This window comes from Zootoca vivipara, chromosome 13 (genome assembly GCF_965207765.1).
Source record: "Zootoca vivipara chromosome 13, rZooViv2.hap1.1, whole genome shotgun sequence".
NCBI lineage: Eukaryota > Metazoa > Chordata > Lepidosauria > Squamata > Lacertidae > Zootoca > Zootoca vivipara.
Window position 1 is genome coordinate 41996889 of NC_142596.1, and position 72089 is coordinate 42068977.

General features: G+C 46.2%; 1 long non-coding RNA gene across 1 annotated transcript; it reads right to left on the reverse strand.

The window, feature by feature from the left end:
- Positions 1–5658: 5658 nt before the first annotated feature.
- Positions 5659–35738, reverse strand: LOC148683706 (uncharacterized). The gene is made up of 3 exons (XR_015946763.1): positions 35685–35738; positions 13155–13313; positions 5659–5804 (listed from the first exon to the last, which is right to left on the reverse strand). It is a non-coding gene; the product is annotated as an uncharacterized LOC148683706 (long non-coding RNA).
- Between the last annotated feature and the right edge of the window lie 36351 nt (positions 35739–72089).

The window sequence follows — 72089 nt, forward strand, 5'->3', positions numbered from 1 at the left end:
ACAGTCACCCATCTTGACCCCACATACAGTCATTGTTTTTGTTTAGTCGTGTCTGACTCTTCGTGACCCCATGGATCAGAGCATGCCAGGCACTCCTCTCTTCCACTGCCTCCCGCAGTTTGGTCAGACTCATGTTCCTAGCTTCAAGAACACTGTCCAACCATCTCATCCTCTGCCGTCCCCTTCTCCTTCTGCCCTCCATCTTTCTCAACATCAGGGTCTTTTCCAGGGAGTCTTCTCTTCTCATGAGGTGGCCTCAGCTTCAGGATCTGTCCTTCCAGTGAGCACTCAGGGCTGATTTCCTTCAGAATGGATAGGTTTGATCTTCTTGCAGTCCATGGGACTCTCAAGAGTCTCCTCCAGCACCATAATTCAAAAGCATCAATTCTTTGGCGATCAGCCTTCTTTATGGTCCAGCTCTCACTTCCATACATCACTACTGGGAAAACCATAGCTTTAACTATAAGGACCTTTGTCGGCAAGGTGATGTCTCTGCTTTTTAAGATGCTGTCTAGGCTTCTTACAGTCACTTTACCCCGATGAAATTCTGTGGATAACTAGTATCGGACAACTTGCCACACAGTGCTCCTTTGGGAGGGAGGAAGGGACCTAAATTTAATAATTAACTATAATAAATTCCAGCTGCTGTCCAACTCCAGAGACTCACCTTTCTCCACCCATGAGGTCTCTGGACACACCAGAGGACTTAAGGAAGGGCTTGGGAGTTGGATAATGGTCACAATGCCTGCCAAAGTTTCCAGGTGCCTTCCCACAGAGTTTATATACCAAAAGTTCTTTTTTAAAGCTTCAAACCTATGCTTCCTGTGCCCCCTTCCATCGGTCAACTCTTGGTTGATCTAGTAAGGGTTACCATGGAAATTCTGACACAGAAGGAGATAGTGGTGGATTTTGTGCTTTGTTCTGGCTTCTTGGAGTGTACCGTAAGCTGCTCTGTCAACAGAGCTGTTCAGTGACCTTTGTTTTGTGTTAATTTTTGGTTTGGTTTCCCTCCACTCCTACCCTCCTCGGCAAAAAAACCAACAAAACACATCTTGACTGAAGCAGTGATTCACTGGTTGGAAGCCAGGCCTCCTGAGTCACGAGCTCAAGACAGGAAGGAAGGCACAAATCGGGAGCGTGGTGAGGTGAAGAAACTCTAGACCACAGAACTCCTCCTTGCTTCCTTCCACAGCCTCCTTTGTTCATTGTGCTTCTTGGCAACTTGCTGTGGGCGAAGATAAGGACACTGAAGACAGCAGAAGCCACGTGGCCTCCATTTCAGGTGCCGGGACAGTGAAAGCAAGCCCACTGTCTCAAATCCCTTCATTTTAAATCAGTGATGGGCAACCTTTTGAGCTTGGTGTGTCAAAATTCGCCAAAAAACCGAGCATAACTCAGGTGGTGTGTCACTTCGAGAGAAAAACCACAATTTCGCGATATTTATAGTTTAAATAACAAAAATGTATAATTGTAATATATAACTGTATTTAAAAAACCAAAGACTAATTATTTAACCAAACCAAACAAAAAACCCCTTATTTATCACAAAGTGCCCAGAGTTGTTGAGCTTTTGGGGGGAGCTGCTGACCAAAATTTTGGAGGTGTGTGTGTGCAAAAGTTGCTTTGCTTTTTTGGGGGGGGGGTGCCCCAAAGCTGCTGCGCTTTTTTGGGGGGGAGGGAAGAGAACAGAAATAAATGACGAATAATACCCTTGCTGGAACAAACATGCAGCAGCGACATAGTCTGCCAAAGCGCCAAATAAACCAGCACAGAACGAGTTAAAAAACTAACGCTGTTACACCCAATCATAGTCTGCCAAAGCGCCAGAAAAAACAGCACAGAAAGGGTTAAAAAAACCTATATCTGGCTACCAGCAGCAACAACAACAACAAAAAAGATCCGGGTTGTAACAGTGGAGACAAGCTGTAGCAGAGACAAGCTGTAAATGGTTTCCATCTTTTCCTCTCTTCCTTCAATGTTATTCTTTTGATAATTGAAGCTGTGTCTGTGATCCCCCCCTCCCCACAAAATGGGAAAGCATAGGTTGGAGGAGGCAGGTGCCAGATTTGGGGTCCTGTAGAGAATTCAAAATGGTCGCTCATAGTTGTGCTGCCACCACCAGCAGCTATAAGCTATTCAGTCTTTTATGCTTAAGCCAAGAAATAGTCTCTTCAATGATATTTAGCATTAGTAGACGCATCAATGGCTCGAGACTACGGAAGAAGCCCAGAAAACTGTGCTCAGGGAGTGTGCTATCCGCCAACCCCAACAAATCAGCCCCACCGGGGGCGAAACAGCAGCCTCTCAACTGCATGGACTGCTAGGACGAAATGGGGATAGAACGGTGGCACCCTGTCTTCTTTATAACTTCATACACTTGTTCATCAGCACCTCTCAGCTACCGGGAACAACGCTGAACTTACCTTTTTCTTGAATCTCCTTGAACTTAATTAAAAAACGAAAAACTGAGTCAATAATTTGTAAGAACCTAGTCAAATCTGGTATTGCAAGTTCACCTTATTTTAGGTAGTTTGTAAGTTTTCATGGCGCCTTGTAAGTAATTGTCTCTTTCTCAAAAATTTGATAAATGGTGTAAAATTATTTTTGAACAACTGTGTGAATATTTGTCGCCAACGTGCTGTACGAGTGGCACTACCACCACCAGGTAAGCCTGAGGTAGGGATGGGGGAGGGATTCGATTGAGTTCACATTTAAAGGAGAGCGCCCCTAAGTCACACTTTCTGAATAATAATAATAGTAATAATAAAATTATTTTTTTTATTTATTGAATTTATATAACACCCTATACCCAGGGGTCCAGGGCCGGATTTAGGTTTGATGAGGCCCTCAGCTACTGAAGGTAATGGGGCCTTTTATATGCCCAGCTGTCCTTTGTCAACAACAAATTGCCGCTGTGTTTTGTGTTGAATATATGCTATATGGTAATTTAGGGACCTAATAGGTATCCAAAGCCATTTTCACATAACAAAATATGTATTTTATTAAAGTAATTGATATAGAAATGAGCAAACCAGTGATATTTTAGGGAGCAGGGTAGCAGGCGGGGCCCATGACTTACATCATAGGAGCCTACACAACACAAAAAACTGTTGCTGTAGGTAGATTTTATTTTATTTGTTTTTTATCTTATCTTATCTTATCTTATATTTATCTTATATATGTACATCCAATTTTCCCCCCTTTAAATTCTTTGGGGGGCCCAGGAGAATGGGCCCCTAACCCAGTGTTTCTCAACCTTTTTTGGGCCACGGCACACTTGTTCCGTGAAAAAAATCACGAGGCACACCACCATTAAAAAAGTTTTAAAAATTAACTATGTGCCGCCCTATATTATAATTATGACTGTAAGAAACACTTGCCAAATATTGCTTTCCAGCGGGTCAGTGTTGAGTATTGGCGGCCGCCAGGCTCGTTTGCACTGAGCTTTGGGAAAGAGGAGGAGAAATATTGCTTTCCGGCGGGTTAGTGTTGTGTACTGGCGGCCGCCAGGCACGTGACAATGCAAATCGCCCTTCTCGTCGCCGCACGTCGCGGCACACCAGCCAGCGTCTCGCGGCACACTAGTGTGCCGCGGAACAGCGGTTGAGAAACGCTGCCCTAACCTATAGCTTGTTTAGCTTATAAGTAAATCCGGCACTGCATGGGGTCTCAGGGCGGTTGACAGAGTATCATTATTACTATTATTATTTAAATTTAAATTTATATACTTCATCCAAAGATTACAGGGTGGTTTACAGCATAAAAATGTAAATTAACTGAACCGAAACACAGAACAAGCATTTTTCAATGCAATTCTCCTGCCAAGGAATATGTACAAAGATGCCTGCTATACAGTCATACCTCGGTTTAAGTACGCTTCGGTTTGAATACTTTCAGTTTAAGTACTCTGTGGACCCGTCTGGAATGAATTAATCCACTTTCCATTACTTTCAATGGGAAAGTTTGCTTCAGTTTATGAACGCTTCAGTTTAAGTACTCCGCGGACCCGTCTGGAACGGACTAATCCACTTTCTTTCAATGGGAAAGTTCGCTTCAGTTTAAGTACTCCGTGGACCCGCCTGGAACGTATTAATCCACTTTCCATTACTTTCAATGGGAAAGTTCGCTTCAGGTTAAGTACTCCGTGGACCTGTCTGGAACGGATTAATCTACTTTCCATTACTTTCAATGGGAAAGTTCACTTCAGGTTAAGTACGCTTCAGGTTAAGTACAGACATCCGGAACCAATTGTGTACTTAAACCGAGGTACCACTGTACTATTGTAAAGTGTGCATATAAATGCATGGATTAGTGAAAACGACATTGAAAATTGCATCATATATCAGGGGAAAGAGCGTTGCACAAAATGGGACAAAATTGCGTACTGAATTTCCACAAGGACTTTAAAAATTGCAAACCAATGGGGAAATCGGGTCCTCCCTAACAAGAGGGCACGTGTTGTGGTGTGACCTGGCAACCAGACCCTGTGTTGTGAGTGGGAACCTTTGGATAGCCACAACACCCTATTGGAGGTCTCTCGATCCTGGGTGCAATTGGGCCAGAGGGACGCCAGTCAAAGCAATCGAGGGACCTCTATTTAAGCCCATGCATGTGTCCCTGAGCTTCCTCTTTTGGGTTCAGTGCATTGGAACACCCGCCCACCTCTCCCTATATTTAGGGCTTGCGCTTGACCTTGCTATGCCGTTTTGTGTTGCCTGTCATTGGGACAGGGGCATGGCAGGAATTTCACCCACTTGGTTGATTGGCTGGTGCCACGTGGGTTTTGCCTGCCACGTAGCAAATTGACACAACTTGTAAGGTTGCCGATAGGCTCTGGTTCAGGTAGATAGGGGTGGCAGGATGCCTAGCCATCCCTATGCGTTGGGTATTCCTCTAAAGGAATCCACGGACTCATAATAATAATAATAATATAATTTATTATTTATACCCCGCCCATCTGGCTGGGTTTCCCCAGCCACTCTGGGCGGCTTCCAACAGAAATATTAAAATACACTAATTTCTTAAAGATTAAAAGCTTCCCTAAACAGGGCTGCCTTCAGATGTCCTCTAAAAGTCTGGTAGTTGTTTTTCTTTTTGACATCCGGTGGGAGGGCGTTCCACAGGGTGGGTGCCACTACCGAGAAGGCCCTTTGCCTAGTTCCCTGTAACTTGGCTTCTCGCAGCGAGCGAACCGCCTGAAGGCCCTCGGCACTGGACCTCAGTGTCCGGGCCGAGCAATGGAGGTGGAGGCGCTCCTTCAGATATACTGGACCGAGGCCGTTTAGTGCTTGGTCTTCCCTGTGAGGGGTTGTGCCCGGAACCTGAGCTCAGGGGACACCTGAGTGGAGGTCTAGCAGACCCCCCTGCTTGCCACCGTCCCATATATTCACCCAAGGCTGACCTATGGTTGGTGCCCAGGGTCAGCGCTGCCTGCAAGGGTGTAGGGAGCTAGTCGAACCAGAGCCTGTGCAACCACTCACTTGATTGTAATCAATAAAGTTGTGGCCTAAATTCTGCCAAAAACCAAACAAAAAAATTTGAGTCTTGCCTGAATTTATTGCCGGGGGAGGGGTTTAAAAGGTCTCCACACGCAGATGTGGAGACCTGAACATGAGGCTGGAAAAATGAGAGAACAAGAGAAAACAAAATGGACAGAGTTATCTCCATAGAAGAGGCCCCACCAGAGGTCGCTTTGCTGAAGGTCTCCTCAAAGCTGGAGGCAGTCATGGCCCAAACAACCCTGATTTCACACATGGCATTCCACCCTCCACCGGGTTAGAGCTGGGAATGGAAGAATCCGTCCACTTTGGAAAAATGAGAAATGGAGAGAATCAATCTTAAAAAATTTTTCAGCCATTTTTTAAAATTCTCATGAAAATTCATTAGCATTTTAGAGTGATTCCCCCTCCCCCTAATAAACTCTCTTTTTTTGCATGCAGATTGACTAATATGCACATTTCTGTGTGCCAGGTTCCTAATATATGCATTTCTGTAAACATTGCTCAGCTGGAGAACTGCATTGCAAAATGAGTTGAGACCTTTGAAGGATTTGGTTTTTTTAATTTAATATATTTCTCTTCGGCCTTTCTCCCAAGCTGGGATTTCAAGGCACCTTACAACGTTTAAAAGCACCGGTTGCAAAATGCAGAATAACAAAAGCAAACTAGTTAAAAGGCCATGATTAAAATTCATCACAGCACATTTTAAAACTAGCAATTAAAATGCAATTTGTTCTGGTTTGGTAATCAGCATCGCCTGCACCTTAGGACGGCTGTGTTTCAGTTCTCATATTGTTTTAGAAAGATTTGGCTTTAAATGCAAAATCAAATTTCTCCCCTGTCCCTAATTGGAACATTTGTGGACTACCCTTCCTTGTCTGGTGAATGAGCCAGCCCATTTGAGAGTGATTGCAGATTGATATGAGAAGGAGCCTGAATGCTTGTGTCTGATCATCCTCGCATTAAAAAAAAAAGAACACCCCTCTTTGTCTTTCAGCTGATTCTTCATGTGTGGTTTCAAAAAGATGAGAGGGGAATTGGAACAAGAGAAGCAGCCTTCATTGGAGAGCCAATAAGTGAAGAGCAAACATTTGTTCTGGCCCATTTGAACTTATGCAAACGGCACTCAAGAGTGAGCATCCATCACTCTTTATTCCCCTCTTGTCTCATTATTTCATTAGGGGTTTTTGGTTTTTTAAAAAAAATTAAATTCAGATGGTCTTATCAAACTCCTTGTTCTTTCAACTTCATTGTTTTTTTCTCTTTAATTCACTTTGCTTTTGTTCTTTCTTGGATGGTTGTCATTTTCATGCTTCTTTTCCTCCTATCAGCTTTGTTTTCTCTTTTTGTGCACCAGATTTTCAGCAAAACGCTATCCTGCCCTTGAGTTACTGACAATGTTTGGTATTATGAAGATCCACAGATCTATACAAGTGGATGAATCAACAAGGTGTTATTTGAATTTCAAGGTCTCAAATATAGAATCAATATTCATAAATGCACACATATCTAAATATATGAACCATGTGTCTGAAATAGTATGGGAGAGCAATCCTGAAGCCATTTTGACTCTCCCAATGACCTCAAACATTCCTCCGCAGTAAGGGAGGCCACTGGCGGAGCTTAATTCTTCGGCACTGGGGGTGGAGAGCAGGCGGGGGCGGGCTGGCACGCGTTCTGGGGGCATGATGCACCGCCCGAAGGGGCATGGTGCACATTCTGGGGCGGGGCCCCCAGCGCAGGTGGGGGGCAGCCGCCATGGCGCCCTCGGGATCGCGCTGCCTGGGGCAGAGCGCCCCCATCACCCCATCCTTCCTACGCCCCTGCGGGAGGCAAATGGGGAAAGCCTTCCCATTGTCTTTTTGCTTGCCAATCCTGTCTTAAGGGCGTCTTGGTGTATGAATAGGGTGAGCCGATGACCTGGATTCAGGAAGTAAGGTACTAACCATCATAAAATAATGGCTAGGCTGCCCAAGTAATGCAATCAGTGACCTTTATTAGGTATCCTGGCAGACAGGATTTCTGCTGTAGGCCGCCTTCTCTGCTGTAGACTGCCTTCTTCTGTGATGTATGTATGATGTTTTTGGGGGGGTTGGTCTTGGGCCACCCAATCAAGTTGGCCAGTGAGTGGAGGAGAGCCAGGCACTCTGCCTTGAGCTCATTGGAGGCCAGACGGTCTAAGAATGAAATAAATAAAAGAGAGGAGAATCTGCCCGTCTCTAAAAACACACCAAGATAAATTCATATTATTTATTCTGGTTGCGGAATACGGCTTTAGTGCTGCAGAATGTGGCTCATGTCAGCATCAAGTACCCGGAGTTCTGCCAACATGGAACTGGCCTGGTGGGCAACTAACTCTTTCACCACTACTACAACTTTTTAATGTTTACTAAGAAGAAGAAAAAGGGAAGGAAACAAACCCACAACAACAAATTAGAAATCTTTATTGGACATACAGATAGAAAATACAAGTACAATGTATAGTAAAAAAATAAAATAAAAATTAAATAGGCATATATATATTTATATATATACAAAAAGAGGATCAAACAAGAAAATATAAGTACAAAAGAAAGAGGATGAAGGTTTAAAAACGATATGAAGAATGTTGAAAGTAGACTGAAACGATAAGGAATGTTATACCGCGCAACCAAGCACATGAATCTAAAAATATCAGAAGAAAGTAGTGTGGAAGTCGATCATCGGGAATTTTTGTAACTTTAGGTTTGAACTTAAAGAGTTGTTGTTATTATTGCTATACTAAGTTGAATTTTTATTTGAGAATTATAGAGAATTTGTAAAGATAATGAATGTAATGAGCCCAAATGTTTGATAATGGAATATGTGGTATGCGAAAATTAATAAAAATTAATTAAAGAAAGAAAGAAAAAGGGGTGTGTGAGAGAGTTTTCACTTTGAAAAACCAAGGCCTTTTATGTACAAGTTTTTGGTCTGTTCCCTGGGGCGAAACTCCAACTTCCTGTGAGATTTCTGTCAGACAGCAAGGTCTTTTATAAGGCCCCAGACTTCAAATGGATAATCCCAGGTGTTGGTGGGAAGAGCAGTGGTTTTGATACCGCCCGCCAGCGGCAGCAGGTCTGACTCCTCTCCAAAACGTTTCAAGATCACGTTTCTCTGCAGTGACACTTGTGCGTCTCCTGTCAGGCACACCTCCTACCCCCCCCCCCCATTCATAACAGCAAGGGATGCAATTGTGCTTTGCTCGGTACCATGGGGTAGGTGATGCCTGAAGCCATTTGTTCCCTCGCGAATTGCCACCCGCTGAGCTGCAATGCCAAGGAAACAAGGCAAGAAAGCAGAGCATGGGGGACAAAGGAGCCAAGGGGGGGGGACCCACCAAACGGAAGCTGCTTTTTCATAGAAACCATTCCTCCCTCTTTCTTTCTTTCTTTCTTTCTTTCTTTCTTTCTTTCTTTCTTTCTTTCTTTCTTTCTTTCTTTCTTTCTTTCTCTTTCCTTCCTTCCTTCCTTCCTTCCTTCCTTCCTTCCTTCCTTCCTTCCTTCCTTCCTTCCTTCCTTCCTTCCCTTTCCTTTCCTTTCCTTTCCTTCCTTCCTTCCCTTTCCTTCCTTCCTTCCTTCCCTTTCCTTCCTTCCTTCCCTTTCCTTCCTTCCTTCCTTCCCTTCCTTCCTTCCCTTTCCTTCCTTTCCTTCCTTTCCTTCCTTTCCTTTCCTTTCCTTTCCTTTCCTTTCCTTTCCTTTCCTTTCCTTTCCTTTCCTTTCCTTCCTTCCTTCCTTCCTTCCTTCCTTCCTTCCTTCCTTCCTTCCTTCCTTCCTTCCTTCCTTCCTTCCTCCCTTCCTTCCCTTCCTTCCCTTCCTTCCTTCCTTCCTTCCTTCCTTCCTTCCTTCCTTCCTTCCTTCCTTCCTTCCTTCCTTCCTTCCTATAAAATTTATACCCCAGTTTAATGGTGGAGGGAACTCTTAAAGTGCTTTGCAAAAAGAAGAAGAAGAAAAAACAATGAAAATGATCAACGGAAACAATCACCGTATTTTTTTCGTTTATAACACGACCCCTATTTTGGGGGACTCCAATTTAAGAAAATGGGGGGAGATGGCCCAGAGGTTTTTGGGTTTGTTTTTTTAAAATGTATTTTTATTAAAGATTTTCTTGGTTTACAAAAGTATGTGCAATGTCTCTATTTTTTCTTTCAAATAACATTTTTTACAGATCAGTTTCATTTGTTGAAACATCAGTGTTACATTAGGAAGAAAAGGAGGAAAGAGGTGGAGGGGGGAATGGTGCTGGCCCAGAGTTATTGAGCTTTTGGGGGGGAGGATTGCCCAGGGTTTTTCAGCTTCTTCTTTTTTTTGGGGGGGGGGGAATGTCGCCAAAGCCAACAACCACCTGCCCACTCGCCATCAGCCGCCGCCAATTGCACGCCCTGATTTTGAACATTATTTTACAGTAAAAAAACCACAACAACACCTTGTCTTATAGACGGAAAAGTATGGCACCAACAATAATTTAAAATGTTCAAAAAAAAAATCAAAGGTGAACTGAAAGCAGTTTGAAACATGCATCAACATTCTAAATATCTTGGTAGGCTTGTCTAAGCAGAAATATTTTTAGCAGGCACCAGAATGAGGCTCCCGCTGGAGACTTCTGAAGGCAGTCAAGGGCGCTGAACCGAGCTCTGTGAAGACAAATGATTTTTGGATGAGTGAGGAGATGCCTCCGTAGGTCAGTTGATAAAGCATGAGACTCTTATCTCAGGGTCTTGGATTTGAGCCCCATGCTGGGCAGAAGATTCCTGCATTGCAGGGGTTTGGACTAGATGACCCTCGCGGTCCCATCCAACTCTACAATTTGATGATTCTATTTGTGAGAGAATGGGGAGAGGGAGAGGGAGAGGGAGAGAATGGTTGTCAGCGATTTCCAATGGAAATGGGAGTGGAAATAGTGCAGCTGATTTGAGGTGCGGGTAATACGCCTGAAGGCTATTGCCCCTACCATCATTCTTGGCACAGCATTTTTCACAATTAGCAATTTCTGGTGTGTCTTCGAGGGCAGCCCCAAATAGAATACAGTAATCTAGCCTGGACTACTTTTTCTCTCACCCCTAAGCAGTGGCGGAGCTTCGTGCTCTGGCACTGGGGGGGCGGAGAGCTCTGGCACTGGGGGTGTGGCTGGTGCATGTCCCAGGGGCGTGATGTGTTGCCCGTAGGGGCGTGGCGCCCAGCGCACGGGGGGGGGGCAGCCACAATGGCACCCCATCGGGATCGCACTGCCGGGGACTGTGTGCACCCCCCGCACTCCTCTTCCTCTGCCAGTGCCCCTAAGAGCTATCTATTCTGAGCAAGAAACCTTCTTCAAAGAACATCCAACTCAGCTCTAACCTTGGAAACAACTGATCCACAAAGTGGCCTGGTCCACCCTACCATAGCTGCCAAGTCTCCCGTATTCACCGGGAAATCCCCGTTTTTCCAGCTGTTCCTAGCTGAAAAAACGGATTTTTTTTGTTTTTCCCCGGTTTAGTCTGGCGCGGCGGCCATTTTGGAACTGGGCGGAGCATGCTCAGAAGCGACTTTTGATGCTGCTCTGCCCAGTTCCAAAATGGCTGTAGTGCGACTTCTGGCGCAGCGGCCATTTTGGAACTGGGCAACGCAGCATCAAAAGTCATTTCTGAGCATGCTCCGCCCAGTTCCAAAATGGCGGCAGCGCTACTTCCAGTCTGCTACTTCTGGCCCGGTCCCTTATTTCTCCGACAGCAGCTTGGCAGGTATGCACCCTGCCCCACTCTTAGTATTGCAGCTGCCAGTCGTCTCCTGTCCTCCCAGAGTTCATCCAGGTCCTAACGAAGCACATGCAAATGAGTGCTCTGAAAAGAGTCACCACAGCAATATACCATAATTTTGTTTTGTTTCCCCACCCCGCCTTCAGTAGGCTCCTGCGGTTCAAGGGAACATGCATACGCCACAATTTATTTTGTTTTGCTCTGTGAGTAGAAAGTTTAAAAAAACAGGCAGCCTTGGGAAGACAACAGTGGCACAGTGATGGGCCAGGCTGAAAATTTCTGATGTTGCATCTTGTCTAGGGTTGGTGCCAAACCCTTGGTAGATCAAGCCACAGAAAATACACCCTTGTGAGTCACAGAGTGTTTTTATTTTATTTGTTATGCCAAGCTAATCTGAGGCTACAGCAGTCTAAACCATCTTCCCCTGACCTGGTGCTCTCCAGATGTTTAGAAGTGACAGAGCAAGCCTGACTCCCCACTGCTGGGGCTCTGTGGAGTGTGTGTGTGTGGGGGGGGGGTCCACCACTGCACCCCCAACCCAGCTATTCATGGCAGCAGTGGCAGAAGCAGAAGGGGACCCAGGCAGACTGGGTCCGGTCCTGCGCCAGGTCCAGGCTGGTGCAGTGATCAGGCCTGAAGTTGGCCATTTGTGAGACCAGATCAGGATCCAGGGGTTGGCTCAAGCCGGCCCCCTCGCCACCTTTATGATGGCCTCTCTTGGAGCTTTCCACCAGACTCCGCTGGCAGGGATGCCACCAGGCAGCCTTCCAACCACCCACACGTTTGGCAGCTGGCGGAGACCAGCTGAGCTGGAAGAAATAAGCAGATAGACACCTCTGACAAATCCACACACTTCTGGACTGCCTTAAGGGTGGTTAGGATGGCGGCCAGTAACTCCCACCTGACCCAGTTAGGGATGGCAAGGTGCGATTCTGAAGAAGATGCACTTGATCTGATCTGTGGGGTTCTGGGCAGTTGAGCACTCTAGATTCCTACACTGTTATGGATTGGCATCAGAGGTTGCCTTCCTCTTTTCATGGTTTCCTTAAAAAGTAATTTGACTGTTTTGGCCTGGCTAGGATTTATTGCTGAAGTCTGATAATGCTCAGAGGCAGTTCTAAGGTAGCGCATCCTGTTTGGCTGCAGGGGGTGCTGCAACAATGATGTAGAACGGAGTGCGAGGGGCAGGGGAGGGGGGTACTGGATTTTACCATCGCACAAGGCGCCACTGAGATTTGAGAACCCATGGCCTGCCTTTCCAATGCTCCTTGCTTACCTGGGTGGAAAACAGAGTGTGATATAAGAATACCACCAACCTTTGCTTCTGGCCATGCTTATAACTGGCATGTGGCCCTCTGACATTTACCTAGAAGGGAATGTAGCCTGAATACCCCAGGCTGCAAACTGTCTTGGGGCACCCTCTGAACCGAAGGAGTGGAAAGCCTTGGGGAAACTGTGCATATGCAAAAGAAATTTGTAAATTGGAAGGAAAGCAGGTGGGAACAAGAACAGTAAAATTTCTAGTGCATTTGTTGCACGTCAGAAGAAGAAAACCAGGAATTTTGGGATTCCAAAATTCATGGAGAGATTTGAATGAGGAAAATGCCTCAGTGGTAGTACCAGGGGTGGGCTGTGACCATTAGTCCACCTAGCTCAGTATTGCCTACACTGGCTAGCAGCAGCTCTCCAAAGCCTCAGGCAAGGATCTTGTCCCAGTTCTACCTGGAGGTGCTGGGGACTGAACCTGCAGCCTTCTGCATGCAAAGCAGATGTTCCATTCCCCAGTGTGAGGGGAGCCCTGGGCAACTGAGGACCAGAGGACAAGCCAGGAGATGGGGCTGAGGAAGGAAGCCAGGACCAAAGAATCAACAAGGAGACAGGGACACACCTGGACTCAGGATTACCTGGTTGTTCAAGTGAGGCTCAGCTGAAGCAAGAAGAACAGCCCAGGTAGATCCAATGGCCAGCTTAGGTGAGTGGAAGCAGCCCAGGGTCAGAAGGTTCTTCAGGAGGCGAGGAGCCACAGCCTGCAGTGATTCGCCACACAGATTCAGTAGCAGGTGCTGAAAGGCAGGCCAAGAATTAGACTTGCAAGAACGAGACCCCAAGAGCACCTTTGCTTGCATTTTCATGACATCCCACAAGACTTCCCACCAGCTCTATATTGTGTCTATACACACTCTTTGCATTCACATCCTACATTTCCTCCCGGGAGCTCAAGGAGGAGGTCTTCCCCCTCCTCAGTTAATCCCCACAACAACCCTGTAAAGTAGTTTAGGCTGAGCGGCAGTGATTGGCCCCGGAGGTCACCCAGGGAGCTTCATGGCTGAGTGAGGATTTGAGCCCTGGTTTCCCAGGTCCTAGTCCAACATCCTAAACACCATACCACATTGGCCCTACTTTTCCGCTGCCTTTTCCATAGCCATAAGGTATAAAACTGGAGCCCATAAATCTCACAATGTACAATTTCAGAAAGATTTTTCTTTCTTTCTTTCTTTTACAAAGCATGTTATTGACCTCATCTTCCATTAAAACTCTTAAAACTTGTGATTGCAATTTGCAGCAACGAGGCCTTAGAGACTTTTATATATGGAGATTATTGACACAGCAGCATGTGAGAAAGCTCTGGGAGTACGTGAAATACAGTACCTCAAAGTAGCTGACGCACGTAAGGGTGCCGTATTAGTTGCGTTGACGCACAGGAGTGTAGGAAGGCAATAATAATAAAAAACCAATTAAATTTTGAATTGTAGCATATTTTCCAACAGCACAACACGCATCGGCCATTGTCAATTGCACAATAACTCGGTGTATATCTTCCTAAATACTTAGAAATGCTACCCATTCAAGGTCTTGGCTAAGTTTTAAGGAGTCTTAGAATTGCCAAGTCTCACTTCCTAAAATGGAATCTGGGGGTGCATGAGGGATTTACCCAGTAAGGTGAGCCATCAATCCATCTAAAGTCCGGCTGATGGGCTGATATGGCCTTCATCCAGAGCAAGTTGAGACAGCCCTGAATCACCCTGAGTTTGGCCCACTTGGAGCTTCTCAGGACTATCAAAAGTGGGGCCAAGGGAAGGAGGTGCTGCATTTTGAGAGTTTCCCTGGAGAGAGCATCCCAGAAATGAGGGGCCACCACCGAGAAGACCTGAAAAGGTGCACGGAGGAGGACTTCTGGTGACCAAACCAGGATCATGGGGAAGAGGCCGTCATTAAAGCATCAGACTCCTGAGTTGCATAAGGCTTTATAGGTCAAAGCAAGCCCTTTGGATGGAGCCTGGAAACCAACTGGTAGCTAGCACAGTTGGACCAGAAGTTGTGTTCTATGCTCTGAGCATCTGGTCCCAGCCAACCATCTGGCTGCCGGATTTGGGGCTAGCTGCAGTATCTGAAAGGTTCTCAGAGGATGGTTGACCTGGAACAAGTTCAGTGCTATGTTGGGAATGTGTTAGAAAGCTAAAATGGCAGGTCACAGACCCAGCAAGCTGGTATTGATCAGTGTGTGGCAGCTGCTGCCTGCCACAGATGCCATAGAAGCCTGCCAGGAACACCAGTTTCTGGGGGTCACAAGTGGGAAAGAGCTACTTATTGTGCTCATACACTGCCAGGGGGCTTCCTAGAGGCATCTGGTTGGCCACTGTGAGAAGAGAATGCCAGACTAGATAGTCATTGGGTCTGATCCAGCAGAACTCTACTTACGTTCTTCGAAGTCTTACACTCCAAATTCCCATTCATCACTTATTATAGGGACTGTAAAAGAGATTACAATGTATGAAGCAAAACCTCCCACAAATTGCCATGTCTAATGTTGCTGTTGCTGTTGCTGTTGTTGTTGTTGTTGTTGTTGTTGTTGTTGTTGTTGTTGTTGTTGTATTTTCTAAAACACTAACACATCAGCACAGTATCCAAAGAGCACCCCTCCCATTTCCAAAAGAAATGTCTCTCTAAATTTGCAGCCTCACTAGGTGACACTGGGCCCAAGTAAAGTAGATAGCTTCATTAGTTTTCTGATGAAACCTTGCATGCCTAAAACGAAGGCAGCCTTCCTCAACTGGTGCACTCCAGATATTAGTGACTACAACTCCCATCAGCCCTAGCCAGCTGTTGTGTTGGGGTGTTGGAAAGGCGATAGGTCATTTGCCAGTTGTACCTGGTACCCATTGTGATTGGTAGGGCAGAAGGCAGGGAGTCCAACAGTAGGTGGCGCCAGAACCAACAGCAGGAAGAGCCAACTAATTCTTGCTTTGTCCCCACCCTCCTCCTTGCTGGATTCTACATGGGTGACACTAAGGGGGAGGAAGCTGGCAGTTAGTGCTGCGATCCCCTGGGCACATTGTAAGCAAGAAGATATGCAGGTGGGGGGGGGTGAGAGCCGACTGAGGTTGGTAGAGTTGTACTCCACTTGCCCTGATGGCTTAGCCTCCAGTGGCATTTGCTTTGCAAGCAAAAGATTCCAGGTATCTCCAGCATCTTCAGGTAAACCTTGGAGAGAACCCTGTTTGAGACCCCAGAGAGCTACTGCCAGTCAGTGTAGATGCAGTGGTGTAGGAAGGGGGCCGCGGGGTGTGTGGTCTGCCCCAGGTGTCATCAACGAGGGGGGGTGACAAAATGGCCAACCAGCTGGGAGGGGCGGGCGCACCGCTTCCCTGGTCCTGGCGCTCGGGTCCGAGAGCGCTGCCCGCCCACCTCCTGGCACTACCATCCTGAACTGGGGGTGGCTGGCACCCGCTTGGGAAGCCATGGGAAGGTGGGGGTGGGGGGGGCGAAGCCTGACTCCATCCCACTGAAGATGTGGGGCGGGGGTGGAACCTTCCGCAGGAAAACACAACATGCACAAAGAGGCTCCCTGCAGCAGCGAGTGTCTTTCAAAACACAAGCAAAGCAACCGAGCCAGGTGACTTTTGTTTATGCCACACCCCCACACCCCCACTGAGCAGCCTTGCAAGCCTTGGATCTGGGGAGGAGGTGCCAGAAGGGCGCAACATCCTCCACTCGGGGCTGGAGTCACTCCAGCGTCGGTGGGGGTTGGCTGTGCGATGCCTTTGTTCTCTGCCTTTTGCCCCGCCCCCTTCATAGCTGCCAAGTACCCTGTTTTCCCCGGGAAACCCCCGTTTTTACTTACCTTTCCCCGGTGGTCCCCCATATCACTTCGTCTCCCGTTTTTCTCCGTTATTTTCTCCGGCCGGTGGCCATTTTTTTCTTTCTGATTTGCCCTTCTATAGGCACCAAAAATGGCCGCCGCCGGCTTCAAAAGTCGCATCTACGCATGTCCGGAAGTGCATAGCCACGACTTCCGGTGTCGGCGGCGGCCATTTTTGGTGCCCATAGATGGGCAGAGCGACACCGGAAGTTGTGTCGACGCACTTCCTGACATGCGTAGAAGCGACTTTCAAAGCCAGCGGCGGCCATTTTTGGTGCCCATAGAAGGGCAAAGCGACACCGGAAGTTACGTCGACGAAACTTTCGGTGTCACACGGCTGCCGGTCCCGGATTCTGAAGTCCGGGACTTGGAAGGTAAGTCCCTTGCGTGGGCAGGTGTCCACCCCCTCCCGTCCTCTCCCGCCCTGGGCGTGTTGGAGTGACGCTCCGCCGCTGTGTAGATGGAACTGAGCTACATGGAGCAACGGTCTGATTCAATATAAGGCAGGTTTCTATGTTCCTATGCCCAGCTTTCTTGGTTCCTTCCTGTGGACCACATAATACGTGGCACAAAGCAAGCAGTCTGGTGGGCATGTTCCTCTCCCTCTGCTCCTGCGTGAGGCCTCCCTCCTCCATGCCAACAATTTGCATTGGTGGCCAGAAACCAAGGCTCCCGTGGAGTGAATGGTTCTGATTAAGCATCCTGCCAAGGAACCAGTGATGGCTGCTTTCTCCAGAATAGACAGTGGTTGTTTTATGAGCTCACCCACCATGTGCCTGCCTTCCTACTTAAAATGAGCCCAGGGGGTAGCAGTGACTGCCAGCTTCTTCCTCCGTAGTCTGTGTTACCTTTATCAGACTCAGCAGGGAGGAGGAAGAGGGCAAAACTATAATTAGTTGGTGGCTCTAGTTACACCTACTGTTGGTCTCTCTACTTTCTATCCTGTCGTACCTTGGTTGTCGAAAGGAATCCGTTTGACTTCCAAAATGTTTGCAAACTAAAGCATGGCCCCAGAAACAATGCTGACAGCCAAAACAGACATTCGGCTTCCAAAAAAAAGTTCGCAAACCGGAACACTTGCTTCCGGGTTTGCGGCGTTCAGGAGCAATTGGTACTCAATAGGAACTTAAGAAAAGCCTGCTGGATCAGACCAAAGGCCCATCTAATCCAATGCTCTGTTCTCACAGAGGCCAACCAGATGTCTCTAGGAAAACATTCCAAAGAAGACTTTCCCTTTGGTATATCTTGTTGGTGATATAACTCTTTAGCTGTCTGTCTGTCTGTCTATGAATGAATTCCTGGATGCCATGATCCATGATCTAAGTTTGGGGCAACTAAGCGCTTTGGTGTAGTTCTGCTGAACTCCAGAATAAATTTAAAATCACAAAATATTCAGCAAAGTAAAGCATGGATATATAGGAGTTAAACCGTTAAGATAAGTCCTTCCAAGTTCCTTCCAAAGCTCCCCTCTTCCCCCAGCATAGGAAAAATACTATACATTTGGTCAATTAAAATTGGTTTACTTACAAACTCTTTAAAGGTCTGGTTCATGTGATTTTCTATACCTCTGCACAGGCAGTAAAACTTAGCATAGCAGATCGTCCAAGTGTCCCTATTTTCCAGGGACAGTCCCGGATTTACAGAAACCATCCCGGTTTCTGATTTGATCCCATAATGCCCCACTATTCCTTAGGTCGTTCCTATTTTCATCAGAGAAATGTTGGAAGGTATGGTATAGTTACAAAGTGGTAAAAGTTCCTAAATTATGAAACTCAAACCTCATCACACACTGAGCTTCTCAGGTAGACTGGGGGAGGGAACAATAGGCTTGATTACCTATTTTCTCACAGGGTAAGGAAAGTGGACATAGCTAAGCCTGGCAGGACAGTTTACTCTTATAGTATTAACCCCTTCATGCATGAATTGGACTTAAGCATAGTGGTTATATGAGGCTGGTTATCCTACACATCTCACAAACCTGCAGTCTTTTTGTAGTCCCATGCACAAATTAAATTCTACAGCGCTGTGGATGTAGGTCAATAGAATTATTCCCAGTTCTGTAGACTTCTAATCTAATAATTTAGCCACTAGGCATTACTTCCTTTCTTGATCTACTCACTGAATACCCAAGTGAGACAAACAGAATGGGGATAATGCAAAATATAATTTCAGGCTTGGCAGGCTCCTGCAAAAAGCAGCTGAAGATTCTGCTTCTGTTGGGTTTTATTAAACGGGGAAATCGCAGTGAAACAATAGCGCCTCAACAAAATAGCTGGAGGAGAATTTGATTTCTGTCCATAGCTGCCAAGTTATCCCTTTTTTACAGGGATTTCCCCTTATGCTGAATAGGCTTCCTCGCGAGAAAAGGGAAAACTTGGCAGCTATGTTTCTGTCTGGCAGATGTGATACATCTCCCTTTCTTTTCTGTTTTGATTTATAAGAGGGGAGGGGGTTAATTTTGCAGGTGTGGGCCATTCACTGGGAATTAAAACTGCCCCACTTACTAGAAATATTTGGAACATATTAGAACATTAATAATCCTCCCAGCAATAGTCCAAAGACATCCCCCAGCCTAGATGAGTTGAAGAGCCACATTTTAGTTAGAAGTTTGTATTAAACCACAGAAGAGCAATTTTCTCCCTTTAACCATGCAGTGCAGGATATTGATATTTCCTGCTACTGTAGCTTTAAAGCAGGCATGGGAGCTGAAACTCAAACTCACATCAGCCCCAAACAGCTGATGGCCAGTGGTCAGGGATGATGGGAGTTGTAGTCTAGCAACATCCAAAGGGTCAGAGGTTCCCCATACGTACATAACATAACAGAATGATCTTCAGCATTCAGGGGAATTAGATGTGGCTGGACTGCCCTTTGGAATGATGGGAAATTTATCATTTGTTCCAACCCTGAAAGCCAATGGGTGTGCAAAAGCCACTGGGTGTGCTTTTATTTATCTCCAAAACTCCTTTCAGAAGTTGTTGAGGCAGGGATGGTGTTCCAAGTCCTAGTCTGGTCTCCTGCCCTAGCTGGAAAACCATTAGGTCCAGTCGGGGATGACTCTGGGGTTGCGGCGCTCATCTCGTTTTACTGGCCGAGGGAGCCGGTGTACAGCTTCCGGGTCACGTGGCCAGCACAACTAAGCCGCTTCTGGCGAACCAGAGCAGCGCAAGGAAACGCCGTTTACCTTCCCACTGGAGCAGTACCTATTTATCTACTTGCACTTTGTGCTTTCGAACTGCTAGGTTGGCAGGAGCTGGGACCGAGCAACGGGAGCTCACCCCGTCATGGGGATTTGAACCGCTGACCTTCTGATCGGCAAGCCCTAGGCTCTGTGGTTTAACCCACAGCGCCACCTGCGTCCAGCTGCAAAACTTACGTAGAAACAAAAGGTAATGAGGATGATAACAGGAGGGACAAGTCTGCAGATATGTGGGACCCCTATTAGCACCATGTGGTCAAGTCAGAGAGGTGCAATACCCCTGCCACTTTTCCAGGGACTTTTTTGGTTAGATTGATTACTGAGACACCTCCCTGGCTAAGCAGTCCCTGGCAGTTTTTGCTAAATTGATGCATTTCCCTATTAAAATTTGTACACTGGACTATACCCGTAGATCTCAGGGTGGTTCACAATATTAAATTACAATATAAGAAACACAAAATGCATAATAAAAATAAGAACAAAGACAACCCAAGGATCCCCGCTTCCACAGCATATTTAAAAGGGCATGTCAATCAGCCAAAGGCCTGAATGAAGAAGAATGTTTTAGCCTGGTGCCTAAAGGTGTATAGTGAAGGTGCCAGGCGAGCCTCCCTGGGGAGAGCATTCCACAAAAAGGGAGCCACTACTGAGAAGGCCCTTTCTTGTGTTGCCTCCCTCCGAACCTCTCGTGGAGGAGACACTTGAAGAAGGGCCTCAGATGATGAATGCAGAGTTTGGGGTTGTTTATATGGGGAGAGGTGGTCCTTGAGGTATTTTCATCTTGTACTAAATTGTTGGGCACTGCATTGTTATTGTTAGGGGCATGCGGAAGTTCTTATGTATAATAATGTACAGTATTGGGTGATGTTGTGATGTCCTATAATTATAGAAAGTTTTTTAAAAGAAGACGTTCCTTCTAACTGGAGTGCAGTGCCAACTCAAGGTCAAGTTGCCCTGAAGAGCAAATGGCTGGCATTCATTGGTGGAGCACCTGGTTCGCATGCAGAAGGTTCCAAGTTCCATACTTGGCTTCTTGAGGTAGGAACGGGAAAGAGCTCTGCTTGAAGCCATTCAGAGCTATAGCCAGTCTTAATTTAACAAACTTTTTTTTTAAAGGCTCTCTCGCCTACCTGGAGATTCAATCCTTCCCTCTGTCACTTGCGGGGTGCCAGGCAAACCTGGAGACTTCAGGTAAGCTCTGGAGGTCCGGCAACCATACCTGTGGCTTCTGCATAGCTGCCAAGTTCTCCCTTTTTTAAGGGAAATTCCCTTATGCTGAATAGGCTTCCTCGCGAGAAAAGGGAAAACTTGGCAGCTATGGGCTTCTGATTCAGTGCCCTAGCTACCACTGGACTCCAGGATCATTCCATTCCATTGCATTACTTCTGAAAGGGCAATCTCTGCAGGCTGTATCACTCGTATGGCAGGTGGGCATAGCTAGTCCAAAACTGCCTCAGGAGTTAGCCTAGGGTGTGTGTGTGTGTCTAATTATACCTGCCGGCTGGAGGTCCCTCTGCCACCACCACCACCTCCACTGGTTTAAACCGCCAAGAACTGCATTGCAAAATTCAGAGAAGTGTAGAATCTGTTGGATTGTTAAATTCCTATCTGGCGTTAGCCAAAGAGGGATGGATCCAGTTCACTTTTCCTATAGGGATTCTATATGCATTGCAATCCCACAAGCTACAGTCCAGAGACCTTTGAAAGAGGCCTTTGTCGGAACTGTTTGAAAATGGAAGAGACTCCCTCAGGAGGTTGTGGACTCTCCTTCTTTGGAGGTTTTTAAGCAGAGGTTGGGTGGCCATCTGTCATTAATTGAGATTCCTGGATTGCAGGGGGTTGGATTAGATGACCCTCGGGAGTCCCTTCAAACTCTACAATTCTACGAATCTAATCCAGACTTTGTCACAGAGAGTAAGGGCATTGCCTATTGGCAGATACTGCCAAGCAAGGCCTATTTCCTAGTGGAACGCTTTGAGTTAGCACCAGGCTGAAGGGGGGAAATCCTACCATTTATTATTTGAAGCATTATTTGAAGATGTCATTTAATATCTGTCAGGGCTGCAGCACAGCTGGCAAAGAGGCTGGGGAGTTTTGAGTGGGCTGTGTCATCTTCAGGAAGGCAGGGGCACAGAATAAAATGTGTTCTCAAGGTTTCCCTCAGGGTGGAAGCAATTTTATTGGCAAAGTGGCCCTGGCAGATAATGCCATCGAGGTCAGCCGAGACCTAAGAAATCTTATGTCATCTTCATATACTTTAGACAGCAGATGAGAGCTGACCTTACAAGAGAAGGGACAAACAAGGTATTTTCTACCCCCGTGGCACTCAAGTCACAAATGGTTTGTGTGCCCAGACCAGAGGTCGTGACAAGTCAGAAAAGAACAAATGAAGACTTTAAAAAAGAAAGGAAAAAAGAGTAGAGATAAAATACTCAGAACCTTTGGTCTAGGGGCCAGATCGGATCCTCCAGGCATCTCTGTCTGGTGCTCCAAAGTCTCCCATGGCCAATCCATGCACCCATCTCTCTCACTAGCCTTGCTTTGCACTCTCCTGGATTGGGAACCCCCCCCCCCAGTTGGAAAGTCTCTGAACCCAGATGATGCCTCTTGGTGGTGACTGGAGAGGTAAAGCTAAGGTAAAGGACCCCTGGACGGTTAAGTCCAGTCAAAGGCGACTATGAGGTTGTGGTGTTCATCTCGCTTTCAGGCCGAGGGAGCCAGTGTTTGTCCACAGACAGCTTTCTGGGTCATGTGGCCAGCATGACTAAACTGCTTCTGGCGCAGCAGGACACCGTGACAGAAACCAGAGCACACAGAAATGCTGTTTACCTTCACGCCGCAGCGGTACCTATTTATCTACTTGCACTGGTGTGCTTTCAAACTGCTAGGTTGGCAGAAGCTGGGACAGAGCAATGGGAGCTCACCCCATCATGTGGATTTGAACCCCCAGCCTTCTGATTGGCAAGCTCAAGAGGCTCAGTGGTTCAGGCCACAGCACCACCCATGTATCTGGTAACTAGAGAGGGGTACAAGAGTGCATGCAGAAAGCAACAAAAGTAAAACCCACCTCCATTGCAGACCCACCAACTGTTCCATTTTAAGCAGGACATCCTAGATCACAGAAGCCAATCCCCTTTTCTGTTTTGACCCTGGAATGCCCCCTTCCCTTTTCGTGAGTGATGGACCAAAAGACGCTCATGCTGGTGATCATTAGCAGCGTTGTGCTGAAGCTCCTTCCATTCCAGTGCCCTGGTCAACTCTGCTCTGATCGTCAGAGTTCCGGGTGAGAGCAGTGAGAGCGAGGAGCGCAAGCTGGCCGAGAGGGTGAAGGCGAGTGGTGCAGGCTGGGAGGCCAAGGGAGGAGGTCAAGGGCGAGCAGGCGAGCAGGGCAGTGAAAGTGTGGGTGAGTGGCATGGGTGAGGAGGTGAGAAGTGAGGGCAAGGGTGAATGGCTAGAGCAAGCAGGGAGGGCAAGCGGCAAGGGTGAGAGGCAGAATGATATCTGGGGAGGGGAGGTGTCCCAGAGTTTGCTTAGAAAAAGTTGGACAGTATGCCATTGCTCTGCTCACTTTTATCTCTGGGCAACCGTCCTGAGGGTGAAACATCAGTGGTGAGGCCCAAGGCAAAATTAAGCACAGCAATGGATGGGGAATTGGACTTCCCAAGTGGGCTTCCCACCAGACCATCTGGCCAACCACATTGATCCCAGAGTGATGGACCAGGTGGGCCTTTGAGCCTGACTCAGCCATGCATTTCTTAATTTCCTAAGCCCTCCCTGCTCTGAACTGAGGCCCTGCGTGGGATGGGATAGACCCAGCTGTGGGCGGAGAGGCCAGCTAACCATACAAAGCACAGAGCTAGGATGTGCGAAGCAGTCTTGCCCTAAACAATAATCTGTGTGTGTGAGGAGGTGTCAGGGATTGGACTCAAGAGGGAGAGATGGAAGAGGAGGAATGGTGGAGATCACCTGCCCCTTCTGCTGATGCTGCAGTAGAAGAGGGAAGCAGCCTTGATTTACAGGAGGGCTTTGAGGGGCTTGAGGAAAGTCACAGCTCAGAGATAGACGAACAGAAGAGTTGGGCAGTGTTAGAAGAATGGGGGGGAGGGGACTGCGGCAGGGCAGCCAGATGACACTTTGTCACTGGAGAGTATTTCTAATCCCCCTTCTCCCAGAACTCGGTGTTCATTAAGAGTGCAGGAACAACGGAATCAGAGACATTTGACCCCGAGCGGCCACTGTAAGGGGAGATGCCGTTGCTGGGATGGAGGAGGAAGGAGCTCAGTTTGGAGCAACGCCATTGTTAAGGCTTGCTCCGTACTTTTGTCTCTCGCTATTATGATTGAATAAACTAATAAAAAAGGACTCTATCTTGTTTTCTCTGCTCTTGCTGCAACTGGGGGAAGAGGAAGCCTTCATAAGAACTAACAAGCATGGGGCAGTGACAAGCAATTCTGAACTCCTTTCCCCTTTCTTTTCAGTCCATTTGAGCTTCTTCTCTCCCTGTCTTCTTTCTCCTCCACTGTCTGTCTCTCGGCCCCCGGCTGCAAACAAAATGATGCAGTCTTATCCTGTGTGTGTGTGTGTGTGTGTGTGTGTGTGTGTGTGTGTGTGTGTTCTGCTCCTGGAAAAGAAATGAAAGAAAAAAAAGAAGCACACGAACTTGGGAGGTTGTCTGTTGACCGTGTGTTGGCAAATCTGGCTCAGCAGAGCAGAATAGAAAACTGAAAATGGTATAAAACCCAGGCGGTGTGTCAGTGTTGCAAAACTCCCACTTATGGAGGCACAGATGATGTAACCCACTTGGCGATGTGTGGGCGCCTTTCCCATGAGCAGCTGGGGATCCTACCCCAGCAGGGTCAGCGCATGCTGTTTATTCCTGAGTCACCTCGTTCCGTAAATGGATTCTGTGCCTGCATACTCAGGATCCCACAGCCATGCCGCCAGGACTCTGAGTATTTTGGAAGGGAACGTTGACTTCTTGACAGCTCTCCAGTTCTCTTTAACTTCAGCAACAGCAGCAGAAATGTTTACATGCCAAGAGAGAAGGAGAGGAGGGTTCTGGGTAAAACACACACACACACACACACACACACACAAGCAATGAAGGAAGTGTTACTTGGTTGGTGAAATGTGATCACTGAAAGAGGCCCAAATTATGCACATTTGGTTTCTTAAGTAGCACAGCTAGGCTAGAATTTCTGCATAAAAGGTTGCCAAGTTGTACCCTGGCTATGGGGAAAATATTTGGTTCCATTCTCAGCTTAATACGAAACTCAGCTTAATACGAAACTCCCTGATTCGCTCTCCTGAAACAAACTGAAATGTAGCTATCACTGGGGATTCTAATGTATTTTAATGTGTGGTGGAAGCCGCCCAGAGTGGCGGGGGGGGGGCGGACCCGGCCAGAGTGGCGGGGTATAAATATTATTATTATTATTATTATTATTATTATTATTATTATTATTCTATAAATTTTGCAGTGTGGTTCTCCAGCCAAAGCATATGTACAAAACTGTGTATAAACTTTTGACTCAAAGGCATGTACAGTGGTACCTCGGTTTATGAACACAATTGGTTCTGGAAGTCTGTTCATAAACTGAAGCGTTCATAAACTGAAGCGAACTTTCCCATTCAAAGTAATGGAAAGTGGATCAATCTGTTCCAGACGGGTCCGCGGAGTACTCAACCTGAAGCATGATGTAATTGGTTCGGAAGTCTGTTCATAAACTGAAGCGTTCATAAACTGAAGCGAACTTTCCCACTGAAAGTAATGGAAAGTGAATTAATCCGTTCCAGATGGGTCCGCGGCGTTCGTAAACCGAAAATTTGTAAACCGAGGTGTTCATAAACCGAGGTTCCACTGTATTTGAGAAAATAAGATGCAAAATCGCATTATATTAGGGGAAATGGGTTGCAGAGATGTGTATGTTGGGAGAAATGCGCCCTAAAAGGCTGACAAATTCTGCTGAGGACTTTTTAAAAATGATAATGATTTGCAAATGGATGTGGACATGTAGGACTCTCTGTAGCACTGGTGAAATGTCACAGTGCTTCTACTCAGAGTAGACCCATTGAACTTAACAGACCCACCAACAACATCCAACATACCATCTCAGGACTATTTAATTGCTCATCTTCTAACATTGTGTATGCCATCAAATGCCAACGGTGCCCTTCAGCTCTCTATATTGGACAAACAGGCCAAACCCTACGCCAAAGGATAAATGGACATAAATCTGACATCAGGAACCATAAGACTGAAAAACCAGTAGGAGAACACTTCAATCTCCCAGGACATTCTATGCAAGATCTCAAAGCAGCTGTTTTATTACAGAGAAATTTCAGGAACAAACTGGAAAGAGAAGTTGCTGAATTGGAAATCATTACCAAGCTTAAAACCATGGAAGCACCTGGGATGAATAGAGACATCGGATTCTTATCTCATTATGCATGATCAAGCTTTCTTTAGCACCTCAGCCCAGGACTAATTGCAGCCATCAGCAGCCATTAACAGCCATCTCCAGGTTTACCACTCCCATCAGCCCATCACCCATTCCCACCCACCCCCACTACCCTCTGTATATATATAGGGTCTGACACTTCTGTTTCTAGTGTATCTGAAGAAGTGTGCATGCACACGAAAGCTCATACCAAAATATAAACTTAGTTGGTCTTTAAGGTGCTACTGAAGGAATTTTTTTCATTTTGCTTCGACTCAGACCAACACGGCTACCTACCTGTAACTAGACCCACCAAAGTTAGGTCCATTAATTGCCAGGAGCAGACTCTGAGCAGGACTTGCAGCTCTTAACTTATCCTCATCCACACTCCCTTTCAGAGCTATTTCACTTTCTTTCAGGGTAGATAATAGGAGGATTATTCTGTTCATAGAAACGTGATAATAGGAAAACGATTGCCTAGGCAATATGGTGTGTGTGTGTGTGTGTGTCTGTCTGCAAGCCATGTTTAAAAGATGGGAACAAATGATATTATGATGTCCTTGTGCCTAATTTATTTATCGTTTCGAGGGCATGCTCTGATGCATGTTTACTCAGATGCAAGCCAAGCTCTGCTCAATGGGGCTTGCTCCCAGACAAAGGTGTATACAATTGCAGCCTTAAATGTGTTTCTGACGGCAGTCTTAAACGACAACAGTGGCATGAATACCGCTTTCTGTGCACAAATGCAATCAGGATAAATCTGGCTACATTTGCACAATTTACATTTACCCAGGCATCAAGATAAACATTCCCATTGGTTCTCTCCCCTCCCCTCCCCATAACACAGCTGCAGATTTCGGCAATGAGCTGCCCGTCCTGGCTGACAGGCTGCAAATGAGACTGCTGAAGTCTGGCACCTTTGAAGTCCATGACAGTTTTGTGATTGGGTGCCAAGGCTGCAGGGATGGAAATCCTTCTGTTTCAAGAGAAGGGAAACCCTTTCCCATCTGGCAAAAACTCTCTCCTTCTTTTAAATTGGGGAGGAGGGAGCTCTACTAAAAATGAAACAAAATAAAAAAATCCACAAGCGTGCCATTCCCTGGAGCAGAACTAGATGTTATAAGAAATATGGGGAAGGGCTCTAGCTCAGGAGTAGAGCATTCAAAAAGGTTCCTGGTTCAATCCCCAGCGTCTCCAAATAGGGCTAGGAAAGGTTCCCCACAGAGCTGCTGCCAGTCAGTGTAAGCCAGTGATGGGCAATCTTTTGAGCTTGGTGTGTCAAAATTTGCCAAAAAAAAACCGAGCATAACTTGGGTGATGTGTCACTTCGAGAGAGAAAAACCATAATTTCACGATATTTATAGTTTAAATAACAAAAATGTATAATTGTAATATATAACTGTATTTAACAAACCAAAAACTAATTATTTAACCAAGCCAAACCAAAAACCCCTTATTTATCACAAAGTGCCCAGAGTTGTTGAGCTTTTTGGGGGGAGCTGCTGACCAAAGTTTTGGAGGTTTTTTGGGGGGTGCAAAAGTTGCTTTGCTTTTGGGGGGGGGTGATGCCCCAAAGCTGCTGTGCTTTTTTGGGGGGGGGAAGAGAACAGAAATAAATGATGAATAATACCTTCGCTGGAACTAACACGCAGCACCAACATAGTCTGCCAAAGCGCCAAAAAACCCCAGCACAGAATGGGTTAAAAAACGAATGCTGTTACACCCAATCATCGTCTGCCAAAGTGCCAGAAAAAAACAGCACAGAAAGGGTTAAAAACCAAACTCTGGCTACCACAACAACAACAACAACAAAGGACCCGGGTATAACAGCTGAGACAAACTGTAGCGGAGACAAACTGTAGGAGGAGCGGGAGAATAAATGGGGGGAAAAGAACAACAACAACAGCGTGAATGGGCCGATGGGGCGCGTGCCAGCAATGAGGGCTCTGCGTGTCACGTCTGACACGCATGTCATAGGTTCGCCATCACTGGTGTAGGCACTGCTGAGTTAGGTGGACCTCCTGCCCACCACACACACAGCAGTCTGTGCATTTGGACTGTGTCAGAAAGTTTTCTCCCCTGCTCATCTCTCTCTCTTTTGTTTTATTTTAAAAACTTGCTGGCTCCAGCACAGTCCACAATGGAGGCAACAGCCAACCTGCTTTCACACACCCCAGGCCAAACCCCTGCCGTACAAACTGGATTGGAGGGGGCACAGGGTATCCGCCAGACTGACTCCCACAAAGCTTGTAACAGCATAAAGCAGATTCCTATTGCCCCTTGTTCGCTACCACCTGCAAAATGTTGTAAGAATTTTAAGGTCTCAAATATAGAATATTCATAAATGCACACATATCTAAATATATGAACCATGTGTCTGAAACAGTATGGGAAAGCAATCCTGAAGCTGTTTTGACTCTCCCAATGACCTCAAATATTCGTCTGCAGAAAGGAGGCAAATGGGGAAAGCCTTCTCATTGTCTTTTTGCTTGCAAATCCTGTCTTAAGGCTGTATTTGTGTATGAATAGGGTGAGCCTGTGACCTGGATTCAGGAACTAAATCACAAAAGAATGGCTAGACTGCCCAGGTAATGCAATCAGTGGCCATTATCAGGTATCCTGGCAGGCAGTATTTCTGCTGTGCTCCTGTGATGTATGTATGATGTATTTTTGGGGGTGGTCTTGGGCTACAGGGTGGGCAATTTTAAGAGTCTATATGAGGGCTTGCGCACCATTGTTCAGGGTTCTCCTCCCTCCTGCGTGCAGTGAGTGGGGATCTTGTTGAAACAGTTTATTTTCTTTTAATAAAGATCAGGCTTACTAGCTGTTTTGCTTCTCAAATATACTCTGGTTGGTCTGTTTTTTCTTATGACAAAAAGTTGTAGTGTTTCATATGTACACAAACACACACACCCTATAGATAGTATTAATTCTATCAATGTGTAATTCTTTTAGTGCTTCCTATTGTTATCTGTAAGCAGCATTGAGTCCTTGTCAGGGAAAAAGATGGGCTATTACAACAACAACAACAACAACAACAACAACAACAACAACAACAACAACAACAACAACAGTGTTCCTGGGCTGGATCTAGACACATAAAAAAAAAGTTTCAGGAAAATGTTTTGTAAAGCTCTTAATGCAAAATCACATTGCTGAACTCTACAGCGCCATCTGGTGTCACAGTGTTATGACACATTTAAAACATGTAATTTATTTAGGAGATCACTGTAAGCAGATGAAAACTTGTATTTTAACAATGACTGTTCCCCATATAAAAGGGGTGCGCATTTTGCGCGGTCACGCATAGCACCCTGGGAGCCTCAGGCAGCCCCCAGCAGTTTGGAGGCTGGCACCACCTTCCCAGGCTGGATACCTGTGGTCTCCGCCCACACAGCCAGCCGTCCAATCCGGCCGGGGGAGGTGTTGCCAGGGTGGATTGGCCAGGTAGGAGGAGGTAACTATCCAGTGCTCACAGCAGAAGGAGAGACATACCTGGGAAGCAGTTGACGGCTCCAGAGCTTTCCCACCCTCCACCCCCCCAAAATTAATGCAGGTTAAACTCTTTTCTTCCACAGGCATATACGCACGCAGGCGCTGCTACGTCAAGGCCGCTGTTGAAGGGCCGGAAAGGACTTTCCCTGCATTGGCAGGTTTCGCCTTTCCCGTAACAATTCGTCACAACTTTGGTGGTTGCAGGCCTCTGGTGGAATCCTTTAGACATTTACCAAAAGGGGGGGCGTGGGGGAGGTGACCCCTGCCCCCATTGCGGCGGCGACACCAGGATTCCCGTTAAAGGGGTCTAGGGGGGAGGCATTGACCATTCGCCCAGGGGCCGTCATTGCCCTCCCCCTCCAGCGGCAGCGAAAAGGGGTGGCGGGCTACCTGCTTGAACATATGTTCTCCAGAGCTAGCCCAACCCCCATATATGCTGGATAACCCAGAAATTACCCAGACCCCCGGCTGGGGGGCTGGGAGGATAAGCGCCCAATGCCTGTGCCAAGGTCTCCCTACATCTGAATCTTCATAAAGTTGTGGCCAATTTTAATCCCATAGAACGTTGTCTGGTGTCGTTATTCTACTCGGGGGCTGACTGGGGTTTTGAGGGGTCTCCGCCTGACCGCGCAAATACTATGGATAGATACAAAACATAGACTATGGAATACTATGCAGTTGGAAATGTTGACAATAGGAACCATGCAGGGGATGGGGGAAAGTCTTGAGATTCACAGAAATCTCACTCTATGGATATGTATTTGGTATTGTAATTAATTTACATTTGTAAAATAAATAAATAAAAATAAAATAACATTGTATATTGACTAATGTAGCTCTTACCTTCCAAGTACCGGACTGCAGAATCCGGGACCGGCAGCCGTGTGACACCGGAAGTTGCGTCGACGTAACTTCCGGTGTCGTTTTGCCCTTCTATGGGCACAAAGATGGCCGCCGCTGGCTTCGAAAGTCGCTTCTACGCATGTCAGGAAGTGCGTTGACGCAACTTCCGGTGTCGCTCCACCCATCTATGGGCACCAAAAATGGCCGACGACGAAACCGGAAGTCACATCTATGCACTTTCGGACATGCGTAGGTGCGACTTTTGAAGCCGGTGGCAGCCATTTTTGGTGCCCATAGAAGGGCAAATCAGAAAGAAAAAAATGGCCACCGGCAGGAGAAAATAACAGAGAAAAATGGGAGACGAAGTGATACGGGGGACCACCGGGAAAAGGTAAGTAAAAACGGGGGTTTCCAGGGGGAAACGGGGTACTTGGCAGCTATGATGTAGCTGAGTCACTGGTCAGGGTTTAAGGCAGCCATTCCTTCCATTAACCCATTTCATTAACCCAACTCCCTGGTTTTTGGTTCTCCACCCCAAACAGATACTTAATATTCTGCAGCTACTGAACACGCCCAGTACTGGACTGTTTGGTCAGGGATAGTTTGGTCCACCTTTATCTCCCCCCCCCAATCTTGCTTTTCCCATTTTTTGTAAAACCTTGGAGGTCCCACAAGTATGCGGACATCCCGCCCTTGTTCCTCAGTGGTCCTGGTTTGGCTCCAGACCTGTTGACACAGAATTACAGGCCTTGCTATAAGAAGGATTGATTGCTGAGGAAAAGGCAACTGAATCCTCTCAGGCTGCCTACTATATATATATAAAGCACATTGAAAGCACATTCCTCCCCACACCACAACAAGCAACCCCTGTGAACTGTTGTTTACCCCAGCACAGAACTACAGTTCCTAGCACCCGTAACAAACTAGAATTCCCAGGGTTCTGTGGGAGGGGTGAGTGCTTTAAAATATGGCACACAGGCAGTCTCAGCATGAATTCAGGCCCAAAGCCAGAATCTGGCACCGTGAGCATAATAAAAAATACTTGATCCTGTATAGTGCTGATATCTTCTAATAGCTGCTAGTCACTGAAAATCTGTGGGAAATTCAGGCAGGCAGCACAGGAGGTATTTTTGTCTAATATAAATGAAATATCTCTAGGAATTTCAAGGACACTTTCATAAATTCCTTCCCTGTCGTTTTTATTGCTTTTGCATAGGTTTCCTTCCTTCTCCGGGGTTTTTTCCTTTCAAAAATAGCCAGAATTACAGTAGCACCCTATAAAATAAGCAGCTGCCTCGACAGACCCAATAAAAGTGGGGAGGAAAGCACAGGGTGGGGTGGGGGGTTTATTCCACATTATACAAGAATAGAATCGCAACTGGGAGAAAATAAGATTTCGACAAAGAGCTATAAGCAATCAAGTTTTAAAGACTGGTGCAAAGTCTCGTTCTGTTTTTATTACAGGCACAAAAATTATCTTAAAGGAATACAAATTACTGCTCTCACTGAAATAATAAATAAATAAAGCTACACCGAGACAAAGCAACTGAGTGGGTGGAAATAGGCGACAAGGAGCTGGGAAGACACCATGCAATGCTGCAAATGAGCTCTTTTTGTGTGTGGCAGACATAGACCACTGTTCACACCAGACATTTAAATCAGTATTAAAGGTAAAGGTAAAGGGACCCCTGACCATTAGGTCCAGTTGTGACCAACTCTGGGGTTGCGCACTCATCTCGCATTATTGGCCGAGGGAGCCGGCGTACAGCTTCCAGGTCATGTGGCCAGCATGACAAAGCTGCTTCTGGCGAACCAGAGCAGCACATGGAAATGCCGTTTACCTTCCCGCTGTAGCGGTTCCTATTTATCTACTTGCATTTTTGACGTGCTTTCGAACTGCTAGGTTGGCAGGAGCTGGGGCCAAGCAACGGGAGCTCACCCCGCCACAGGGATTCGAACCGCCGACCTTCTGATCAGCAAGCCCTAGGCTCAGTGGTTTAACCCACAGCGCCACCTGGGTCAGTATTAATAATCAGTAATAATCAGTGATTATTAATCACTGATTAATAATCAGTAATAATCAATAATAATCAATAATAATCAGTATTATGCCACTTCAAATAGTCAGGGAGGGAATTATCGCCCCAAAGAATTGTGGGGTCTGTAGTTTGCTAAAGGAGTTGAGAGATGTTAGGAAGGCCCTTTTCCCCTCACAAGGGTACGATTCCCAAAATTTCCTCAAAAGAGGGACTGATCATTAAGCCACTCTGTAAATTGTAGCTCTGTGAGGGGACATAGCCTCCAGCATTTCTCCGATGAAAATAGGGACGTCCCATTCCATAATGATAATTTTACTATTTATACCCCGCACATCTTGCTGGGTTGTCCCAGCCACTCTGGGCAGCTTCCAACATATATAAAAACATTATAAAACATGAAACATTATAAAACTTCCCTCTACAGAATTGCCTTCAGGCGGTTTGGGGGTCGGATAATTCCATACCCTCCAACATTTCTCCAATGAAAATAGGGACGTCCTAAGGAAAAGTGGGACATTCTGGGATCAGGTCAGAAACCAGGACGGCTTCTGTAAATCAGGGACACCCCTGGAAAATAGGGACACTTGCGGGTCTGAGGGGAATATTCTCAGCTCCCTTAAGAAACTTACGTTTCCCAGGGTTCTTTGGGGGAAGCCATGACTGTTTAAAGTGGTATGATACTGCTTTAAATGTACAGTGCAGATGTCATACAGTGGAACCTCGGTTTATGAACACCTCGGTTTATGAATTTTCGGTTTACGAACGCCGCGGACCCATCTGGAACGGATTAATTCACTTTCCATTACTTTTAATGGGAAAGTTCGCTTCAGTTTATGAACGCTTCAGTTTATGAACAGACTTCCAGAACCAATTACACCCATGTTTCAGTTTATGAACGCTTCAGTTTAAGTACGTCGCAGACCCGTCTGGAACGGATTAATCCACTTTCCATTACTTTCAAAGGAAAAGTTTGCTTCAGTTTATGAACGGTTACTCCACGGACCGTCTGGAACGGATTAATCCACTTTCCATTACTTTCAATGGGAAAGTTCGCTTCAGTTTATGAATGCTTCAGTTTATGAACAGACTTCCGGAACCAATTGTGTTCATAAACCGAGGTACCACTGTATTTCCAGCCTACCTGGAAATTCCTCTGAGGAAAGCCAGGGGGGAGAGGCTTATTTCAGGGCCAGTTACACAGTATTGACATCTCAAGAAGGGCTGGCATCACACCACTGTTGGGCATCTGCTGAGGCCCACACTCCAGCAAGGACAACGCTATCCTTTCCTGGAATTCTCTGGCTCTGTTGGTTCTTCTCCTAATTTTCACTGCCTCAAGGCTGGCACAGGCAAAATAGCAGAAATTTGGCCACTGGCAGTTGGGTCTGTTAGGATTCATTCCCCGTCTGCAGTCATAGGGTTATTGTGTATCATATGACTGTATGTGTTTTCATTCCCACAGAGTGGAAGTGACGTAGACAGGCTGTTTACGTGGGACTGTTGTTCCTTTGTTCTTTCTCTTTACTGGCTGTGATGCCAGAGAGAGGGAGCCATGATGTAGAGCTCCCAGTTCGTTTATATGTAAATAAAGCAGTTTAGCCTTATTTACTGACTTGTGTGTTGTTCATCACGTTTGTGAGAGCAATCGCATATTTGGCCTGTGGGACCAGTCTAACAGCTGGCCCCCGGGACGGCCAAATTATTGACAGTGGTAGCAGAGGATGGTTGACGATCATCGGACTTCTGTAGTGATGGATTCCAGGACCAGTTCCAGGCCTCCACCTTGTATTGCTACCAGTGAGCACCTTGACGCTGCCGTGCCGCCACCATCAATGATCCTGGGCCCCCTGCTGGAAAAATCCTGCTGGGTCTCAGCTGATACTCAGCCACTACTGGAATTTCCCCAGAATCCCTGTGCCCTGGACATCGTACCAGATGAGCACTGCAAGTGATGCTAGAAGCAGAAACATGATCAGGGGCACCAGCAGTGGGTCCCATTGACAGTGGGTCCCGGTAGGACAGGTGTCGCCCCTGGTAGACCCTACCAGATCAAGCAGGACATGTCAGGGTCTGTTGGTGGCAGTGCAAGGTGTGTGTGTGTGTGTGTGTGTGTGTGTGTGTGTGTGTGTGTGTACTTTCCAGATATATACATTTCACTGATTTTACAATCATTTTGACATTTTAAAACTTGACTTCATTCCCCCTCTTTCTGCAGTTCCTTAAATTTATTTTTTAATATCTTATCTTCTGCATATCTAAATTCACTTAACTTACTCATCTCTCTCTCTCTCTCTCTCTCTCTCTCTCTCTCTCTCTCTCTCTCTCTCTCTCTTAGGTAGCTGCAGGTTATTACAATAATCCTGCCATTGTTTTTATCTGTTTGCAATTTATCTGTAAAAATTCAATAAACCATTTCCATTCTTTGCTATCTTGATTTCTTATTCTTCTAGTAAGTTTCGCCATTTCCGCATATTCCGTAAGTTTTTGAATCCATTCTTCCTTTGCTGGGACTTCTTCTTCTTTCCATTTTTGGGCAAGTAACATTCTTGCTGCTGTAGTCGCATACATGAATAAATTTCTATACAATGGCGGGCATTTGGCGCGCTGCGCGCCCGTGACTCCCAAGCCTCCCCCCAAGCTGTCAAAATGAAGGGGAAATGGGGAATGCCGCCGGCGAAGCAGCGCAGCTCCCTCGCCTTACCCCGACGGCTCAGGTAGACTTGGGAGTCACAGGAGGGCGGCGCACCAAATGTCACCCCCCTCACGAAGACACCCAGGGTGGTCTGCCCCCATCGCACTCCCCTTCCTCTGCCCCTGTCCCTAGGATGTCCATATGCCCTACACATTGTCCTATATTTGAAGGAGTCCTCTGTTTGAAGTCCAAGGCCTCTTTACAAACATAGGAAGCTGTCTTATACCGAGTCGGACTGTTGGTCTATGTGGCTAGTATTCTCTACACTGACTGGCAGTGACTCTCCAGTGTTTCACTCAGGGAGTCTTTCATGGGTATCATACCTGGATATGATGGGGGTGTGGGAATGTTTAGGAATGTGGATCAGGAGATATTGCTTAATATATCCTATCCCAGCTCGGGTTAACAAGCTCCAAACTTAGCAGAGTTTTCATTCCCCTTTAATGCACAGCAAAAAGCGGTTGCTCAGGCTTGCTGAAGCCTATAGAATAATACTGTATATATTTCCTCGATTTCCCCCTTTATCCCTCTTAAAAGAAAATACACGACACAGTGCTCATTAAAAGTATGAAAATAGTTTACTTACAGACTTCCTGAGATACAGCACAACTCAAGAGGCAGACTAACTCAGATAAAAGTACAGTGGAACCTTGGTTTATGAACACCTCGGTTTATGAATTTTCAGTTTAATAATAATAATAATAATAATAATAATAGTAATAATAATAATAATAATAATATATTATTTATACCCCGCCCATCTGGCCGGGTTCCCCCAGCAACTCGGGGCGGCTTCCAACAAAACAGAAATTCTAAAATACAGAAATCCATCAAACATTAAAATACAGAAATCCATCAAACATTAAAAGCTTCCCTAAACAGGGCTGCCTAAACAGTTTATGAACACTGCGGACCCATCTGGAACGGATTAATTCATTTTCCATTACTTTCAATGGGAAAGTTCGCTTCAGTTTATGAACGCTTCAGTTTATGAACAGACTTCCGGAACCAATTACATCCATGCTTCAGTTTATGAACGCTTCAGTTTAAGTACTCCGCGGACCCATCTGGAACGGATTAATCCACTTTCCATTATTTTCAATGGGAAAGTTTGCTTCAGTTTATGAACGCTTCAGTTTAAGTACCCCGCAGACCGTCTGGAACAGATTAATCCACTTTCCATTACTTTCAATGGGAAAGTTCGCTTCAGTTTATGAACAGACTTCCGGAACCAATTGTGTTCATAAACCGAGGTACCACTGTATTTACATGCTGAATCTGCTCCATAGGGGAAAACAGATCCATTGTTCTCTTGGCTGGAAGCCAAGAGATCTCTTCCTTAGATGTTGCTTGCTTGAAGTCCGCTGGCCATTGACTTTACCTGGCCAGGTAACGCCCACTTCAATTACAAGCAGAGGAAATCCCTCCCAGATCAGTGGCAGGAAGTTTTGCTGCTGACCTGGTCAGGTGTCCCTCCAGGTGGTCACTCTAGGAACTGTTGTGACTTGACTGCACCTAGCTTTACATCCCACAGGGGGGTTGGAGAGGGGACCTTCTGCATGCAAAGCAGATGCTCTACCTCTGAGCTACAATTCATCCTCTGAAAAGTGATAAAAGATAGTGAACCCTAAGAAAAGGACAGCAGGGACCTTCAGGTTGTCCAGTGTGGAAACGACCCAGAACAGAGGCAACCAAATGCAACAGTGATACAGATTGGATACTGTATCTTGCCCATTATACAATTCAAAGTGTTGGTGCTGACCTTTAAAGCCCTAAATGGCCTCGGTCCAGTATACCTGAAGGAGCGTCTCCACCCCCATCATTCTGCCCGGACACTGAGGTCCAGTACCGAGGGCCTTCTGGCGGTTCCCTCGTTGCGAGAAACCAAGTTGCAGGGAACTAGGCAGAGGGCCTTCTTGGTGGTGGCGCCTACCCTGTGGAACGCCCTCCCAACAGATGTCAAAAAGGAAAACAACTACCAGACTTTTAGAAGACATCTGAAGGCAGCCCTGTTCAGGGAGGCTTTTAATGTTTAATAGATTATTGTGTTTTATTTTTCTGTTGGAAGCCGCCCAGAGTGGCTGTGGAAACCCAGCCAGATGGGCGGGGTATAAATAATAAATTATTGTTATTATTATTATTATTATTATTATTAATATTTCCTGTTGTAGCCTTACTTTTCTTTTTTAAAAAAACATCCTCAGGAAATGGTGTTGGTGATGCTAGCACAAGGTGGTGGGTTTTGTTTTAATTAAAAAAAAATCTGGAGCACTCAATACTGAATTTATGGGATTGTTTCTGAGAAGAAAGCTCTGGTAGAAATTCATGAATGGCAATTATTTCCTCTGTTTTTGGAGTTAAAGACCACATTCTCTTTCCCTGTTATTAAGCCAATAATTAAGCATATTTGAAGTGCAAAGCACAGATCCCCTTTAAATGGGTTAATGACACAAGGACTCAGACAAATTTGCTGTGTTGATTTTATGTTAATAGGTATTTGACTATGAGCAGAACTATTAGCCAAAGATAAGTGGAACTAATGCTCAGGCATTAGGAGGCAGATATAATTGAAAGGAGTTCTTGCAGAATGCGAGAGACCTCTCCCACCCTTCAGCAAAGGCAACCAGCTACGGAAAGTCAAACAGCGTACGCCGAGCAAATAGAGGATGGCAGCAATGTGTTGTAGCAGAGAGAGGAATGGATTAAGGCATCATTAAAAGATGAATCCACCCTTCTGGGCGAGAGCTGGAGGATTGTGGACTGGCTGGGAAGGTTTTGATAGGTTGTTTCTTTAAAATAATAATTCCGTTTTTAATGGATGCTTTGGTTGAGGTGGGAGGGTGAGGCCAGTGGCGTGGGCTGATTGTACAGGGGGAAGGGATTCTTGTTTGGTGGGATGGAATGAATGACTGCAGCTACTGTTTAGTCATTCCTTAATGCTAGTCTGTGTGCCCAAGAGTTTGAACAGAAGGCAGAGTGTTCTTTCATGGGAAACGGCCAAGGCAGAGTCAAAGATGGGCTAGAGAGCATCACAGAAGTGTGTGGAAGTGGGTGAAGGGGGAGCCAGAGATGACTGTGCCAGATTTTCACTTTCAAACATTTTTCATGCGAACAGAACAGGGCTGTTGGAGGCATAAAATATTCACCAAACAATATGTCCACAATATTCATTTTGCTGTTTGCAGCGATTTTCACAAACTCTTGAATTTAGCATGCAACTGTCAGGTTTTGGTTTGGTAAAAGGTAAATAGATATTGGTATAGAAGAAAAAAGGAGAATTATCTGGATCTAGGATCCAGGTCTAGGGCAAGTACTCTTTGGTGAGAGAACCCCAGTAGAGATTCAAAATAAAAAAATATATGCAGCAAAGTAAAGAATGGAAATATAGGCTGCCAGACCTTTTAAATACCTCCTTCTAAGTTTCTTCCAAAGTTCCCTACTTTTCTTAGCACAGAAGGAGACCACACATTGGGTAAGCTAAAAATGATTTACTTACAAACTCTTCAAAGGCCAGATTCATGTGCTTTTCCATACAGCAGCAGAAACCTGGCTGCCCCCATGTAAAGTGTGTTGCAATGGCCCAATCTGGAAGTTACTAGTACCTGCTGATGGACGACAACTCCCATAACCCTTGACCATTGACCATGGTACCTTGGACTGATATAGTCCAACAGCATCTGGAGAAACTAAGGAGATGTGGACAAAGCAATTCTCACTGCGAGAAGTGAGGTTACAGGGAACCAGGCAGAGGGTCTTCTCAGTAGTGGCACCTGCCCTGTGGAACGCCCTCCCATCAGATGTCAAGGCAATAAGCAACTACAGTGGTACCTCGGTTTATGAACACAATTGGTTCCGGAAGTCTGTTCATAAACTGGAAGCGTTCATAAACTGAAGCGAACTTTCCCCTTGAAAGTAATGGAAAGTGGATTAATCTGTTCCAGACGGTCCGTGGGGAACTTAAACTGAAGCGTTCATAAACTGAAGCGAACTTTCCCATTGAAAGTAATGGAAAGTGGATTAATCTGTTCCAGATGGGTCCGCGGAGTACTTAAACTGAAGCGTTCATAAACTGAAGCATGGGTGTAATTGGTTCCGGAAGTCTGTTCATAAACTGAAGCGTTCATAAACTGAAGCGAACTTTCCCATTGAAAGTAATGTAAAATGAATTAATCCGTTCCAGATGGGTCCGCTGTGTTCATAAACCGAAAATTCATAAACCGAGGTGTTCATAAACCGAGGTTCCACTGTATTTTACTTTTAAAAGACATCTGAAGGCAGCCCTGTTTAGGGAAGTTTTTAATGTTTGATGTTTTTAATATTTGGTTGGGAGCCACCCAGAGTGGCTGGGGAAACCCAGCCAAATGGGCAGGGTAATAATAATAATAATAATAATAACAACAACAACAACAACAACAACAACAACAACAACAACAATATCAATAATAACAATAATAATAATAGAAGAAGGGAGTTCCACACCATTTGCCATTTCAGTTTTCCCTGAGCCCTAGTCCACAATGGAAGAAATCCCAGTCATGCTACTGATTTAAAATCAGATTGGCCAAAAGCCATATATATCTATATCTATATATATATAAATGTAAAAATCGTGAAACTGCATTTTCCACTTTTCTCTGTAACCGCTTGACCGATTGTCCTGAAATTTTGACACAACAATCCAGGCCACTCCCTGAGCATTGTTGGGGACAAAAATCCCTCAAATCACACACCTGGGCAGGTATAGACCTGGTTTTCCTCCAAGTCAAACAGCACCCTCAAGTGGCGTAATACCCTCCTCCACCCCCTCCCTTCCTGTGAAATCTAAGCCACACCCACAAACCAAATTACATCATCAACCAAGCAACTGAAACCACCAAGGCGGCCATTATCAGACCCCTAGGCCCCCACCAAATAATCAACATTGCCAAGTGGAGGTAGGGGCCTGCCTGGAGGGGATGCGGGGGGGGGGGCGAACAGGGAGCAGGGATACGTAATGGGTCAGAACAGGGTGGGGGGAGACACAGGGATGAAACCTGCCCTCTCCACAGTATCTCACTTCGACTCAGGGGGACTCTGAGGCTCAGGGGGATCTGAAGGGGGGCTATTACCCTCAATTTCACAGACTAACGCACAGCAACGCGTGTAGGGCCAGCTAGTACACACACACACACACACACACACACACACACACACACACATAGGCATGGGATGTGTGCCAGGCTTGGCCTGTAGATGAAGCATGACCTGATAGCCCTTTCTTTCCCATTTCTTATTTCACAACTTTAATAGTAGAAATTAGTAGTTGTTGAACAAGGCTCTCCCCTTTGCTTGTGGCTTCCATGATACTCTGTTGGACTCTTTCCCAAGTGGAAGCACCAAACCCTCCAACCTTTGGCGGGACGAAGGGTGAGGAATATCTGAACCTCCAATTCAAATACTAGGACAAGTCTGTTGATGAGGACAGACAATTGCCAGCACATAACTCCAGCTCTGCACTGGCCGTTCATACGCTCTTGGGTCAGGTTCAAGGCTCTTGCATTTATTGACAACGCCAGTCTCCCCACCCCCCAGAACAGAAGAAGTTGTGGAGAATCCATATGATGCTGTTTACAAATTGCTCCAGGAACTACTTTATCTGTAGCCATTTAAACACATCCAATAAGCAATTGCAAAATGCTCCAGAGGTTTTCAAGGCCCCTCTCTGTGCCTTTAATTAAAGCCCCCTTGCCCCTTCCTGTTTCGTGCCGCGGGGGGATTAATAATGAATCACAAATCTCTGGGAAGGAATTAAGACAGGGATTGCATTAAAGTTGAGGGTCGTTTCGGGTTACATTAGGAAGCGGAAGCTGCCGGTGGTGGCACGTCTCATTGGGAGTGGCGGGGTGGAAGGCAGGGAGGTCAACAGTAGGTGTCGCCAAAGCCAACAGCAGGCAGTACTAAGTTTGTCCCCATCTTCCTCCTTGCTGAGCTCTACAAGGGCAACAGTGAGCCTAAGGAGGAAGAAGCTGACAGACAGTGCCACCCCCTTGGTGGGTTTGTAAGTAGGAAAGCAGGCAGCTGGTTGGGGGGGGCACTGCCCCATTTGCCCTAATGGACCAGCTTCCACCGCAAGGTGCCTTAAGCTGTGTCATAATATTGACCCAGCCTACCTTCCCTGACCTTAGATCTTCAGGTGTCATTGGACTGAAGCTTCCATCGTCCAAGGCCATTGGTCACGCTGCCTGGGGTTGATGGAGGTCATAGTCCAACAATATAGGAAGCCAAGGTTGAGGACGGTTGTTCTACCCTGTCTGAAAGTGGTTGTCCAGGGTCTCATTCTCCTTACCTGCAGCTCGAGCCTTTCAACTGGAGATGGAACTTGGGAGTTCTGCATGGAAATTCGCCCAAACTCTCTTGGGGCGAAGATCCCCATTAGAAGTGATCGTTCATGTTTCCCCCCTCTTCTCTTCATTTCTAAAGTTGCTTTGTTTTGGTTGCCGCTGGAAGTCATGGCAGCAATGGTGATGGCGGCTTGGCTATCATGGAGCACCCTCAGCAAGACTCCACATAGTTCTGAGGCACTGTGCAGGGGAAATGGTAGATGCTACACAAAAATGAAAAGAAAATGGGGTTTTTTGGGGGGGGGGGAATTCTGCAAAATGGTAATCAGGGCTATTTTTCCCCCAGTCAGAACTCTCTGGAACTCAGTTCCGGCACCTCTCAGGTAGGCGCTACTGCCATTCTATGGGAGCGAGGGAGGTGTTCATGGTGAGTTCCAGCACCTCTTTTTCTAGAAAAATAGCACTGGTGGTTATCATCATCATGATACATTAATGCAGGGGTTCCCAAAAAAAATTTCTCGAGGACCCCTCATTGAGCCGCTATTGTGACAAGGACCCCCATTAATTCCTAATCCTAAAATTAAAAAGTGAGAGCCAAATTAAGAGTCTTTTTATATTTTATATTTATACGTTTTTTACAGTTACAACAGAGTACTCCATCAGTATACAGTTAGTTTTAATTTTCAGTTCTTAATGAGATGAACCAGTTTTTAACCAATGGTCCATTTTTAACTACGCGAACTGTAGCTTCCGCGAAAAACAACGCTTTGTTTACAAACACTACTGTTTTGCAAAGAGGCAGCGCGCGCCAGGGAGGAGGGAGGGGAATGGAGAAGACAGGGTACCTGCGCAGTAGCGCACAAATGAAGCCGACACGCGCAAAGCATCTTGGCGAGGTGAGCGTTAGTAGAATGCGCGCGCTGCCTCTTTGCAAAACTGTAGTGTTTGTAAAGCGCCACCTAACGGCATACAGCTGAACTACTGCCTCTATCTAATTCTAGTTTTGCGCTAGACTGTGCTCATGCAGGAAGCGGCCAAAACAAAAATTCTGTTATCATACGAAATATATTTAATATATTTTTTATTCTAATAGCATCTTGCGGACCCCTCTGGCATAGCTCGTGGACCCCTGGGGGTCCGCGGACCACCTGTTGGGAACCACTGCATTAATGAATAAGAAACCATGCATATTTAAATTCAACCAAATGTAAAGGGACAGCTAAGGATTTGAAGGGAGCAGCAGTGATGTGGTAAGAGGCGAGGAACATGTGAAACTGACTTTCTTGGTACCCCCCCCCCTGCTAAGCTTCTGTTTAGTGACTCACTAAACTTGCTGTTAATTTTTTACCTCCAAGCCAAAAACTCTCAGGTGCTTTCGGGAAACTACAATGACTAAGAATCTCTTCATTTTTAACCACACACGTAGCAACAGTTTACAGTGGAAAGGAAGTTGCAGGAATGCTTAGCAGCCCTTCTCACCAAGGAAATCATTATCCAGAAGGAGGGCTGTCTCTATCCCCCCCCCCATTCTGCATACCTTCCCCAATCACTAGCTGGGTGCCTTGTCCATGAAAACCCAGCTGCTCTCGCTCCTGTATGACCCACAGCAGCTTCATTTTACGAAGACAAAGGCCTGCTTATGTACGCCAACTGTTGCCCCCATGCAGAAATCTGTCCCTTTATGAGGCAGATTGAAGTCCTGTAAAATGAACCGCTCTTCTTTTAAAACCCTTCTAAGCAACACGCGGTGCTGAAACCCCCCTACCACCTCGGAGAAAGAAAGGGACTTTCTTTTCTTCCAGGCTCATTTCTTAAATTATTTTTGTAGCTAGGAAATCGTGAGTGGTCGTGGGAGAGGCAGAGAACCCACCAATCCTGATCGTAAAGCACAGTTACACCTGCAGGATTAAATTGCCAAACGGCATACATTTCAGTATATCAGCGTGACTCATGGTGATAAGCTTAGATGACCATGTAACTTAATTTCCAAAGAGCCACCGCTGCCTTGTTCGTAGTTCTGATGGCTGTGCCTCAAGAAAATGATGGGGACACTGATAAATGCATTATTTATATTTTCTGGAGGCACTAGGGAGCGAGGAAGTTTTCTGTTATGAGCGAGCCTTTTAACCACCTCTGGAATGCTGTGTAGCTAATGGGCAACTTGCCCGGAAATGGGGAATATAGATTGATCTGAGGGGGCAACCTAGTGAGATGCTGCCTTGCACACTCCCCACTGGAAAGAAAGAGGAAACATGCAGCAACCTGAGCTGAATTTGTGAACATTCAGTTTGCCACATTTCTACATCAGTTTGTTTGCAGTCTTTTAAATAATAATTTAAAAAATCCTCGTGAAAATTCACCAGCCGTTTAGTGCGTTTTTCTCCTAATATACACATTTTAATATGACGTTTTGCTTAATAGGCATGCTTTTGCAAGCAATTTCCCTAATATAATGGATTTTTAAAGATATTATTTTCATGATCCCCCCCCCCTTTTAGGCACATGCTCCCCCAATATACATTATTTTTGTACAGTTTTTGGAATGGAGAACTGCACCACAACATTTGGAGGAGTGCGAATTCTTAAGGATAGTTGTTTCTCGATTTGTGTATTGTTTCAGGAAGTGCAAATTAGATGGAATCAAATTAGATGGAATCAAATTTCATGAAACCTCTGTGATACACCACATGCGTTTTTTAGCAAATGCCAGTAATGTCAATTGTTTTATGAGATTAGCTTGTTCATATTTATCTTTGGTCTACTTTATGGCCAGTGTGATCCAGTGGTCAGAGGACCAGACGAGGAGACTTACGTTAAAAACTCCCACTTAGTGACCTTGGTCACGGCCACAGTCCCTCTGTCATATTGATCTGGGTTCATAATTGCACCCCAGTGGAATAAGCAGAACCAGTGTGGGGCAGTGGTTAGAGTGCTGGATGAGGAGGTGGGAAACCAGGGTTCATATCCCTGCTTGGCCATGAAGCTCAACTGGGTGACCTTGGGCCAGTCACTGCTCCCCACCCTAACCTTTCTTTCCTAGAGCAATCTTGGCCTTAAATGGAAATTCTGGACTCTGAAGTCATCTTATTTATTTGTTATAAAGGTAAAGGTAAAGGGACCCCTGACCATCAGGTCCAGTCGTGACCGACTCTGGGGTTGCGCACTCATCTCGCATTATTGGCCGAGGAAGCCGGCGTACAGCTTCAAGGTCATGTGGCCAGCATGACAAAGCCATTTCTGGCCAACCAGAGCAGCACACTCTTGTTATATTGTTCTGTATTGTATTGCGCTTATTAGTATTTTAACTTATGTGAAACAAAAAATAAAAAAATTCCTTCCAGTAGCACCTTAGAGACCAACTAAGTTTGTCATAGGTATGAGCTTTCGTGTGCAGGCACACTTCTTCAGATACACTGAAACAGAAGTCAACAGACCCTTATGACACCAGACCCTTAATTTATGTGGAGTGTCTTATTTGAGTTGATATAGCAGCCAAGAAATCTCGTTGTTCCCGCAAGGGGACAATGACAATAAAGATCTATTCTATTCTATTCTGTTCTGTTCTGTTCTGTTCTATTCTATTCTATTCTATTCTATTCTATTCTATTCTAACCTACCTCACATGATTGTTGTGGGAATGAATTGAGGGACCATGACCTCCTTTGGGAAGAAGGTGGGATATAAATCAAATGAATGCAAATATATAAGGAGGACCACAAACTCAACATCAGTGGTGGCTGGTGCCCACTGGGATTGGTGCAGCAGCAGGTAGGAAGGCCAACAGGGGGTGGCACCAAGAGCCAATGACGGGCTGAGCCATCCTCCTCCCAAGTTCTGCAAAGGCAACACTGAGAATGAGGAGGAAGCGGACAGCCAGGCCACCACCTGGACTGCTTGGAAGGAACAAGGCAGGCATCTGGGAGCAGGCCACGCTTGGTGGCACAATGCTCTACTCACCCTTATGGATCAGCCACCACTAGATGGATCTTTTATTATGGTTTCAGGTTCACTCAATTGCATACATTTAAAAATTATAAATTTGGTGGGTTTTCTTTGGTATAAGGCAGCTTCCTATGTTCCAAAGCATGGAATCATAGAATCATCGAGTTGGAAGAGACCACAAGGGCCATCCAGTCCAACCCCCTGCCAAGCAGGAAACAATATCAAAGCATTCCTGACAGATGGCTGTCAAGCCTCCGCTTAAAGACCTCCAAAGAAGGTACAAATGTATGTCTGAATGTCTGTTTTTTGTTTTTTTTTTTTGTTTTTTATTTTATTATTATTTATATATGATTTTGTATGCTATTATGTTGTATGTTATATTATTATTTATATATGATTTTGTATGTTAGTATTTTTATATTATTGTTTGCTTGGTTTGTTTGTGAATGTATTTTAATTTGAATTCTAATAAAGTTTATTAAAAATTATAAAAAAAAATAAGATTTAGGGGGAAGAGGTATAGCTCAGTGGTAGATCATCTGCTTTGCACCCAGAAGATCCCTGGCTGCCTGTCCGAAACCCCGGAGTGCTGCTCCAGTTGGTGTAGACCAGGCATCCCCAAACTTCGGCCCTCCAGATGTTTTGGACTACAATTCCCATCATCCCTGACCACTGGTCCTGTTAGCTAGGGATCATGGGAGTTGTAGGCCAAAACATCTGGAGGGCCGCAGTTTGGGGATGCCTGGTGTAGACATTACTGAGCTAGATGGACCAATGGTCTGATTCAGTATAAAGCAGTTCCATATATGCACAGTTGCCATGGACAATGGAACAGCTGCCTCTTGCCACCACTCCCTTATAAATCATACTTTGTCCTGGAAATACATGTCGCATTGGGGTATCAGGTAGCTGCAGAAGGAATATCCGCGTGCGCACACACAAAAGACTATATACGGTTCCGCCCTGGGAAAAATGTTTTTCACTGCAGCTCTCTTACCACATGGCACAGTGATGCATTGATGCTTTTTAGCAGATGGCCCTGGTAGCAGTGAACATAAAAGTAATCCAAAACACCAGTGCACAATAAATCAGGATTACCCATTAAATAGTAGATGGAACAGCTTCTTTTTTAAAGTCCAGTGGAAATATGCTAAATAAAATCTAAATAAAATCACTTTTAAAAAATCCAGCAACACAAAAAACCCCAAACAATTAATTTTATTGAAAGGTTTCCAAAGATGATCAATTAGTCAGAAAATAATTGTGGAAATTTCTGGCGAGACTGACGTCTGATTTGTGCAAAGATGGCTTGGCCATGACAGCTTCTATCAGTTCTGTACTTTCCCCTCCCAAATAAACTGGTGCCAAACATTGCACATTTCTGGCATTAGCTAAATACCTATTTGTTTACCCAATCATTTATATGATTTACTTCTCTCTGTGTGTGTCTAGGTGTGCAAATATCTATATATATGGTTTTTTGTTTTACTTTATTATTATTATGTTTAATGTTTTTCCAGCCGCAACCTGCTCTGGGATCCCTCCTTGGAAAGAAATTAGGCTACAGATATTTTAAATAAATAAGCAAACACTGTAATTGGATTCCTCGAAGAGTAACTCCAGAATGGGGACTGGTGTAAAACTCAGCCAACAGTTTACATAGCAGCCTCAGGCCTTCCTGTACTCCTAGAGCCCTTGATGATGATGATGATGATGATGATGATGATGATGATGATGATAGGTCATGTCCATTAATGATCAGTTCCTAAGTAAGGGTTGATATTTATCCAAATCAGGCAAGGCCTCCAGATTTTGAACGATCATTAACCTGTTTCCAAAATCACGTCGCTTTCTAAGCCTTCCCCAGTTTTGCTGACGTCAATCAGATATCGAGTGAATGAGTGTCTGGCACAACCGCGATTGCACATTTGACAATTCTGAAGATTCCATGACTCCCTTGGCATCTGTTGATTCATCACCATATGGCAGAATTATGTTTGCCTGTGGAGCTATGCACGGCTAACAGTGCAGAACTATGTGGTGTGAATATTCCATGAAGCCCAGCACTGAAAAGCCAAAAAAGTTAGCACACAAGCACAAACCCTCTTATGCAAACCATAATTCTTTGCCCAGTAATCACCCTCATTTTAGTTTAACCTTGGATACCTATGTCTTCCATTTAGAGGGGATATGTTACACATATTTAGCTATAGTCTCTGTACAGGGGGTGGGAAGAACTACAATCTCTACCAGTATACCGTTGTACCTTGGTTGTCGAAGGCCTTGGTACACGGACGTTTTGGCTTCTGAACACCACAAACTCAGAAGTGAGTGTTCTAGTTTGCAAACATTTTTTGGAAGCTGAACATCCAACGCGGCTCCTGCAGCCAATCAGAAACTCCCAGAATGGATTAAGTTCGACAACCAAGGCACCACTGTATATGTGTATAAACATAAAGCTACAGTATTAACACAGGGGCAGCCAATATGGTACTCTCCATATTTTTTGGGCTCTAACTCCTATCATACTTGACCGTTGTCAATGCTGGCTGTTGTGGGATGATCCACTGAGGGCAGTCAAGTACAACATTCCTTGTTTTCCTAGAGTGGACATGCAAGGGGATGTTTGGTCCAGCCAGTTGAAACTTCCTCCTGGCCTGGAGCATCCTTCCTTGCATGTGACTAGTGGGTGGGCGTGACGTTTCCAAACCTGGTAAAAGGCCAAGGCATACTACCACTCTCTCTTCTTTTCCATCTTCTTTTCATCCTGCGAACTTCCTGGAATGAACTGCTGGCTGCCAGCCAAGCAGTCCCTCAGCTCATCTCCCTTATGGGGTAAACCTGTTTTGATATGTTTGTAACTTTAAGCCTAAAGCCTGCCTTCAGGGATCACACTGTGCTCTGCCTGATCGTGAGTAAACTTTCTTTTTATTGCTTATGAATAAGACTGTGGTGTCTTTACTCTTTTAGGAGGGATTCAAGGGGTCTTACCAGGAAAATATTAGAACACATTTCAATATGAACAAGCCAGATTGAATTGCGTATTGTCATAAGAATCTCACACGACTTTGCAACTAGTTTTCTGCTGTTTAAAGGGGAATTGCACTCTGCTAAGTAAAGGAACTGGCTAGCGCAAGTTAGGAAGGATATTAGTCTATATAAATAAAAATGTAAATGTCCGTTTGTACAAAATGTTAAATCTCTGAAAGTTCTTGACTTTGAAATTTTGACACAACATTGCATTCGAATATGCACGTTTCTATTTACCTACATTATATAGATGTCACACCTGTGACAGGTAAAAACAGGTTTTTTGAAAAACAGCGCCATCTGTTGGACATCAAAGCAACATACGCTATACTAAATATTTTATTCCCAGGACGCATTGGGGCGTGGGGTGCCGTCCTTCCAGTGTGAGTGCGCAGAGGATGCTGGGAGTGGCTGGCCAGCTGCTCCTTCTAGGAGGGCAGGGGCCGGATCCTGCCCCTTTGCCGCTGCCGCCTCACCTCTCCCTCCCACCCTTGCCATGTCCGCCTTGGAGAAGCAGCTGCAGTTGGGACACCTGCCCCCTCGCCCGCCGGGACCCACTGGGGGAGCAGCCAGGCCCTCCCCAAGATGTCCATGGGGTATGCAAGGGGGGAGAGAGAGAGTGGCCAGCGTGGTGCGTGACGTCACGCGGGAGGAAGATGACATCATGCAGCGGGGGGACCAGATAGAGGGGTGTCATGCCATCATGCGCCTGCCCCGTGAAACGGGGGCTCTGACTGAGCCACAGCAAAGCGGGGCTGGGTACAGCTAGTAAACAATATATCCTCTCTTGCCACCCTGATCATTCCCACAGCTGGGACTGACAGTTGTTAAGAAGATCCTCCTGTCTCCTCTTTTAAAGTCTCATGTAGGAGAGAGTTCCATCATTTGACTTTGCACTGTGTGAAGAAGTACTTTCTTTTATCTGTCCCAAATCTCATAAGAGCATAAGCTGTAGTCCAAAAACAACTGGAGAAGACCATGTTAGTTGCCTCTGTATTAATAGAATAGCGTAATACTAAAAGAAAGGCTGGTTTTCCCAGTAGTGATGTATGGAAGTGAGAGCTGGACCATAAAGAAGGCTGATCGCCGAAGAATTGATGCTTTTGAATTATGGTGCTGGAGGAGACTCTTGAGAGTCCCATGGACTGCTAGAAGATCAAACCTATCCATTCTTAAGGAAATCAGCCCTGAGTGCTCCCTGGAAGGACAGATCGTGAAGCTGAGGCTCCAATACTTTGGCCACCTCATGAGAAGAGAAGAATCCTTGGAAAAGACCCTGATGTTGGGAAAGATTGAGGGCACAAGGAGAAGGGGACGACAGAGGACAAGATGGTTGGACAGTGTTCTCGAAGCTACGAACATGAGTTTGACCAAACTGCGGGAGGCAGTGCAAGACAGGAGTGCCTGGCGTGCTATGGTCCATGGGGTCACGAAGAGTCGGACACGACTAAACGACTAAACAACAACAAAAGAAAGGCATGCCTATGTAGGCCGTTTATTGTAATCCACTGTCAGGGAGCTGTTGACAAAAAAAGTGTTGCATATTATAAGTCTTTTATCTTAAATTCTATACCTGAGGCTGTAGTTCTATGCACAGTTCCCTGGAGAACAATGGGAATTCCTGCTGAGGATAGGAGTAGACAATTGTACTGCATTTTAGTTTAATTCATATGTGACATTGGTTTTCCACCCAATGGAGGCAACTTAACAACCATAAAACGGTAACTTAACATTACATACCAAACATTAAAAGAATTTCTTTTAAATAAAAAAAATCAAAAGCATCAATACAACATGCTTTAAAAAAATCAGACAATGCTTTAAAAATAAATACGATTGCATAAATGCCCAGTAAAGTCTACTCCCCCGAGGGCTGGTGACAGAAGAAAATCTTACTATAGACCACATACAAGGAACCTTGTTCACAGAATCAAAGAACTGTAGAGCAGGAAGGGACCCTGGGGGTCATCTAGTCCAACCCCCTGTGATGCAGGAATCATAGCTAAAGCATCCCTGATAGGTGGTCATCCAATGAAAAACCTCCAATGAAGCAGATGACAACACCTTCCAAGGGATTTCGTTTGGAGGGGCTAAGGGAGGCATAGGCAACCTTTGGCCCTCTAGATGTTTTGGCCTACAACTCCCATGAAGAAGAAGAAGAAGAATCATAGAATCATATAATAGAATCATAGAGTTGGAAGAGACCACAAAGCATTCCTGACATATGGCTGTCAAGCCTCTGCTTAAAGACCTCCAAACTAGGAGACTCCACCACACTCCTTGGCAGCAAATTCCACTGTCGAACAGCTCTTACTGTCAGGAAGTTCTTCCTAATGTTTAGGAGGAATCTTCTTTCTTGTAGTTTGAATCCATTGCTCTGTGTCCGCTTCTCTGGAGCAGCAGAAAACAACCATTCTCCCTCCTCTATATGACATCCTTTTATATATATTTGAACATGGCTATCACCCCTTAACCTTCTCTTCTCGAGGCTAAACATACCCAGCTCCCTAAGCCATTCCTCATAAAGCATTGTTTCCAGGCCTTTGACCATTTTGGTTGCCCTCCTCCGGACATGTTCCAGCTTGTCAGTATCCTTCTTGAACTGTGGTGCCCAGAACTGGACACAGTACTCCAGGTGAGGTCTGACCAGAGCAGAATACAGTGGTACTATTATTTCCCTTGATCTAGATGCTATACTCCTATTGGTGCAGGCCAGAATTGCATTGGCTTTTTTAGCTGCTGCATCACACTGTTGACTTATGTCAAGTTTGTGGTCTACCAAGAATCCTAGATCCTTTTCACATGTACTGCTCTCAAGCCAGGTGTCACCCATCCTGTATTTGTGCCTTTCTTTCTTTCTTTCTTTCTTTCTTTCTTTCTTTCTTTCTTTCTTTCTTTCTTTCTTTCTTTCTTTCTTCTTTCTTTTTTGCCCAAGTGTAGTACTTTACATTTCTCCCTGTTAAAATTCATCTTGTTTGCTTTGGCCCAGTTGTCTAATCTGTTGAGGTCATTTTAAAGTGTGATCCTGTCCTCTGGGGTATTAGCCACCCCCAGGGCCATGTCAAGCATGTCGGGCGCCGTGGTGCGGAGATTGCTCCGGCGCCCCCACCCTGCTCCGTTTCTTGTCGCGGCTGGTGGGCGGAGCCGGCCCTGGCCACACCTCCTAATTGGGTGTCATCTGCAAACTTGATCAGGATGCCTTCAAGCCCACCATCCAAGTCATTGATAAAGATGTTGAATAAGAATGGGCCCAAGACAGAACCCTGTGGCACCCCACTAGTCACTACTCTCCAGGATGAGGAGGAGCCATTGATGAGCACCCTTGGGGTATGATCAGTTGTTGTTGTTGTTGTTTAGTCGTTTAGTCGTGTCCGACTCTTCGTGACCCCATGGACCATAGCACGCCAGGCACTCCTGTCTTGCACTGCCTCCCGCAGTTTGGTCAAACTCAAGTTCGTAGCTTCGAGAACACTGTCCAACCATCTTGTCCTCTGTCGTCCCCTTCTCCTAGTGCCCTCAATCTTTCCCAACATCAGGGTCTTTTCCAAGGATTCTTCTCTTCTCATGAGGTGGCCAAAGTATTGGAGCCTCAGCTTCACGATCTGTCCTTCCAGGGAGCACTCAGGGCTGATTTCCTTCAGATTGGATAGGTTTGATCTTCTTGCAGTCCATGGGACTCTCAAGAGTCTCCTCCAGCACCATAATTCAAAAGCATCAATTCTTCGGCGATCAGCCTTCTTTATGGTCCAGCTCTCACTTCCATACATCACTACTGGGAAAACCATAGCTTTAACTATACGGACCTTTGTCGGCAAGGTGATGTCTCTGCATTTTAAGATGCTGTCTAGGTTTGTCATTGCTTTTCTCCCAAGAAGCAGGCGTCTTTTAATTTCGTGACTGCTGTCACCATCTGCAGTGATCAAGGAGCCCAAGAAAGTAAAATCTCTCACTGCTTCCATTTCTTCCTCTTCTATTTGCCAGGAGGTGATGGGACCAGTGGCCATGATCTTGGTTTTTTTGATGTTGAGCTTCAGACCATATTTTGCGCTCTCCTCTTTCACCCTCATTAAAAGGTTCTTTAATTCCTCCTCGCTTTCTGCCATCAAGGTTGTGTCATCTGCATATCTGAGGTTGTTGATATTTCTTCCGGCAATCTTAATTCCTGCTTGGGATTCATCTAGTTCAGCCTTTCGCATGATGAATTCTGCATATAAGTTAAATAAGCAGGGAGACAATATACAACCTTGTTGTACTCCTTTCCCAATTTTGAACCAATCAGTTGTTCCATATCCAGTTCTAACTGTAGCTTCTTGTCCCACATAGAGATTTCTCAGGAGACAGATGAGGTGATCAGGCACTCCCATTTCTTTAAGAACTTGCCATAGTTTGCTGTGGTCGACACAGTCAAAGGCTTTTGCATAGTCAATGAAGCAGAAGTAGACGTTTTTCTGGAACTCTCTAGCTTTCTCCATAATCCAGCGCATGTTTGCTATTTGGTCTCTGGTTCCTCTGCCCTTTCGAAATCCAGCTTGCACTTCTGGGAGTTCTCGGTCCACATACTGCCTAAGCCTGCCTTGTAGAATTTTAAGCATAACCTTGCTAGCGTGTGAAATGAGCGCAATTGTGCGGTAGTTGGAGCATTCTTTGGCACTGCCCTTCTTTGGAATTGGGATGTAGACTGATCTTCTCTAATCCTCTGGCCATCAGTCTGGCTGATCAGTCAGCCAGTTACAAATCCACTGAATGGTAGCATTGTCTAGCCCGCATTTTACTAGCTTCTTTACAAGAATATCATGGGGCACCTTGTCAAAGGCCTCGCTGAAATCAAGATAGGCTACATCCACAGCGTTCCCTTCATCTATCAGGCTTGTAATTCTGTCAAAAAATGAGATTAGATTAGTCTGACATGACCTATTTTTCAGAAACCCATTCTGACTTAGTGATCACAGTGTTCCTTTCTAGGTGCTCACAGACTGTTTGCTTAATGATCTGCTCTAGAATCTTTCCTGGTATTGATGTCAGGCTACCACTGTGGCTTAGTGATACAACCTGTATCTCCAGTCCTCAACTTCACAATGGCAGAACCCCCCAAGTGTCCCTATTTTCTAGGGACAGTCCTAGATTTACAGAAACCGTCCCGGTTTCTGTTTGATCCTAGATCGTCCTGCTTTTCCTTAGGACGTCCCTATTTCCATTAGAGGAATGTTGGAGGGTATGGAGTTATCTGACCCCTGAGCCATCTGAAAGAAGCCCTGTATAGGAAACTTTTTTATGTCTAATGGTCAATTATGTTTTTATATATGTTGGAAGCTGCCCAGAGTGCCTGGGGCAACCCAGGCAGATGGGCAGGGTATAAATAGTAAACTTATTTAACAAAATTAATATGGAGTAGGAGGTCCCTATTTTCACTGGAAAATGTTGGAGGGAATGCAATGGCGTTTATTTATTGCATTTTGACTGTATGTATTGAAGGCATAAGCTGAGCTACAGCCGATCTCTCCCCTCCGTCCGTACCCTTTTTGTTATTGTTTTAAAACATTTTTTTCAAAAAATTGTCTTCCTCGTCCCTTCTGGCTTCCAAAATCTGCTTTCAGCCATTTCTCTGTGACATCATCCCCATCTCCCTCATCGTATCCTGTGCTGGTTGGCACTTAAGAATCTGAAGCTGTTTACCACACTCCTTTGGCAGAGCTCCCTGTGAAAAGCTCCAGGCCCAACAAGAGTTGATAGTGTCTGTTGACATTTCCCTACACCACTTCAGTCTTGTCAGGCCTGCTAAGAGTTTTTCTAGGTATTCAATCTTGAGTGCTGCTGACTTGATATTTAAATTCATTGGCAAGAGAACTCAACTTCCTAGTCCCCCAACGCTTCCCCTCCGCCTCTTCATCCTCCAATTTGAAGAGAAATAACTCAGAAAGTGACAGAGAGCGAACTCGTCAGGGAGGAAAATGAATACAGAATGGAGTCCATTCACAGTCCCTGCTCCATTTATGCACAAAGAAAGCCGGTTTTGGACTAGTTTAGGCCTACACAAACTTGTTGCGCGTCGAGGTCACAGGATTTCCCCCCAATAAAATCACACACACACACATCAATTTAAGTTTAAGGTTTTTGGCATTATTTTGGCCACAACTTTATTTAAATACAATCAAATGTGAGTGGTTGCTTAGCATACCTGCCAAGTTGCTGTCAGAGAAATAAGGGACCGGGCCGGAAATAGCAGACCGGAAGTAGCGCTGCCGCCATTTTGGAACTGGGCGGAGCATGCTCAGAAGTGACTTTTGATGCTGCTTTGCCCAGTTCCAAAATGGCCGCCACGCCAGAAGTTGCACTGCAGCCATTTTGGAACTGGGCAGAGCAGCATCAAAAGTCGCTTCTGAGCATGCTCCACCCAGTTCCAAAATGGCCGCCGCGCCATAATAAACCGGGGGGAAACAAAAAAAATCCCTTTTTTCGGCTAGGAGCAGCTGGAAAAATGGGGATTTCCCGGGGAAAATGGGAGACTTGGGAGCTATGTTGCTTCGGCATTGATTAATCCATCTGTCCCCTGCCCTGGGACAGATCTGCACTGACTTCCTCTAGCCATTTGTGGAAGTCAGTAGGTAAACATTCCCTGAGGGAGGACGGAGCTGTGTACCACAGGCCCTTCACTTGTCCTCACCTCGAATCTTCCCCGAGGCTCATTTGCTCTGTGTTTGGCTCAATCCCCTACTGGGGTACTGACGAGAGCCCTTCGAGCCCAAGGATTCCTTTAATGGAATACCTCTATAAGCAGCAGCAATTTGCGTAATAGCCCAGCCTTTCCATATTCCTCTTACCAGCCAATTTTAACCAATGCCTAACCGCCAACCTTACAAGTTGTGACGATTTGCTATGCAGTAGGCAAAAACCAAACGGCAACAGCTAATCAGCCAAATGGACAAAATTCCTACTGGGCCCCTGCCCCAAAGCAGGCGACCCCATGACAGGCACAGCAATGTCAATTGCAAGAAGCCCTTAAAAGAGGGTGGGCGGGTGGGAGATCCGATGCGCTTGGCAGAAGTGAAACCAAGAGGAGCAAGCAAGGGTTTATCTAGGGCAGGCACCCCCAAACTGCGGCCCTCCAGATGTTTTGGCCTACAACTCCCATGATCCCTAGCTAACAGGACCAGTGGTCAGGGATGATGGGAATTGTAGTCCAAAACATATGGAGGGACGAAGTTTGGCGATGCCTGTGCTAGGGGCTGTCAATCACCCAACTTGCAACATGACTTTTCCCCCAGCAACAACACCAAAATGCTCAGTCATCCCATGGCCATCTTTACTAATCTGCATAGCTGCCAAGTCTCCTGTATTCCCCGGGAAACCCCCATTTTCCCAGCCATTCCCAGCTGGAAAAACGGATTTTTTTGTTTCCCCCCGGTTTACTTACCGGCCGGGGGAGGCTCCTTCCCGGCCGGGGGAGTCTCTGGACATGCACAGAAGCGATTTCTGGCATGGCAGCCATTTTGAAACTGGGCAGAGCATGCTCAGAAGCGACTTCCGGTGCTGCTCTACCCAGTTCCAAAATGGCGGCAGCGCTACCTCTGGTATGCCGATCCCTTATTTTTCCGGCAGGAACTTGGCAGGTATGCTAATCTGCCCAGCAACTGAGGGTCATCCTGATTCCCCTCCCGCAACTCGTGCTCTCCATGATTGGAGAACCCGTTTTACCTGTCACATAAAGCAGGTGTGGGGAACTTTTAGCCCTCCAGATTTTGTGGCCTAGCCTGTTTCACCACCTGAGGGAAAAACGAGAAGATGCTGTTTTGCCACCACTGATGCTGTTGTGCCACCAACTTGCTGACGTCTCCCCTACCTGGGCTGTATGCACACCCTCCAACTTTCCTCAGATGAAAATAGGAACATTTCTCACTCCCACCCAGGGGCGTCGCAATGGGGAGGGCGATGGGGGCTACATCCCTGCTCCCACCCCCCAACTGACCCTCCTCAACCCACCATTTTTGTTCCCCTCTCTGAGTGCCAGACACATCACACATGCCCACCACCATCCTGAGAAAATCCCTGTTTTATTTTATTCTTTGGTAGATTTGCAAAAAGAAAAAAATACGCAACAATAAATAAATTTCAGAAAGGGGCAAGATTAGATGTGGATGCACAAAGCATTTAAAAACAGACCAAGACTCCTTGTGCTCTGCTCCCCCTTTCTTCCTGCCCAGGGCGGCTCTGTCCCTCGGAAGTGGCACATCACGTGTGGCTGGGCCTAAATGGAGGCAGCCCCTTGTCCTCCTCACCTGCCCTCCAGCAACGGCTATGAGCTGCCCAAGGGAGGAGGCCAGCGGCGGCGGCCATGGGGAGGCAACATTATGCTCCCTCGCAGCAGCTACCACTGTTCAGGACAAGCGCTGGCTCATCCTCCTTCCTGAGCTTGGCCGCAGCAGCACTGGCAGGGAAAATATGGATATTCCAGGATCAAATCAGAAGCCGGGATGCTTTTTTGTATTTCTGGGACTGTCCCTGGAAGATATTTGGGCTGTGGACATGACCCAGCTAGTCAGCAATTTAACAACACGGGGCTCCTTCAAAACTGCTGCCTTGCCAGCACTTCTATGATGGACAAATTTGCACCTGCCAGAGACTGCTCTGTGAACGGCACAGGATCTCTGTCCTGTATTGATTCTGGCCACCTTAAGGACACCCCTGTTAGTAATTGGATATGGCCGGGTTACAGGTAGAATGCCATCGCCATAGCAACGCAAAGAGCTCCTCGCATCTACCCACTCTGGGTCCATGGCCGAGAATCCGAGTCTTTGCTAGCGCTGCTGTTTGGATATTTACTGTTCTGACTTGCTTGATGATTACTGGTGGTGCTTCCTTTTTTTAAAAAAAGAAGAAGGTGGCTGATTAAATACCATGGCTATGCATAATAAGCAAGAGTCTATGGGCTCTGCAGCCCAAGAGAGGCTGTGGGGTTTTTGTGTGTGTGTTTGGGGGGAGCGCTATGGATGCTTGCTTCTGGTCTCACGTAGACATGCAGAAGAATGAGAAACCTAATTAGCGTCACCTGAGATGAAAGGCTCTGTAATCATGACTGCAATCTCCGAACAATTAATCATCCACCTCTGATAGGTCACCAAGCTCATTTTTCAATTTCTTCTCTAACTAACATCTATTCCAACTGGAGGGGGAGGGGGGCTTAGCGAAGCAAAACAAGGCCGTGTGATTAGAGAGTGTCCTCCGAAACCCAGCCAAGTGGTTAATCAGAGCAAAGGTAAGGCTGCTCAGATGTTTCCATCCCAACCACTTCAGGCGCTCCTGAATTTATTAAATTTAGGCTTACAGAATTAGGTATAAAGTTGTCACAGTGCATTCCCGTAATTGGGTTGTTGTTGTTGTTGTTTAGTCGTTTAGTCGTGTCCGACTCTTCGTGACCCCATGGACCATAGCACGCCAGGCATTCCTGTCTTGCACTGCCTCCCGCAGTTTGGTCAAACTCATGTTTGTAGCTTCGAGAACACTGTCCAACCATCTTGTCCTCTGTCGTCCCCTTCTCCTAGTGCCCTCAATCTTTCCCAACATCAGGGTCTTTTCCAAGGATTCTTCTCTTCTCATGAGGTGGCCAAAGTATTGGAGCCTCAGCTTCACGATCTGTCCTTCCAGGGAGCACTCAGGGCTGATTTCCTTAAGAATGGATAGGTTTGATCTTCTTGCAGTCCATGGGACTCTCAAGAGTCTCCTCCAGCACCATAATTCAAAAGCATCAATTCTTCGGCGATCAGCCTTCTTTATGGTCCAGCTCTCACTTCCATACATCACTACTGGGAAAACCATAGCTTTAACTATACGGACCTTTGTCGGCAAGGTGATGTCTCTGCTTTTTAAGATGCTGTCTAGGTTTGTCATTGCTTTTCTCCCAAGAAGCAGGCGTCTTTTAATTTCGTGACTGCTGTCACCATCTGCAGTGATCAAGGAGCCCAAGAAAGTAAAATCTCTCACTGCCTCCATTTCTTCCCCTTCTATTTGCCAGGAGGTGATGGGACCAGTGGCCATGATCTTGGTTTTTTGATGTTGAGCTTCAGACCATATTTTGCGCTCTCCTCTTTCACCCTCATTAAAAGGTTCTTTAATTCCTCCTCACTTTCTGCCATCAAGGTTGTGTCATCTGCATATCTGAGGTTGTTGATATTTCTTCCGGCAATCTTAATTCCGGCTTGGGATTCATCTAGTCCAGCCTTTCGCATGATGAATTCTGCATATAAGTTAAATAAGCAGGGAGACAATATACAACCTTGTCGTACTCCTTTCCCAATTTTGAACCAATCAGTTGTTCCATATCCAGTTCTAATGGAAAATAAAACTTCTCAAACTATGTCTTGAGCTTAAGAAGAGATCTGCTGGATCAGAAAAAAAGTCCATCGAATGTGGTGTCCTGCTTTCTACAATGACCAACCAAGGGTTTCTGGGAAACTCACCACGAGGGCATGAAGGCAATATTGTAGGGGTAGTGAAGATCAGGGATGGACAAATTCATTAGACAGCTTAGCTAATGGAAGTCTGAATGAAGCTGACCTGTATTGGCTTAGCCAACGGTCAGGCATGATTGGAGTTGTAGTCCAACCAGACCCGCAAACTCAAGGTTGAAAAACACTGTGTTGGCAAGCGTGTTTTCATGGTGCCTGGGGAGGGGGGCATGCGCAACAGAGGGCGGGGGGCACAGAGGGCAAATGGAGTCTTCTGTGTGCCAGCTCAGCCCTCGCCACCGACACCACCAGAGTGTCACCAGCCCTGAGTAACTTTGAGAGGCTGGAATGACCCCAGCCTCACAATGCAGCTCAGGGAGGGCACTGTGAAAAGGACGCAGCAGCCACACACCCTTTGATCCTAACCTTGCCTTTGAGGGGTTTGGATAGAGGGGGGGCGTGGCTGTTGCATCCTTCTCATGCCTCCCTCCCCAAGCTGTTTTGCGAGGCTGGGATCTGATCAGTTACCAGTCTTGCAAAGTGACCAGGGCTGACTCAAGGACAGTGGTGTGAGCAGCGTGCCCCCCCCAATACGCCTGGGGTGATTGCCCTGGCAGCACCCACCCACCCACACTACACCCTTGGTTGAGGCACAGAGAAACAGTAGAGGAGGCCCTCACAAATTCCTCTTTGCAGTCGTCCCTCTCCAGTCTTCTGCAGATATAATGATTTTGCATCATAAACAGACAAGTGACTTGAGACTGTCACCCACCTGTGCTCTCATTTAACCACAGCAGCGGCTTTCAGGTGGCCTTAGGGCATGGCACTGATCATGCATTAGCATCTTGCTTCAAAACCCCAGGATTTCTGCCCCAGAGCATGACAAAGAATTCTGGGACACGTTCAAAGGCAGCTGGTTTTCAGTAGTTCCAGACCCAAGACACAGCAGCCCAATCTGCACTTTGCATTTAAAGTGGAACTATACCACTTGAAGCAGTCTCGGCTTCCCCCTTTGGCTCCTGGGGCCTGTAGGTAGTTACAGATGTTGAGAGCTCCCTATTCCTCTACCAGGGCTACAGTGCCCAGAGTTCCCTGGGATTGATTGTTCAACCACTATGGGACTTGTAGTCCTCTTCAGCTGACATCTGCTCCTCTGCAAATTCTCTTGGTTCTTGGCCTACCCTCTGAAGCAACAGATTCATGATTTCTATCAGCCAGGCCTGCCGGCGCTCTCCATCCCTCCGTGTGATGGAAGTAAATACTTCCACTTGGCATTTTCTAAAAACCACTCAACGCTTATATAGCAACTCGCCATCCGGTCAGAAAGACGCATGTGTTACTTAATGCCAGGCTTGACCTTTTGGTAGAAACAATCAGAAACTATACTTCTCTCCTCCCCCCCCCTTCCCCTCCTGTCGGCATAAGTGAGAGCTGCCCGTCTCTCAAAAAATTGCCGGAGAAGAGAGCGCAGTTTGATGACCTGCTGGAATTGGTGAATTATACAGGTCAGCTTAATTCAGACTTCCTTTCAGCTCTCTTGGGCTATTTCCTGGCAAGAATCAGTGCTACTGTTACATCAGAGGTCAGAGTCATCCCCTTGCTACTTATACAATTTACAGCTGAGCATATTACCTTTGGAAAGAAAACAGGATGGTCCAGCTCCGAGGGCCTTCTGGCGGTTCCCTCACTACGAGAAGCCAAGTTACAGGGAACCAGGCAGAGGGCCTTCTCGGTAGTGGCACCCACCCTGTGGAATGCCCTCCCACTAGAGGTCAAAGAGAACAACAATTACCAGACCTTTAGAAGGCATCTCAAGGCAGCCCTGTTTAGGGAAGCTTTTAATGTTTGATGGATTTCTGTATTTTAATGTTTGATGGATCTCTGTATTTTAGAATTTCTGTTTTGTTGGAAGCCGCCCAGAGTGGCTGGGGGAACCCGGTCAGATGGGCGGGGTATAAATAATAAATTATTATTATTATTATTATTATTTTATTACTTTTGTCAAATTACTCAACAATTGGCTTCACCCATGGATCTCTAATTAAAATGGGTAATACGTTTGTTTAATGCCTTTATTTCTTCTGCCTGTCTTAGTGATCCCTGGTAACCTGTAATGACTAACAATTTTAAGGAGTTTTAACTCTGTATATTGGGACTGCATCACACTCCCCAGGGGCTCTGAGACAGCTGGAAAGAATGTGGGCTTACCGGTTTGCAAAATCAAGTCCACATTTTCCTACCCATTGATGATTCATTGGCTCTTCCCCACTCCCCACAGTCTTATTATTTTTCCTATAGTACTCTCTTTATCCTTAAGGCAGAAAAAGAGGTGCAAATGCCTGCACTTTTTTTAAATTTCAAGGGTAGAAGAAAAAAGTGGACTGACAGTAATTTGCTTGTGGATGTTGAATTATGTCTCAGCTGAGCTGGGGTTTGATCCTGGGTTGACAGCCCATTGTTTTCTGATCCGAAGGATTCTGGCTCCCCATTCGAGGTTCCTCAGCCAGTGTGGTGTGGTGGTTAGAATGGTTAGACCAGGGTTCAAATTGAGCTGATTGTGTGACATCCTCTCCTCTTCTCCTCTTGTTCCTTGGGGGCAGGGAAAAGTTTTAACAGTGCAAATTTTCAAAATGGAGACCTACAATGAGGGTTGGCTGCACACGGTGGAGGGGGAGGCAAGCAGACAGGTGGGTAGTCAGGCACTGCAAACAAAGAGGAGGCAATGAGTGCGGGGGACACAGTGGCTGTGGCAGCATGCGAGCAAGCAAAGGCAGGTGAGAAGGTGAGCAAGGGTGAGACCGAGAGTGAGGGCAAGCGAGATGGTGGGTGAGGGAGAGGGAGAGGGAGAGGGAGAGGGAGAGGGAGAGGGAGAGGGAGAGGGAGGGAGAGAGAGGGAGAGAGAGGGAGAGAGAGAGAGAGAGAGAGAGAGAGAGAGAGAGAGAGAGAGAGAGAGAGAGAGAGAGAGAGAGAGAGAGAGAGAAGGTGGGCATCGCAGAGGAGCCCATAGCTTCTCCTCTTCCTCTCAGCAAAGTGGAGGCAGCATTGTTGCCACACAGCGAAAGGGAGACATTGCTGCTGCTCTAGACCAGCAACACCCCCCCCCCAAGAGGCCACTATGGAACAACAACATCCCCTCCTTTTTGCTGTTTAATGTGACCATGGTGGCTTCTCCTCCTCTTCCTCCTCCAGCTGCTGCCCAATGTCAGGTGCCACCCTGAGACAGCCACCTCACCTTTCCTCATGAGTGGGCCAGCCCAGGGAAGGCCTCTTTCTGAGCTAGCTGAAGGATGCTACTGCTTCTTCTTTCCCAAGGACAAAACTTCTGTTCGTTTGGAAAATAGTAATATCTGCAATACTGTTTCAGGACCTTGGGCACTGGACATCAGCCCCCCCCCCCAGCCTTCAGTTCCAGATTTTGTTGGACTACACAACACCCATCGTTCCTGACCACTGGCCATGGTTGCTGAAGGTGATGGCGATTGTGGTCTAACAACATATGCAGAACCAAGGTCAGGAAGAGCTGGCCTAACTCAAACCCATATTCTGTGCAGGGAACAAACAAACAAACAAAAACTGTCATAGTGCAGAAAGTGGATTTGAGAAAGAATTGACCCCAATGGACAAAGAAGAAATGCAAGATGATCAAACACAAATATTGGAAGAAGAGGAAAAAGATGAAGGATACAATGTTCCACAAGTGAGAGATGTGGAACAGGAATTAGACTGGATACAAGGAGTCCTCAAAAAAGAAACAGTGTATACTGCTGGACTCCAAGTGAGAGAGGGAGTCCAGGGTAAGCACTGTGAACTGGACAGAAAAAGGGGGAAAATGAGATCGGACTGGAATTTGATAATGTAAAGAAATGCTTTTGATCCACAGAATCAAAAAACAGTGCAAAGGTAGTGGGAGTGGATTGGGCAGCAGGCACAGTATTGAAGAGGCGGCAGAAGTTGTGGGAACAAATTTGGTGGTTATGATGGGAAAGGGTGGGAAGGGGCTGATTAATTAAGGGATATTATAATGGAAGGATTTGAACGGTCTGAAATTGGTATGACATAAGGAATTCGCTGAAACGTCTGGGAAATTTGGCTCCGGCAAAAGGGGGGATGGTTCTAAATATTAATATAGAAGAAAGGGGAATAGAAAATTTAAGAATTGATTTATAATATATTTCTGGTAAATAACATTAAGCTAAGGGAAGAAATATAAGATAAAATAATGGGAAAGTGGAAATGATTAGATTTGGAAAGTGGATTGTTAAAAAGGATAAAATTGTTATGTGTAAAGCAGAATAGAAAAGTTAAGTGTAAGTATTAACAAGGTTTAAGATATTAATGTGAACATTGCTTAAATGGTTATATATAAGGGACCCAGAGTAGGGGGAGTCGGGGAAGTCCATAATTACATTGTTATGATAAATGATAGAAATAAGATGTTTTTTCTTTTTCTTTTCTCTTTTTTTGTCTTTTCTCTCTTTGTTTATTTCCTCTTTTTGATATTTCTATTTTAAGATCTGAATATGTCTAGTCTGATTATGATGTTTTTTTTTGCATATATATGCTAATGGAAAATCAATAAAATTATTTAAAAAACAAACAAACAAAAATTCCAATTTATGGAAATGTCATAAACTAATTCCCATTGGTGCTTGGTTGTATGTGTGTGCTTTAGCAATAAAAGAAAGAACTTAGCAAGCTACTAATGCTTCTTACTGGTGGCACACCTGCCCATCCTGCAGCTTAGCTCTTAAACCCACCCAATCTAACTCCCTGGGGCAAATCCTTATACCACATCATAGACTTGCTTAATTCATGACAGCTGTCCCAGCTGTTCTCTCTGCTATCTCTGCACTTTCAGGCATGCAGATACTCTTACACCTTTTACAGGGTGGAAAAATGTTAACCCTTACCCTGCCTTGCACCAACATGCTGGATTTGGCACAGGCTCACAGTGAAGGTTGTCACACACCCCCCCATTCCTAGCCAGCACAACACGTAGGGCTGACCTACGGGGTTTCAACATCGTGATATAACACCAGCCAAACATCATGATATACCAATATATCACGATGACTGAATTAAGGATGTAACTATGTCGAGGCAAATGGGGAAACGTCCTGGAAACTGTTACAGGGGTCTAAAACACATACATTTTCAAATCCCTGTGACAGAGTGAGCTCCCATTGCTCTGTCCCAGCTCCTGCCAACCTAGTAGTTTGAAAGCATGCCAGTGCAAGTAGATAAATAGGTACCACTGCGGCGGGAAGGTAAACGGCATTTCCATTTGCTCTAGTTTCCATCACGGTGTTCTGTTGTGGTTTAGTCATGCTGGCCACATGACCCGGAAAGCTGTCTGTGGACAAACGCCGGCTCCCTTGGCCTGAAAGCGAGATGAGCGCCGCAACCTTCAGAGTCGCCTTTGACTGGACTTAACCACCCAGGGGTCCTTAACCTTTACCTTTGCTTTACTTACCTTTAACATATTGTTACAACTGTTATTTTATAGTACAGAGCAACAGGGGAGGCAGAAATCACGAGAGAAGTGGTGACAAGCTTTGAAGTTTCTCCTATATCGTGGCTTTTTACATACCACATGCTAGGGCTGCCAAATGTCTGGCTTTTCCCGGACATTACTGGGATTTCCGAAAGGCGGCACTTTGTCCTGGATCTTCAGCAAGTCATCCAAAAATTTCAGTGTTTCCTTTTTTTTTAAAAAAAAAAAAGGTCAACAACTTTGGAGACTTACTGAAAATAGCTCAACAACAGGAACTAGGGTATCACCATGTTGAATATTATTAAATCCTTGCCACAATGTGGACTTCAAACCAATTTTTGATCATGTATTGATTCATTGCCCAGCCTTAAGCACACTTGCTGGTAGTGTGCCAGGGTAAAAGCCCAATAGGTCCTCAGGAAATAGACTTTCCCCTGGACTGTCGCAATGTCAGATTAATTCCCATTGGGGAGGAAATTCCTCGCCTCCAACTGCCCTTGAAGATGACCTGGAAGCTTCAATTGGGCCAAAATGCCAGATTACTGGCTGGGGTTCCATATAGATCTCATATAACTCTTGTTTTAAAAACAGCTACCATGGATGCTGGTTTGTTTCTTGGCTGAATTCAAGGTGTTCACATTAATACAGTGAGACCTCGGTTTAAGTACACAATTGGTTCCAGAAGTCTGTACTTAACCTGAAGCGTACCTAACCTGAAGCGAACTTTCCCGTTGAAAGTAATGGAAAGTGGATTAATCCGTTCCAGACGGGTCCACGGAGTACTTAAACTGAAGCGTATTTAACCTGAAGTGAACTTTCCCATTGAACATGGGCGTACCCAGCACGGGGCAGGGGGAGGCAGCTGCCCCCCCTAGAAGCAGGGCTGGTGCATCCACTACCGGTATAGCCAGGACCCCGGTGGAGCGCACAGCCGTGGGTGAGAGGGTGAGAGCACGGCCGTCTTAAGCCTCCAGCCCTTGAAGGGAAAAGGGGCTGCTGTGGCGCGGGTGGGGGCAAGGCCTGGCTTAGGAGGCCATCCCCATTGCAGAGAAGGGGGCCTTCCTGCCCTGGCGAACTCCTGCCTGGCTGCCCCCTTTCCTGGCGCAGCGGCGGCTGCACTATTGCTGGCGCCTCCCCAGCTTTCCTCTCCGTGACAAAGACGCCCGCCTTTGGCTAGGGTCTTCTCGATTGGGCCATCGCGAGGCAGCGGGAGGAGCTTGGCTCCATCATCTGCCCGCATGCAAAACCGTGCAGGGGTCGGCAGTTGCTGAGAACAGGGCCGCAAGGACAGAGGGGCGTCTGCGCGGTTCCAGATCTCTCTTTCTCTCTCTCTCTCGATCTCCGTCGCACTCACTTTTCTATTTCTTGCTTCTCCAGCTGCATTACAGGTTTTCCTCCTCCCAGAGCCTCCCACCTCCTTTTCTCCTCCCCTCAAGGAGACGGCGCCTCGTTTCAAGACCTCTTTCTCCCTCTCCCCCTGGCTCGTCTGTTCCATTAAAGAAATGCTCTCCCCTCCACCCCATCTCCCCATCACCTTCTCGCCGTGAAATTTAAATGTAGTTTTGACCCCCCCCCCCAAAAAAAAAGAGAGAGAGAGAAGAAGGGCAATGACATTATCCTGCCTCGGAACTGAAAAGGAAGAAAATGAAGACGAAGGGATCTGGTTCTTAATTTTTAACCATTATTGTTTCATTTTGTTATAACTCTCCAAGCTGCTGCAGGGAGGAGAGATTGAGAGATCCTGGGGAGGGAAGGAGCCCCCCCCCGGGGCTTCCTATTGGCGCACCATCCGCTCGCCTGTTGGGGGTGCCGATTGGTGCAGCTGCATGATCCTCCCGCCTACCGGGGCTGCCATTTGGCATGCCCGCCCATTGGCGCAGCCGCCTGCCTGCCGGGGGGTGCCGGCGCTTCTCTGCCACTGCCAGCCAGCCATACGTGACAGGGAGCTGGAGGGAGGTTGCGCCACGGTGCGCTCCATCGGGCTGTGCTCCGCTTCTGCCTATCAGCCCGGCGTCTCTGACTGCACTTTCCCTGCCCACTTTGTGGCCCCTCCCCTTCCGTGCCTTGGCCCCTCCCCTTGCCCCCCCTAGTTTTGATCCTGGGTATGCCCATGCTCCGCCCAGTTCCAAAATGGCCACCGCGCCAGAATAAACCGGGGGAAAACAAAAAAATCCATTTTTTCAGCTAGGAACAGCTGGAAAAACAGGAATTTCCCAGGGAAAACGGGAGACTTGGCAGCTATGGTTGGGGGCAGGAGGGGACGGGATAGGTAATAGATCGGGACAGGGTGCGGGGAATCACAGGGATGAGCCACGGCAACGTGTGTCCTGGCCAGCTAGTTTTATTTTATAAAATAAAATAAAATTCGGATTAAGGTGTTTTCTCAGGATGACAGAGGGCGTGTGTGCTGTGTCCTGTTGTTGTAGTGGTGGTGGCACTCAACCTTCTTCTGATAGGAAATGCCCGGGGGGGGGGGACACAAAAAATGGGGGGGGGCAAGGATGGTCAGTTGCGGGGGAAGTGAGAAATGTCCCTATTTTCATCTGAGGAATGTTGGAAGGGATGCATTTTGCCCCAACTCTGGAGGCAGTACATAACCATTAGCAGTCAGTCATAACCTTCTCCTCCATGGATTTGTCTAATGCTCTTTTTAAGCCATCTTGGTTGGTGGCCATCTTCTCTTCCTATGGGAGGGAGTTCCATAGTTTAACTTTGCGCTGTGCAAAGAAGTACTTTCTTTTGCCTCTTCCAACAGAAAGATGCACGCTTTGTACAAGTTGTTTTCTTTCTTTCTTTCTTTCTTTCTTTCTTTGCTTTGCTTTTGTTCGTGCTATTATAAATAAATACAGATTAAATCATCAGGCACCTTAGCACTTTGGAGTGGAGTCTAGCTAGCAGATATCCTTTGAAGGAAACGAACCAGCAGGAGTCCCAGGGGCAGAACTGGCCACGATACAATAGAGGAGATTATAATGAACATCATTGGAGTAGAAAGAAGTGGAGAGGCCCAGCAGTTGAGAAGGAAGTAAACCTTGAGAGATATGATGTAATCCATGCACAATGCCAGAGACAGCATGTGGGAGAGAGACAATGGCAGTCACCAGGAATTAGTTGAATATTAAAACACATGCACACCAAATGCATCATCAGCAACATACGGCGTTTTCCTGGCATGCTGTGAAGTTTGGATACTATGTAGGAAACGGGTCATTTTATACTGGGGGCGGGGACCAGGATGGTGGGGGCCACATTGATTTATGAAGATGCAAACTGGTGATTTCAGAGAAACACATCTGAACTGTCGCCACCATCACGGTGGAATTGCCATTTGCATCTCAAACCCCTGGTACAATAAAAGTTCAGCTGAACAAGCCATTCACTTGCTTTGATGTAAGGGGAAGGGAACAGAGTGATTTGTTTTCCCCCAGCCCATGATGAGGTGTGGGTGAAAAACAACCGACTTAAGCACAGTGTGCTTCTGAATATCAGTTCCTAGGAATCGCAGGTGGGGAGGGTGCTAGTGCGCTCGGGTCCTGCTTTGGGGTTCCCCATAGGCATCTGGTTGACCGCTGTGAGAACAGGATGCTGGATTAGATTGGCCACCGGCCTGATCCAGCTGGGCTCTTCTTGTGTTCTCATGACTCACTTCTAATCTGGCAGCAAGACAGAGCAATTGGACGAGCACCTGTTTGTGCAGGACATTTGTAACGCCTCGCATTCAGCATGTGAGCCTGGAGAGTTTCCAGCTGTGTGACTTCACATTCACACGGCCTGGAGGACATCGGAAGGATGCTCTCCAGGCCCAGAGGATGATGGCAAGACTTGGTAAAGGTCTGTCTGAAATCCAGCAAACTGGAATGTGCAGTACTCTGTTGGGGGATCACCTGGGAGTCTCATGAAGACCACATGGACCTCCTTGTGTGCTGCAGGAGGACAGAAATGTATGTATCTGCAAAAATAGACCGAACAAAAATGCCTGAGGGTTTCTCCTTCCTTCCTTCCTTCCTTCCTTCCTTCCTTCCTTCCTTCCTTCCTTCCTTCCTTCCTTCCTTCCTTCCTTCCTTCCTTCCTTCCTCTCTCTCTCTCTTTCTTTCTTTCAAAATGCATAAACTACTTTCTGCTAAAATTATAACTCAAGCAAGGCAATGTAATCCTGAAAGAGGTTTAGTTAGCCTTTAGCAGAGGCCAAGTCTTTAAAGTGGCAGACCTTGCCCTGAGGAACTCCTTGCCCATAGACATTCAGCAGGAGTCACCCTGCTTTCTCTGTTATCTTTTAGAAACAGTGTTCTGTAAACAGACCTTAGGAATGTGAGTTTTTTTACCAACCAGATTTTAATGCTTGGTGATGTTTTGAACATTACTGCAGCATTGTGGTGTGTGGGTGTGTGTGTGTTTTAATGCTGGTACCCACTGGGCTGGTAGGGTGGACGGCAGAAGGTGGTGCTAGAGTTAATGGCAGGCAGAGCCAATGTGGTCTCCACCCTTCCCCCTGCTGAGAGGAGGGAGCTGACTCACAGTACTACCCCCAAGGACTGGTTGTAAGAAGGGAAGCAGGTTGGTTTAGGGAAGACTGGGGATAGTGAGGTAATGACCCTGTTGCCCTAATGAACCACTCTCCACTTTATGCCACACACACCCTTGTTATATGGTGTAGGAAAGTGTGGTTTATAATTTACAAACCCCCCCACCCCCAGCTCTGTGATTCTATTATCATCATCATTAGGAGAAGAGGAAGAATCATAGACTCACAGAATCATAAAATTGTAGAGATGGAAGGTTCCCTGGGGATAATTTAGCCCAACACTCTGCAATGCAGGGATCACAACTAAAGCCTCCATGACAGATGGCCATCCAACATCTGTTTAAAAACCTCCAAGGAAGGAGAGTCCACCACCTCTTGAGGGAGACCGTTCCACTGTCAAACAGCTCTTACTGTCAGGAAGTTCTTCCTAATGTTTGGTCAGAATCTCCTTTCTTGTAACTTGAAGCCACTAGTTTGAGTTCCTCCAGAGCAGGAGAAAACAAGCTTGTTGCCTCTTCCAGGTGACAGCCCTTGATATATTGGCTGTCATATCTCCTCTCAGCCTCCTCTTTTCCAAGGTAGACATACTCAGCTCCCTCAAACGTTCCTCATAAGGCTTGGTTTCCAGACCCTTGACCATCTTGGTCGCCCTCCTCTGCACACCTTCCAGCTTGTCAACTTCTTTCTTCAACTGTGGTGCCCAGAATTGTACAAAGTATACTGGGTGGAGTTTAACCAAGGCGGAATCAAGTGGTCTACCTTGATCTGGACACTATTCTTCTGTTGATACAGTAATATAGTTTTTCAACCCAACAAAAAAAATTAACATTATCTCGATGCTGGGCACAGTGTACACACACACACACACACACACACACACACACACACACACACACACCATCTGTATGGATGGCATCAGTTCAAGGCTTCCTGGATCACCATACCTATCTTTGCCTGTCATGACCTTGAGGGAATCTTTCTGGATGCCTCCCAAATCATTTCCCTGCTTAGCTATTTTGCTGAAAACTGCCAAGCGTGTTCACAATTAATGCCAATCATTGGGCTAGTTGCTGTGATGTCAACACCTGTCCCCGGGCCAACTGCAGCACTGCAGGCTGCTTCATGTGCTGAAAATACATATTAACAATGGAGTACGCATGCCCATCAGAAACATGAAAGGAAGCTGGCCTTCTTTGAAAGTTTAAAACATTTTGTCTTTGCTGAAGGTGCTGCTTGCTAAAATAAATGAGAACAGGTTTGTGAATCATTCTGGGGGAATCTAAAGCAAGGGTGCTCATCGTGGTACCCTCTAGATCAGGCTTCCTCAACCTCGGCCCTCCAGATGTTTTTGGCCTACAACTCCCAAGATCCCTAGCTAGCAGGACCAGTGGTCAGGGATGACGGGAATTGTAGACTCAAAACATCTGGAGGGCCGAGGTTGAAGAAGCCTGCTCTAGATGTTGTTGGACTCCAATTTCCATCACCCCTGACTCTTGACTGTGCTATTCAGGTCTGGTGGGATTTGTAGTCTGGTAACATTGGAGGGTACCCATGATGAGCACCTGTGTCCTCAAGCTCCATCAAATGAGACTGAGAAGAGATACGGTAGCCATCTTCAAGTATCTAAAGGATTGTCACATGGAGGATGCATAGCTGCCAAGTACCCCGTTTTCCCTGGGAAACCCCCGTTTTTACTTACCTTTTCCCGGTGGTCCCCCGTATTACTTCGTCTCCTTTTTTCTCCGTTATTTTCTCCTGCCAGTGGCCATTTTTTTCTTTCCGATTTGCCCTTCTATGGGCACAAAAAATGGCCGCCGCTGGCTTCAAAAGTCGCATCTACGCATGTCCGGAAGTGCATAGACGCGACTTCCGGTGTCGGCGGGGGCCATTTTTGGTGCCCATAGAAGGGCAAAGCGACACCGGAAGTTATGTCGACGCAACTTCTGGTGTCACACGGCTGCCGGTCCCGGATTCTGCAGTCCGGGACTTGCAAGGTAAGGGAAGATGGAGCAAGCTTGTTTTCTCCTGCTCTTTTTTTTTTTTAAAAAAAATATTTTTATTAATTTTCCAATTAAAACCAATTATATCACATTCAATATTTCAAATTATACACATATATATATCAATCAAACCGAATGTTATGCCAAATCATCTAAAGAATTTTTTATTTGGGTTCCCATGCTTCAAGAAATTGGGAATTCCTCGCAACTGTCCACTGCCGTCTTTTTTCTAAAGTTCAAATCGTCCTCCAAGTTCATAATAATCCAGATCTTCCCCTTACAGTCACATAGATGTTTTCCACTTTCATCCGATTGTTTCCCAGCCGCTGAGATAAATATCAAACAAAGTTTCACAGATGTTCTTTCTCCTGTGTGAGTTAATCAGTCCAGCCTCCCCATAAATCTTCTTAATGGAGCTCCTTGTTGCGTCGAAGCAGCCCGAAGCAGCGCCATCTCAAAAAGCTCAAATCACTTTCGCTTTCTCTCATAGCCATGAAGATTCACGATCATTATAGAATTTACAGCTTTTTCAGGCAGGAGACCCAAACATCAAACCATAAACTCTTGGTAAATTAATGGATCTCCTTGCCCTATAGCTGAACTTAGCTTCAGGTCGCTGCTCCAATTTAAAGTGCGTCACAACTCATAAATCCTCCGAGCGCGTCCAGAACTCCTTCCGCCCGACTAGGGGGAGGCTTTTCTCATCGGCAACTCCACATCTTTAAAAAAATATGCTCAGTAACAACAGTTATAAAGTTCAACTCACACAGTCTTTTGCTTCTCTTTCACTCCAAACAAGCCAGGACATCGCGTCCGGGAAGGTACGAGGCAACAATATGAAGGAAAAAAAAAAAAACTCGCTTCCCTTATCGCTCCGTCCCCATCAATCCTTCTTCCAGATGCAGTACAATCTTTGACTCCTCTCCTTTCAGCAGCATAAATTTCTCAGCAGTAAACAGCGCTTCTTCCCCTCCTTCTGAAGTATGTCCATAGATTTAAGCCTAATTATCTTCTTTAACCATGGAAATCCCCGCCATGCAGATTAGCGTCCGGGAGTCCTGGCCCTCGTAAGTGCTCAGCCCAAGCTCCCCCCACTCCAAAAACAGTCGGAGTGGGTCTGGGGGCATCGCGGGCCAGCGGCCCCTCTCCGTAACCCCCGGAGAGGGTAGGGGGTTGCCATTTACTCCCCTAGCAACCGCCAAATTCCTTACGAAGGTCAGAGAGATGGAAAACAGGTCCGCCAT